This window comes from Amblyraja radiata, chromosome 33 (assembly GCF_010909765.2).
Source record: "Amblyraja radiata isolate CabotCenter1 chromosome 33, sAmbRad1.1.pri, whole genome shotgun sequence".
Lineage (NCBI taxonomy): Eukaryota > Metazoa > Chordata > Chondrichthyes > Rajiformes > Rajidae > Amblyraja > Amblyraja radiata.
Window position 1 is genome coordinate 15,603,512 of NC_045988.1, and position 72,089 is coordinate 15,675,600.

The 72,089-nt window shown below is 42.4% G+C and overlaps 1 protein-coding gene across 1 annotated transcript; it reads right to left on the reverse strand.

Annotated features, from left to right (window-relative positions):
* Window positions 1-12,744: 12,744 nt before the first annotated feature.
* On the reverse strand, window positions 12,745-23,938 carry LOC116991177 (sialic acid-binding Ig-like lectin 12). The gene is made up of 4 exons (XM_033049547.1): window positions 23,609-23,938; window positions 18,702-18,992; window positions 13,234-13,551; window positions 12,745-12,834 (listed from the first exon to the last, which is right to left on the reverse strand). The coding sequence occupies exons 1-4, from the start codon at window positions 23,790-23,792 to the stop codon at window positions 12,752-12,754; spliced, it is 876 nt and encodes a 291-aa protein (XP_032905438.1). The 5' UTR covers window positions 23,793-23,938; the 3' UTR covers window positions 12,745-12,751.
* Between the last annotated feature and the right edge of the window lie 48,151 nt (window positions 23,939-72,089).

Sequence of the window (72,089 nt, forward strand, 5' to 3'; positions counted from 1 at the left end):
TTAACTCTCACTTCCTGCACTGGCACCACTGGAAAATGTTTTTTCCGCCCTTGTTCAACCTATAGCACATAGGTTTAAAGTGAAGGGGGAGTTAATAGGAATCTGACGGGCAACTTTTTTTACACAATGACAAAAATGAGAGAAAAGGGAGCACAGAGATTACCTGAAATTGCAGCACATGTATTAATCTATTTTTCATTGTTCATACTAAATTGTAGATTACCCAGATGAGATCTGAAGTGCTGTTCTTCCAATCTGGATTAGACCTCACCATGGTCATGCAAAGGCCTAGGACAGACTGGTCAGTGTGAGTAGGAAGGGGAGATGAAAGGTCTGGCAACTGGGAAGACAGAATAGCCATTAGGGACAGAGCACTTCCACGAGGCAGCTGCTTGACCTACATCTGGTCTCACCGATGTAGAGGAGATCACATCAGGAATACAAATTGAGTAGACAAAGTTGTAGCAGATTGTGAATCTACATCTGACCTGGAAATACTGTTTAGGTCACTGGATGGTAGTGAGGACAGAGATGTAGGAACACGTGTAGCATCTCTTATGGTTGCAGTGGAAAGTGCCAGGGGGCAGGGAGAGGTGGGTGGGAATGTATAAGTTAATTAGTGAGTGGCAGAGGGAAAGCAGGAAGAGATGGGATGGGGAAGACGTGACTGCTAGTGGGATCCCATCGCAGCTGGTGGAAAGGTAAAAGGTAAAGACCAAGGGATTAGTATCTTTGTTAAATGGAGGAAATGTGAACAGGAGGTCCATCGAGCACAGCAGAGGAGAAATCACATTTCCTGGAGGACATTTGAGATGTTATAGAGTCATAGGGTCATACAGGGTGGAAACAGGCCCATTGGCCCAACTTGCTCACACTGGCCAACATGTCCCAGCTACACTAGTCCCTCCTGTCTGCGTTTGGTCCATAACCCACTAAGCCTGTCCTATCCATGTACCTGTCTAAATGTTTCTTAAACACTGCAAGCGATAGTACCTGCCTCAATTACCTCCTCTGGCAGCTCGTTCAATGCACCCTCCACCCTATCAGGTTCCTAGTAAGCCTTTCCCCTTAAACCTTATTACCTTAAACCTATGATGAAAATAAATTCACCAGAGCCTATGTTCTGGAAAGGAAAGTCTCTTCATGAGAATAGGTGCAACAGAATAGGTGACACTGAGAGGAAGGGAAAGAAAGGTGGACTTACAGCACTGTGGTGCTGGCTCGAAGGGCCAAATAGCCTCGTCCTGCACCTATTTTCTATGTTTACAAGAGACCATGTGGAAGGAAGTCTTGTCAAGATCATTGTGCGAGTCAGTTGGACTATATTAAATGTCAGTAGATTGTTAGTCTCCTGAGACAGAGACAGAGAGATACAGAAAAAGGGAGAGATGCAAGAAATGGCCCATCTGAATATTAGATTCATAGGGAGAAGATCATAGTGAAGGTGATAAACAGAGGCATTAAAATGTTTACTTGATTTTCACTCTACTCTTCTGTATTATATTCTTGGGTCAGATTGTGAACTAACCTCTTATATGGCATATGTGGAACTGCTCTGCATCTGTACACGGCCATATTATAACTATACGTATTGGCACAGTAGATGCCGTTCCTATCTTTTCTACCAGTGCGCCACCTTGTGCATAAATTTAACATAGCAGTTACATGCTTAAAATACATTTGGTTTGGTGCATTAAATGTAATATAACATAGTATAATGATAAAATATAATGTAAGTTGGCACAGATTTGGTGGGTCAAAGTGTCTGTTTTCATGCTGAATCTCTCCATGACGGTGACTACCTTTTACACCCTATTTGGTGAAAAATCTAGGCCTTTCCCGGTGGTGATCAGTTGTGAGAAATCAATGTACTCAAGTACGATGGCTCATGTGATAAATTGGCCCATTATTTGGATGTCTTCTCTCACTGCTTTCCAGATGAAGAAGAAAGGCATTTATGTGGAGAAGCTAGATAGTCAGCAAGGAAAAACAATTCTATTTTGGAAAAATAAGGGTATCAAGCAAGAACCAATTACTTTGTTGAGGTAGCTAAAGTAAATACTATTTAAGAATTTAAGAAATAATTTAAGAATAAGGGCTAAGCCATTTAGAACAGAGACGACGAAACACTTTTTCTCACAGAGAGTTGTGAGTCTGTGGAATTCTCTGTGGAGGCCGATTCTCTGGATACTTTCAAGAGAGAGCTAGATAGGGCTCTTAAAGATCAACCAACTTCCAACAATCAACCAACTTCCAAATTCCCAAGTGTGTCGGATAATCAGACTTTTACTTGGCTCCATATTTGTAATTTTCTTGCATTCAGAAAAAAACTGTTGCTACAGTTGCTGCAGTTAACTGCACTTTGATTTATGTACTGAATCCTAGTGTAGCTCTTGCACCATCTGCTGGTCAAATATAAAACTGGAAGGAGTTCAGAGAAGATTTACGAGGATGTCTGTGGAATTCTCGGCCTTTAGGCAGAGGCAGGTTCTCTGGATGTTTTCAAGAGAGAGCTAGATAGGGCTCTTAAAAATAGTGGAGTCAGGGGATATGGGGAGTAGGCAGGAATGTGGTACTGATTGGGGATATTCGGCCATGATCACATTGAATGGCGGTGCTGGCTCGAAGGGCTGAATGACCTACTCCTGCACCTATTGTCTATTGTCTATTGTCTATTGTCTTGATGTTGCTGGGACTTGAGCTAAAGGGAGAGGCTATTTATTTTTATTTTTTATATGACTGTAAGGGTAAGAGAATGTCGTTGTCTCTTAATTGAAGACAATGACAATAAATTAAATCAAAATCAAATCAAAACAAGGCTGGACAGGCTGGAACTTTATTCCTTGGAGCGTATGAGGATGATGGATGCTGTGATAGAGGTATATACGATCATGTGGGGAATAGATAGGGTAAGTGGACAGGATATTTTACCCACAGTTGGGGAATCAAGAACCAGAGAACATATGTATAAGGTGAGAGAGAAAAGATTTTAATAGGAACCCGAGAGGCTACTTATTCACACACAGGGTAGTGGGTTTCTGGAAGAAGCTGCCAGAGGAGGTAGTTGAAGCAGGTACGACAAAAGTATTTGAAAGACATTTGGACAGGTACATGGTTGAAAAGGTTCAAAGGGATATGGGCCAACATGGGCAGGTGGGACCAGTAAAGGTGGGTCATCTTGCTCGGCATGGGCCAGTTGAGGTGACGGGCCTGTTTCTGTGCTGTATGACTCCACGGCTCTAGAAATAATGCAGACTTAGCAAACTCACCGGTATTGAGTTTAAGTTGAGAAAGAAATAGCCATAAACCTCCTTATATGGGCCTGGACTGTTTGTAATGGCAAAATGTTTCTTTAATAATGTTGGATTTGAGAAGGTTGTCCAAAGCATTGATAAATAAATTCCTCATTTGTCTTTATTTTATTGCCTCAGAAAATTGGTAACGAAATCAACTGGACATACGCACATGTAAGAGCTCTCCATGTAAGAGCTATAATTGGAAATAATTCTACCTAAATCAGACCCTTACAAATGCATCAGTGATGAAGCCATTGCATGAGATGTGCGACTGTGGATTGTCTTACTATTCTATCCACGTCTGCTGTGAGAGGCCTACCTCCTGTGCAAATATGGAAATAGGTTTGATTTTGGGTCACCTTCTTGTCGCCTCGGACTGTTCCAGAGTTGGTGGGCGATGATCTCAGGCAGGGTGTGTGCCTGATGAGAAGCATTTCATTCTTACACCGTAACAATTGGGGCAATGGATTCTGCATGATAACTCTAATTTTTTGCTAGATAGAGGGGAACTACAATTCTTTACTCAAGTCCAGCATTTAATTAGAATTTACACATAATATCTGCAATGGGAACGTAAAATTCAATGATAGCAATACATAATTGCTGGCCAACTATATAATTCAGTCTTTATAAAACCGCGAGCCATTCTACATTTTCCTCATCATATCAAAAGTTATTGCTGTGCACGGTTGGCGATATTTTATGTAAACCACATGAAATGTTCGAAGAATCACTGGATTCAAGATTCAAGATTCATGATTCAAGAGAGTTTATTGTCATGTGTTCCTGATAGGACAATGACATTCTTGCTTTGCTTCAGCACAACAGAACATAGTAGGCATGGCTACAGAACAGATCAGTGTGTCCATATAGCATTATATAAATATATACACACATGAATAAATAAACTGATAATGGGCTATTAATGTTCAGAGTTTTGTCTGAGCCAAGTTTAACAGCCTGATGGCTGTGGGGAAGTAGCTATTCCTGAACCTGGTCGTTGCAGTCTTCAGGCTCCTGTACCTTGTACCCAAAGGTAGCGGGGAGATGAGTGTGTGGCCAGGATGGTGTGGGTCCTTGATGATACTGCCAGCCTTTTTGAGGCAGCGATTGTGATAGATCCCCTCGATGAAAGGGAGGTCAGAGCCGATGATGGACTGGGCAGTGCTTACCACTTTTTGTAGTCTTTTCTGCTCCAGGTCGCTCAAGTTGCTGAACCAAGCCATGATGCAACCGGTCAGCATGCTCTCAACTGTGCACCTGTAGAAGTTAGAGAGAGTCTTCCTTGACAAACCGAGGTGCTAATGTGCTTTCTTAATAGTTACATCAGTGTTCTCGGACCAGGAAAGATCTTCACAGATGTGCACGGCCAGGAATTTGAAGCTCTTGACCCTATCAACCATCGACCCGTTGATATAAACGGGACTGTGGGTCCCCATCCCACTTCTTCCAAAGTCCACAATCAGTTCCTTGGTTTTGCTGGTGTTGAGGGCCAGGTTATTGTGCTGGCACCATTTGGGCAGTCGCTCGATCTCTCTTCTATACTCTTATTCATCCCCATCAGTGATATGTCCCACAACAATGGTATCATCAGCGAACTTGATGATGGAGTTCGCACTATGACAGGCTACGCAGTCATGAGTATAGAGTGAGTACAGCAGGGGGATGAGCACACAGCCTTGAGGTGCTCCGTGCTGATTGTTATCGAGGCTGACACAATTCCACCAATATGAACAGGCTGTGGTCTGTGAATGAGGAAGTCGAGGATCCAATTGCAGAGGGATGCGCAGAGACCCAGTTCTGCGAGTTTGGTAACCAGCTTGGAGGGGATGATTGTATTAAATGCCGAGCTGTAATCAATGAATAACAGCCTGACATATGAGCTTTTGTTGTCCAAGTGGTCCAGAGCGGAGTGGAGGGACAGCGAGATCGCATCCACCGCTGATCTGTTGTGGCGGTCAGCGAATTGCAGTGGGTCCAGGTTGTTGTCGAGGTAGGAGTTGATTTGCTCCATGATCAACCTCTCAAAGCACTTCATCACCACAGGCATTAGTGCCGCTGGTCGATAGTCATTGAGGCACGTCACCTTACTCTTCTTGGGCACCGGTATAATTGATGCCCTTTTAAAGCAGGTGGGAACCTCAGACCTCAGAAGTGAGAGGTTGAAAATGGCCGTAAAAACTCTAGCCAGTTGGTCCGCAAAGGTTTTTAGAACACGACCGGGTATACCATCAGGTCCAGGTGCTTTTCGAGGGTTCACCCCTCTGAAGGATTTTCTGACGTCGGCCTCTGTGACTGAGACTGAAATAGCATCACAATGAATGGGGGCTTGGGAAAGCACATCAGTATTCTCCCCATCAAAGCGTGCGTAAAATGCATTGAGCTCGTCAGGGAGTGATGTTTCGCAGACATTCGAGCTGCCTCCTTATTTCGCCTTGTAGGAGGTGATTGCATTCAGGCCCCGCTTGGAAGGTTTTTGTAAGGATGCTGTCCTCCACACATTTCTTTATGAACAGAAACAGGATTCAGTTATCAGAGTTTGATTCACTAAGTCATTTATTATACTACTAAATAAGGCACATACACTCACGTATCCCCGAATATCCCCGAATGCACACGCAGACCCAGAATACACAGCAGAGCACACCGCAGGGTGTTCAAAATCACCAGACACCGTTCGCGACACGGTCCAAGGCTGAGGTTCTCTCTCCAAAAGGGCGCCCAACACCAATATTTATGGCATTTCCTATCAGAGCAGATCGCGCCACTGCCCCCTCCCTGAGCCAATTATAAGCCCCCCTTGTCTGCAACGTTTCTGCGCTACAAGCGACAGGGGGCGTGGGTGATCTACCAAACTATTGCAGTTGTGTTTTGTTCGGCAACACTACGCTTTCCCACTACGCTTTCCCCATCCCACACCCTCCCCCCAGTTAGTTGCTCCACACCCTCGCTGGGTAACCCCAAGGCCTGTGATCACTCACATTGCCATCGGAAGGGGGGCTACAATGGGTGCGGTCGCACCCCCCTTTTTTCCCCCCAAAAAAATCCAGAGTGAAAAAAACGAATTGAGGCGCAATGTTTTTTAATTCTACACCAGGCGAGAGGGAGCCTTGCCTTTGGGCTCCTTGGCCCTCTTGTGGCCGTACAGCAACTGGATAAATCCTGGCATTGCGCTTGAAGACAGAGAGGGCATATGCTTTTTCTTCCCCCAGAGCGGCTCGTCGCCACTATCGCTGCTGCTCTCTGAGCCTGGGCAGCTCATACTGCGAAGCCTGAGGACAAGGCTTTCGAAGGCGGAATAAGAGAGGGGGGAGAGAAATAGGGGGGAGAGAGAGGGGGGGGGGGGAGAGAGAGGGGGGGGGGAGAGAGAGAGGGGGGGGAGAGGGGGGGAGAAGAGAGAGGGGGGGAGAGAGAGGGGAGGGAGAGAGAGGGGAGGGAGGGAGGGGAGAGGGAGAGAGGGGAAGGGGAGAGACCCAAGCCGAGACGCGAGCGGGTGGGGGAGCGAATGAGCATGGACCAAAGGAGCGCAGGTTGTGCCGACGCAGTCTTCAGCTATGATCTTTGGTCTTCAGTCGACAGGGCGACTTTTGAACAACGGGGGGAGGAGGGAGTGGTAGTAGGTGATGTCAGTCGCAGTGCGAGCAGACGGCAGGCAGGCAGGCAGATCCATTGTCATGTCATCAGAGAAAAACAGGCATTTGATTTCAAAGTTTGATTGGATTTGTGAACATTTTTATTAATAGCTCAAGAAATAAAGCACAACGTTTTCAGGTAAGTCGATTTTTGACTCCAGGGGGTAAATCTCTACCAGAATATGTACAACATTTCCCGTTTGCGCGTCATCTTTTCGAGAAGATGTGAAAACACACAAACAAATAAATAAATACACACATACACACACACATCCAAGATCTGAGTTTTATAGTTATAAGGATATGATTGAATCAAAATCAAGAATTATAAATTCACATTTCAAAAATGGTTTCACAATTCAGTAGTACTGATTTTCAGTATTCCATACTGATATTTGTGAAAACATGAGGTTGCATGCAAAATACTCATTTTCAAAAATCCAGTTTTTGCGTAATACTTTCTATTGCATTTATGTGAGAAATACAGATTTCCCCAACAAAATACTGCATTTATTCACAATCACATTGTGTTTGGGAATTCAAAATGTGATTTGTGATCTTGTTTATCATGGAACTAGGATCTGTTATAATAGTATGAGAGTAAATAGGTTAGTTTGAAAGCGATCATAGTAATGTAAATGCACCATTTAGTTTGACTTCAATTTTCATGATGGAAATTGAAGCCGAACTAAATGTTGTATTCACATCACCATTCCATGTTAAAATTGATGTGATGTGAAGTTGTTAGGTCAGCAGGACCATTATTGGTACGCTGCACACACTAACACAGTCGAACAGTAACAGGCAATCAAATCAACAGAAAAAAAATCTAAAAAAAGTTTTTCTTTACTGCAAAAAATACCATATTTTATTTGCAGTTTTTGCATGTTCCTTTGCAACATTTTACATAACATTTTACAACAGTACAACTTGATTATTAAAACAAGGACAACTTCAATTCTTGATTATACAAAATGTATACAACAATGAACCCAATCATCCCATTCCACCCAATCATCTCATTCCACCCACTTTTGAAATATTGGTCATACATTTGGTGCAAAAATGCTCCAAAAGAAGGCTCAAAATGCACCAAAGAGCATCTAAAACCCCAGAGCTTCCAGAGCCCTTAAGTGGGCCCTGGATCCCAGCCATGAGGGACTTCGAGCTTCGCGCTCGTGATGTGAACTTTTTGAAATTTGATGTATTAAAATCATGTTTCAGTGCATTGTAGAAGTATGATTTCAATGTTTTCTGTTTGAAATATTTTTAAGATAATGTAGGACCTAATGAGAGATAGGAGCAGGTGATTATTATTTTTGCTATTGCTTGACTTCCGAAATCTGGGGGATAATAATACAGGCCACCCCCCACCTCAAAAAGTGGGTGGATATATCCCCAACCAAAGGGGTACTTTTTTCTACACAAAGGGTGGTGGGTGTATGGAACAAGCTGCCAGAGGAGGTAGTTGAGGCAGGGACTATCCAAAAATTTAAGAAACAGTTAGACTGATACATGGATAGGACAGGTTTGGAGGGATATGGACCAAAAGCCGGTAGTGTAGCTGGGATATGTTAGCGGGTGTGGGCAAGTTGGGCCGAAGGGTCTGTTTTCACACCGTATCACTCTATGACTACATTTTACCTCCACCATGCATGAATGCTTCAAGATCAAGTGGTCGAGTTTTATTACCATGTACTGAAGCATAGAAACATAGAAAATAGGTGCAGGAATAGGCCATTCGAATATGATGGACATAGCACGCTTTGAAGAAATGAGACTCCGACTAATAGATAAATATGACCAATTCTTAAGGAGTTGGTCTCCTTTCATCGACTTTTTGGAATCATGTGATGCAGCGGTACCATAAGGATTGCTGATTTCAGTTCATGACGTGGATAGATCTACATCTCCGAATATAGATTTGAAAAATTCTCTTTTAAGGGTCTTCTCTTCTATTTCTACTTTCCACCTTTTCTTTTTTATTTTATTTTTTTATTTTTATTTTTTTATATACACACTTCACATTTTTCTACTTTCTACCATCTATTTTTCCACTCTTTCCCCTTTCTATTGTTTTCTTTTTCTTGTCTTGCTTACTTCCTTCTCATAACATAAAACCAGAGGTTGTACATGGAATGGATTACGGTATGACATAGTTGGCACCTAAAATTAGGTGCCACTGTATTGTTTTGTATTGTATTAACTTCTAATAAAATAAACAAAAAAAAAAAGGAATAGGCCATTCGGCCCTTCGAGCCAGCATTGCCATTCAATATGATCATGGCGGTTCATCTAAAATCCTGTTTTTTCCCCCATATCCCTTGATTTCGCTAGTGTCAAGAGCTAAATGTAACTCTCTCTTGAAAACATCCAGTGGATTGGCTTCCACCGCCTTCTGTGGCAGAGAATTCCACAGATTCAGAACTCTCTGGGTGAAGAAAGTTCGTCCTCATCTCAGTCCTAAATGGCCTACCCCTTATTATTAAACTGTGACCCCTGGTTCTGGACTTCCCCAACATCGAGAACATTTTTCCTGCAGTTACAGAAAATCTAGCAGGCAAGCAGGATGCTTTCTCCAACCACCCCCATTTGAAGGCCACTATCTTCCACTGCTTCTACTCAGTGCTTGGTACCTACTTCCAACAGCCACAGGTTGTCCTCTAGGATGCACCGAGCTGCAGCCTGGTCCATGCCGGTCACCAGGGCGAATTCGGTGCAGAGACATTCACAGCAGCGGCACCATGCTTCCGACACCTCCGACGGCCCGGGACTCTTGCACTGAGGCTGCTCCATGGCCGAAGCTGCAGCGAGCGACTCGCCAGCCTGGCAAACACTCGCCAGCCCCGGCACCCGGTCCGCATTTGTCCCCACCGCTGCTTTTGCTTCCATCCCTCGTTTCGCCCCGGCTCTCCAATACCCATGACCAGGGTGCTCAGAGCACAGCAGCACCTCGTCCAAAGCCAGAGACATTGAAACATGTCTAGCCAAAAAAGTAGGAGGGCTGCAGACAAGGTAAATCATGTCTGATGAACCTTATAGAATTTTTCGAGGATGTAACTAGTAGAGTGGATAAGGGAGAACCAGTGGATGTGTTATATCTAACTCTCTCTTAAATCCATCCAGTGATTTGGCTTCCACTGCCCTCTGTGACAGGGAATTCCATAAATTCACAACTCTCTGGGTGAAAAGTTTTTTCTCACCTCAGTCTTAAATGACCTCCCCTTTATTCTAAGACTGTGGCCCCTGGTTCTGGGCTCGCCCAACATTGGGAACTTTTTTCCTGCATCTAGCTTGTCCAGTCCTTTTATATGTTTCTATAAGATTGCCCCTCATCCTTCTAATCTCCAGTGAATACAAGCCTAGTCTTTTCAATCAGTCCTGATATGACAGTCCCGCCATCCCAGGGATCAATCTCGTGAACCTACTCTGCACTGCCTCAATCACAAGGATGTCCTTCCTCAAATTAGGAGACCAAAACTGTACACAATACTCCAGATGTGGTCTCACCAGAGCCCTATACAACTGATGCATGAGATCTTCCCCAAACCAACCAAGATAATTCTAGCCAATATTTAGTATATGTGTAGCTGATACATTAGCTCCCATTTTTTTTGCCACTTCACTGCAATTTTCTATTTTTGCATTTAAATAGTGTCTGAATTGCTGATTTAAAACCTGTTGTGGCCATTCACTAGCTGTTAGTCAATCTGCCCTCCAAATAAGCAATACAACAAGCCATAAATGTGGAACGGAAAAGGCAATTGCCATATGAATACATGTTTTTACTAAATCTTAGTGTGGAGTTAGGAAACTAATCCATGAGGAATGCTGAGCAGAAAGATCAAGTCAAATCAAATCAAATTCACATTTATTGTCACATGCACCAATTAAGGTACAGTGATATTTGAGTTACCATGCAGCCATACAATTAAAAGAACACAACACAATTAAAAGAACGATAGAACTTAACATAAACATCCACCACAGTGATCACTGTGATGGAAGGCAATATAGTTCAGTCATTCTTCCTCCTTTTGTTCATCTGTGTATAGGGCCTTGACCCTCCATAGTCGCCGCTGCCGACGGCTCGATCCATCTCTCCTTCCTAACCCCATTCTCCTGCCTTCTTCCAATAACTCCTGACACCCGTACTAATCAAGAATATATCTATTTCTGCCTTAAATATATCCACTGACCTGGCCTCCATAGCCCTCTGTGAGAATAAATTCGACAAATTCATCATGTCCTTACGAATGAAATTCCTCTTCATCACCTTCCTAAAGGAACATCCTTTAATTCTGAGGCTATGACCTCTGGTCCTAGACTTTCCCACTAGTGGAAACATCCTCTCCACATCCACTCCATCCAGGCTCAAGTTAAACTTGGAGCTATGAACAAAATTCCCAAAATACATATGCTAAATATTCTCTCTTGCACAGAGCTAAGAATGGATTAGCATCGATAGATTCCTTCCTACATCAAGGAGGATGTATTTCAGACCCAATTTCCTCGAATCTTGGCCTTGTTTTGCAAAGCAGCATGTCATTTTTTCTGAAATCTGCGTGTATAAATTTTCAGGTGTTGATATAGCTCCATAGTTGTGGAGAAATAATACTGTACATTCATGTTGAAAAGGTCTGGGTGATGAGAAATACGGAGATGTAGTGGTCAGAACACATCACGCTTTGGTTAACAAAGGCCTGTACATTGCACTAGAAATGCGTTCTGCCGTCTTGAGGTTTTTTTGGGTGATTCCAATGCACTCTTGAACAGGAAATGCATGGGGGATGGTGTACTTTAGCCTTACGTGAAGCAAGTGAAAAGAAATAGCAAAGCATTGACAATAAAGAAATGCCAGTGATAAGATTCACAGCAGAAAAAAGATTCCAATGGCATTGATGGCATTCAAGCTTCAATTTTACATATTGGTTTATTAAGCTAAGATAAGCTGTCACGCAGCCTAATAGTGAGAATCATATACGACATGAAAAAGTCCAATCAAATCCAATCAATCCAATTAAATCAAATTGACTCCATATTATCCAGTCCCACTCTGCTGTCTCTTTATTTAAAAGTTACCATAAACTGTTAACAGCAAACAGAGAATTAGATTTTGTTTCAATCGGTGGTATAATGTAAAAGTTGTCGAGGTTTAAAAATCGTAAAAAAACGCGCGTGCGCAGATCGATCTCCTTTCCTGCCGGTCAGCGCCGCATGGATTGGTCTTTTCTCCTGTCACTCTCCGGGATGGTCCGCCGCTTCCTGCGCCATCACGTCTTTACTGGAGCTGAGGATGGCCATCAGAGGTCTCCAACTGGACAATTTTCGGACGGACCGCAAGCGGACCAGCCCAGCCTGGCCCGGCCCACCCCAGCCTGGCGCGGAGTCGGAGATGTCGCCAAATGGAGAGCGAGGACTCTGATCCTGGCGGAGGAGAACAACCATCAACTAGCACCCGCTGTGAGTCCCCATCGCACCGCCAGCTCCAGCCCCTTCCCCTCTGGTCCCCCTTGCTGGCTCCTGTCCCCCTCACCCGTGATACCCCCTCTTCACCATGGCTCTTCCCTCTTTTCTCTGAGCTCTCTCCCCCCACAACCCCTCCCGTCCAAACAACCCCCCACAACCCAGTTCCCCCACATCTCCCTCCCCCACATCTCCCCCAGCCCACACTACCCCCCCTCCTTCACAAGCCCCCCCGCCTACCCACATACCTCGCCAACAGCCCACAACCACCCCAACCCACACCCCCCCTTACCAAACCTCCCCCCTCCTCCACATTCCCCCCACCGCACACCCTCTTTGACCTTTCCGTTACCTATTTCAGAACAGGCAAAAATATATTATTGCCAAAATTATGGCAGTAGTTAGGGGGACCAGGACCAGAGCATAAAGAAAAGGATAATCTGTGAAAGAAAATTCAAGGTGTCAACTAAATGTAATGTTTCAGCTCTGAGAGACATAAAAAGTATAAAAAAATACACTGCAATTGTTTTACTATATTTGACAGCAGGGTACATATTTCTTTCAAAGAGACACACTGCCATTTATAAACAAAACTACAGCACTCTAATGTTTAAATGTTCCTTTTCTTCAATGGAAACACTATAAAATCAAAGCATTTGAAGATGACAGCACTAAATAGTCTTTACTATATATGATTTGTAAAATAAATAAAATATTACAATTGATCAATCACTAAGATCAAGAAAAAAGACATTGAACTAATTAAGCTGAGGTGTTATTTGCGAAGAATGATTCCACCTCAATTACCTAGGCACATGTATAATTACATTTCTATTTACCTTTCTGTTTTGTGTTTATCAAGATACTTCTGTTTCTCCAGCCGTAGCCGTTTTTTGCCATGCACCAATACATTCCTTCATCTTTACGTTGGAAACGTGTCCATTCTTTTGAACTGTTGAACCCGACTCCAGTTTGCAACGTTACATTATGATTCTCCGTGGCATTTGTCCAGAAAACAGTGGCGACTGGATTACTATCTACGCGACAATTCAGTTCCAGGAATGAATCAGCAGCAACAAAGATGATGTTATCATTGATCAGGCGAAAAGTATCCACTGCTTTCAACCTGTATGTTATTAATAGATCTTGTGGTCCATCTAATGGTAAAGATAATGTACACTTCATTGTAGATTAAAGCAATGTGAAAAGAATTAACATGCAAGTAGACACAGAACAGCTATTTACAATCAAATTTTGCACTTCTGAGAGCTAATCATTCTCAAGGGACCTCAGTACAACTCGGACTGCCACTGGAGCCAAGTTGGAAAGAATCGAATACGTAACAAAAAGCTAAGCTTGTTCTTGTCTATGGAGAGTGAGGGATTGATGCGGAGAGGAAAGGGGAGTGAATGCTAGAGCTTAATGAACCATTTGCACGATGAAAGTTGAGAATCTTCGACATTACGACTGGAGAAATGTAGAATTGTTCGATGGTTATACAGCTGGTAGTAAAGAGATGAAGTGTTTGGTAAACGTAGCAAATGGAGATCCAAATTCCTAACCGTTTGAAGAGTCAACCCACTAATATAATTCTTAGGTGATTTCCTTCGCCTGTCGGAACACAGGTTGGTGTGGGGTTGTAAGTGATTTATACGGCTACCACAAATGATCACAGATACCCCTGCATATGGTGAGAGTAGTAGGGCCACCTGTGAAGGGAAGGTAGACACTAAATGCTAGAGTAACTCAGCGGGCCAGGCAGCATCTCTGAAGAGGGAATGGGTGACGCTTTGGGTCGAGACCCTACTCCCGCTGAGTTATTCCAACATTTTGTGTCTATCTTCTTTTTAAACCAGCATCTGCAGTTTCTTCCTACACATGATAAAGGAATATTGTTGGTGTGGCCATGAATAGAGGAATTGATATTGAAAACAAAGTTATTGCAGGACAGAGGGCTATGAACTCAAAGACCTAAGGTTAAGACAAGTACATAAGACGGGCATTGAAAATAGCGAGAAGAAGATACCACTCATTGCAAAAGCTGGGAGAGAAGAATCAACTTTTGTTGGTAGAGAAAGAGAAATTTAATGGAGAGAAATGAAGTACAAAACAAGCAGAGATGCAAAATACAATACAATACAATTTATTGTCATTTGAGCCTCAGTGAGGCTCAAACAAAATTCTGTTTCCACAGCCATACAAACAAAGAAAATTCCCTAGACATACACACAATTTAATTCACACAAACATCCATCACAGTGGACCCACTGTGATGGAAGGCAAAGTCTTTTCTCTCCCCTGTTCACCATGTCTCTCCCGATGTCCAAGTTCCAGGCGGGCGATGATAAGTCCCACGGCCATTTTAGGCCGTTCCGGGCGATGTACGGCCCCGCTCCCGGTCTAAATGTCACAAAGTTGGAGCCCCCGGCGGGCGCTGAAATGTCCCACGGCCATGAAGCCGCGCCGGGCTATGTACGTCCCCGCTCCAGGTCGTTCCAACCCCGCGACACGGGCTGGAGAAGTCGCGTTGCGGGAGCTCCGGGAAGCGGTCTCTCCACCCGGACCCGCGAGCTCCCGATGTCCCAGTCCACCGGACCTGCGGCTGCGTTGCTGGAGCCTCCGAGCCCCAGGAGTCGAGTCGCAGCAGCGAGTCACTACCGCTCCCCACGCTCCGAGGCCGGCCAACCTCTCGATGGTGAGTAATCCGCAGCTCCGCAGTCTCCCGAGCCCCCGGGTCGTTCAGGTTGGAGGCCGCTCCACGGTGCTAGGCCCCAACGACAACGGAGACCCGACAGGGAAAAGGTCGGGTCTCCCGGACAGGGAAGAGATTTTAAACGGTTTCCCCCTCCCCCCCCCGCCCCCCACATATACACATTTAAAACTACAGGTGCACAACCTTTTATCCGAAAGCCTTGGAACCAGACACTTTTCGTAATTCAGAATTTGTCGGTCTTCGGAATGGAAATTTTTTAGCGTAGATTTTAATGGCTGGCTCAGTGGTAGAGTGCTCGGCTCATATCCGCAAGGTCACGAGTTTGCGCCTTGATCCCGGCAGTTACTCGGTCGCGAGTTTGAGTCTTCAATTTCGTTTTTTCTTGCAGAATAAATGTCTGTATGAAATGCAGTGTAGGAGAGGTGTACTGACTGTGTGGGCAGAACTTTGGAAGTGATTGCCCACCAGTCTAAAAAGCCGCTGTGTCTCCCTGTCCCTGGGATAGCAGGGGGCGATCAAACAGCACAATACCCCCCTCCCCCTCGAACTCCAGAGGAATCCGCTCCCCGATGGGCCGCTACGGCGACAAGTGGCAGTTTGCCCACAGCCCGAGCTGCGCCCCCTCATCCGCCACCCCAAGAACAAGACGTACCTTGCACACCATCAGCTTCTGCCCCTACGTGTTCCTCTGGAGTTGGAGCGGGGCTGGGCTGGAGTTGCTGCTGGCTGTGGGTCTCTGGGATCTCCGTGCTTGCAGTGGGCCTGGGGGTCGGTGGGCGGCGGAGCCTGTGGACCTACCTCCGTGGAGCTAGCCAGCTTCGGAGCGTGGAGAGCTGCGGTGGTGCGCTGCTGCGACCCGACTCAGGTGGATGGTGACACCGGGAGCTCGCGGGTCCCTGGTGGGAGACTGCTTTGCAGGGCACCGGCAACGGCGACTTTTCCCGCCCGAATTACGGGGTTGAGAGTGACCTGGAGGGGGGCCTTACAACGCCCGGCGCGGCTGTAAATTGCCGCGGACTTGCTAGCGCCCGCCGGGGCTCCAACATCAAGACCCGGGGCAGGGCCCTACATCGCCCAGCGTGGCTTTGAGTGGCCGCTCCCCGATGGGCCCCTACGACGCCCCGAGCTGCGCCCCGTCATCCGCAACCCAGGTTCCTCTGTAGTTGGAGCGGAGCGGGGCTGGGCTGCTGTTGGCTGTGGGTCTCTGGGATCTCCGTGCTTGCAGTAGGCCTGGTGGTCGGTGTCCAATTGGTCCTGACGTCTCCGGTGACTGGCACGGTCCTGCTGCAATCGCCGACGTGAAGACAGTGCAAAGCCCCCGTGCCGGTGCAATGGGCGGGGAGCTGGAGAGGGGAGGGAAGGGGTCACACACATGGCCGGGAAGCAGAGGGGTGTAGGTGGGTTGAAACTGAAGGGAGCGACAATCTGCACTGTGTAGGTATGTTGCAAAGCCTACCTGAAGCGTCGTTGAAAATCTGTCGCTGCGGGTGTGCACGATTTTGGCGCCGTTTAGAGGGGGGCGGGTTTAAAACGCGATTTTCTCTAGGCTGTTCAAATCGAAGATGTTCAGCCTAGTTAATTATTAACGAAAAATCGCTGGAAGACCCCGTCGCAAAAGCTATTATTCGTTTTAAAGGCCTCGTATAATAGTTATAGTAGTTTAAAAATCAATCTCTAAACCCGCGACCGCCAGCAACCGCAGGGTCTCATAGAGCAAATAACTGAAGGTAGGCTGTATATTTTTACATTAAAAATGGCTTCTAAAGATCCCTTTATACAAAGTTTAATATTGCGAGTAGCTCATTTTGGGCCCATTATATCCCGCAGTATTTTTCTGGGCATTTGGGGCACAAATCTAACGCAATGTGAACGTTCTAAACCAGCGCGTTCCACAGGGACCCACTGGAAAGCTGATTTAAATGGGCATTTATTTACAGCAATTGAACACTGAATTCCTTCCATTAGGCCTATAAATTAATGTAAATGAGATTTAAAAATCATGTTTTATTGTGAATTATTTGTGAATATTATTTGGACATTTAGGCTATTTAAAAATGTTAATCATTTATTAAGAAATGGATAGATGTTTAGATCTAGTAATTGAAGTCTGAAATTAGCTACAATTAGGTAACTAACTAATTATATGCTTTAATTTCAGGTCATCCAAGTAAGATTATTTTATATTTGTTTCAGAATGCTTCAATCTATGATAACTGAAAATTTCATTCAGTTCTCTTAATTCTTAAGAAAGTTATGGGCTTTTGACTGTTCACGATCACAGCTTTTTTGTTATGTCCATAGAAAATCAATAGGGAACAAGATGCTCATTTCCCAGTATGAAAATGGCCATAACTTTTTAAATACTTGAGATATGAAAGTGAATTAGGTGTCAAATTAAACTTATTTTTATGCTTTATCTGATGGGATAAATTACAGACTTGATTTTTAAAATCTCAAAATGTTGTAACATTGCTACACTGTGTATCGTGAGTCTACCGTGGGAACTTTTTAACTCAGCGGGCAGGCAGCAGCATATTGTCAATTATTAACCCTCCCGCGCAATATACCCTCATCTTCTCTTTTATGAATGGGGATTTAGTTCCCCTTTCTTCGAGGACCGACCGGAGGTTCCGCTGTCACCTCTGCGGGCCGCCCTCGGTGAACGTTTTCAAGGACCTTTCTTCAAGGATCGAAAAAATGTCCGCTATTCGGACGTTTTCGTTATTTGGATCTTCGGATAAAAGGTTGTGCACCTGTAGTATTAAAAAAAACACCAACACTGCATTTAACTAGACAAAAAATAAAAAAAAGACAGACAGGCTGTAGGGGCCGCTGCAACGGGTGAGTCGCGCCGCCAACCAAAGGGTGAAGTGTTGCAGGAGATGGATAAGGACAGAAGAAAGTGAGTTTTGGTGAAAGGGAACATAGAACCTCTGTGAGAACGTAGCCAAGAAGTTTGGAGAAGGAGCAATTAGTTATACTTGAAATACTTTTATCAATGCACACACGCACAATGAGGGCTTAGATGGCAAAAGTCCAATTCTAAAATAAAAAGGATAGAACATGAATATGGAAGGGAGAGGGATGGTGAATATTGATCCACCCTGTAAGTGTCATAAACTCTGATTGCGGAGGAAGGTTAGCAGGATTAGCTTTTAAGATTGCCTCAGTGGAGATGGGGAGACACACACATAGGATTACCAAGAGATATCTATAAATAAGCTTCAAACTTAACTGAGAATGATTCAAATCTCGGAAATAATCATCATAGTTAGAAGATAGAGTATTTGGGGCAGATTAATTAAAAGCAATTGAGAAAGGTGAATTGAAACTTTGGGTCTGCGTAACAGGACAACAGAGAAAGGCAAAATAGAAGAAACCAAGAACAATATAAATGAGAGAAAATGTAAGTGATAAAACTAATGGAACTGGGTCAATGAGCAGGTAAAGTAGATGCAGAAGATATTCAGTTACACTGGTATAGATGGTGATATACAATGCATATCAGTTATAACACAATAATGTGCATACAATAAGAATTCAAAAATTAGCAATACAGTGAATACCACTTCAAAAGTTATAGATGATACTAACACATAATATTTAGTTTGATCGTATTTACAGCTGGCCGTCCAAAAACGGAATGATTAATCTGGCAACTGCAATCAGTTCCATTGTCTTCCACTCTTGGGACAATCTTGTAATGACTGGTGGCAACTAGTGTGCCATTTCTGTCTGTTTCAAAAGTTGGTGCAGTGATATTTGTAGAAGTGCATGTCCATGTAAAGGAGATATCCTTGTCGTACAATCCCTTGCCAGAGCAGTTTAGAGTGGATTCATGACCAGCAACCAAAGTATCACTCCGTATATACATTTCTGGAAGATCTGAGAGAAGATAAAGGATAAAGTATTAAACTATATATCACACATTTCAATGTTAGTGAAACTTACTGACAGAGTAAGTTGTCCAAAATTCTGCTCTATTTTCATAGAGAATATGTTAAATTAATGATGTCGAATTATAAAAAATATAGCCCTTCTTTAGCTGAGAAGGATCAAATATATGCTGGACCATTATAATATTACTCCATGGTCCTGGCAAAATGAGATTATGTATATCCAACAGACTCACATGCGGTAGTCTTTTGGTTAGTATTGATGCACAGTAAAACATTTCAGTGAGAGACTTGTGGTAACTTGAGTTAATGATAATCACTGTAGAAATTTATGGTGTAGAACAAGAGATCCCAACCTGGGATAAATTTACCCCCAGAGGGTAAATGTCGCCTACCCAGGGGGTAAATTTGTTGCGTCTGGATTTTGTACATATTTTTTCTCATTGACTGACTGTGTTTGGTTCTGGCATACGGTATCTGTTCATCATTAGTTGTTCATATATAAGTGAAATAACATTGTTATGTGCTATTAAAGTTGCCAGTGGTAATCGGGACGAAAAAGGTTGAGAACCCCTGGTGTAGGAGATTTATTGAATACATGCTGCTCTAAAACATACTTTTAATTTACTCTCACTTCTCAAGTTCAAAGCCCTGCAAGTGATGCACTTCAAGTGCTCATTCAGGTACATGAAATTTGGTGAAGATTTCTACTTCTTTTACCCATTCTGATGATGAGTTCCAGTCACTGCCACTGATTAAGTGAATTTATTTGTTTAAGAAGGAATTGCAGATGCTGGAAAATCGAAGGTACACAGAAATGCTGAAGAAACTCAGGGGGTGCAGCAGCATCTATGGAGCGAAGGAAGCTTCATAGATGCTGCTGCACCCGCTGAGTTTCTCAGGCATTTTTGTTTACCTCAGAGTGAATTTATTTGTTCACAACATCAACCCAATTCTTCTACCAGCTAAATTACATCTATGCTTCTAAGTTACTCCGGGCAACGAGATCGAAGTCCTTTCTGGTTTGTGTGTTGAGACCTCACGTAATTTAATGCACTGCAATTTAATTGCTCCTCAGACTTAATTGTTGCAAACAAAGGAGACCAACCCTGCTCTGCTCTTTTCTCACCCATAGCTATGTGGCTAAGCATAGCTCCAACGCCATCTATCAACTCAACAATGACATCATTGTGGTTAGCTGAATTATGGGTGGTGATCAGTCAGTGTGCAAGAGAGAGATGGAACAACTGGTTGAGTGGTGCCGCAACAACAAACTCTCACTCAAGGTCAACAAAACAAAGTAGCGATCCATTGACTTTGGAACGGTGAAGTCGGGCGACAACATGCAGTTTTTAAGATTGGGTCAATGGTGGAATGAGTTAGCAACTTCAAATTCCTGGATGATAACATCTCAGATGACCTCTCTTAAGCAGGGCACATAGCTGTAATCATGAAAAAGATCTGCCACTGCCTCAACTTTGTTAGAAGTTTAAAAAGATTTGGCAGGTTATGCAACATGCAAAGAAACTTCTACTGATGTACTGTAGGAAGTATTCTGACTGGTTGCATCTTGGGCTGCTATGGAAATTTCAATGCATAGGAACTCAAGAGGCTAGACTTAGCTCAGGCAATCACAACCACAGGCCTCCCCACCTACATGCCTCAAGATGGTGGCATCTATTATCCCTCCATCCAGGCCTTGCCCTCTTCTCACTGTTACCATAGGGTGAGGTATAAAAGCCTAGAGTATCACACCACCAGGTTCAGAAACCACTACTGTCCTACAACTTTTATTGAACCAACCCACACGACCCCAATCCTCCCACGACAATGGAACACCATGGACTTGTTTGTTTTACTTATTGTGTTTTACAGTCTTCTTCCATTTTTTCGTCTTGTAGAATTTTATGATTAAATGTGATTATGTAATACATTTATTTATAATTTATGTTTCTGTGTGCAGATTTTTGTTGCACATGTACCTCACCGTTCTTGTGCCAATGACAATAAACAGCTTGATTTGGCTAAGTTCTGTTTCCATTAATTCTTAGTACAAGAAGTGAACTCCCCTTAAAATGTTCCCTTCCATGCACCATCCCCATCTACCCACCATTGCTCACTCTGGGAAAGAGTTGCCAATTGCTATCCATTTCAATTCACGTTTCCATTCCCATACTGACCTGTCATCCCTTCCTCCTTTGCCAGATTGAGATCTATCACAAACTGAATCCTCACTGAATGCAGTCAATCAAACTATCTCAAAGAGTTATTTTTTTAACTGTTGTAAAACCAGCTCATCCTTTGGTATGGACAGAATAGAAAGTGAAAAGAAAGAGAAATGGAGCAATATTGTCACTGTTGGTATTCATATACGATTTAAGATCCAATGAGACAACACAACAATATCACAAGCCGTGTTTTCCAAAAAAAAAGCTGGAAACACCAACCTTGAAGTACCTCTGTGAAACACGGAACTGCAGATTCTGGTTTACAAAAGAAGACAGAGTGCTGGAGTAACTCAGCGGGTCAGTCAGCCAGGGCTGGCATTAAGCCGATTTGACCGATTGCTCCCAATTGGGCCCCGCGCCTAAACGGGGCCCCGCACTAATGTTCAGTATTTCGTACGGAAATACGAATTCTCTTTGTTAAATAAAGATTTTTTTAAATTCGCCATCCGGATTTTTTTTAAACGAACATGTATAACAACCGCTGCACGGCCATCATACACAAACGATTTGTTAACTAGTGCTGTTAGCACTTCTTAACGGTAAGTACTTAACACCTTGTTATGCAATGTCATGAATCTGCATCTATCCGCATTCCTTAGTAAATGTTATAGTGTTTTGAACAAGCATTAATGACGCCGTGTTTGAATAAAATTCACGCGGCGTCATTAATACTTGTTTAAAACACAATTACATTTACTGAGGAATGTAGATCGATGACACGTTGAGAATTTCATTTAACTCACCATCATGAGTGAGGGCCCCGGACCGCGAGAAGGGGCTTCTTCCTGGTGTGCAGGTTAGTCATTCACCTACCGACCCACGTTGTGTCCAAAGATCTTATAGCGGATCTTTGGTTGTGTCTCTCTGTCTTTTGCTCACTCCCTCCCTCCTTCCCTCCCTCTTTCTCTCGCGCTCTCTCTCCCGCTCCCCATATTGTCTCTCTCTAGCTCTCCCACTCCTTCTCTATCACCCTGTCCCCTCAGCATTCCCGGAATCATTGACGTTTTGCAGTAGACAAAAATGCTGGAGAAACCCTGCGGGTGAGGCAGCCGCCTGGCCCGCTGAGTTCCTCCAGCACTCTGTGTTTTTTGTTTGGCTCTGAAGTTGAAGGTGGCTCAGCTGGACGGGCAGCGGCTCTGGGGAGAGGGTTGTGTTTCTGGTCGAGACCCTTCTTCAGACAATCACAAGTACTCTCATCGACGCGAGTTCAGTTCGGTCTGAAGAAGGGTCTTCTCTCCAGAGTCGCTGCGCTGCCTGTCCTGCTGAGTTACTCCAGCTTTATGTCTATCTTCAATTTCAGAGAATTACAATTTCTCACGGGGGGCTTATAACGTCTCTAAACCCCTCTGGGACCCTCTGAACACCTCTAAACCCCCTCTAGCCCCCCTATTTCCCTCTAAACAATTGTAAACACACCTGAACCCATCTGAAGCCCTCTAAACCGTTTAAACCCCTCTAAACTAGGAGGCTGCAAGGTGACTTGGATAGGCTGGGTGAGTGGGCAAATGCATGGGAGATGCAGTATAATGTGGATAAATGTGAGGTTATCCACTTTGGTGGCAAAAACAGGAAAGTAGACTATTATCTGAATTGTGGCCGATTAGGAAAAGGGGAGATGCAACGAGATGCAACGAAAAATGCTCACGGCAGACCAAACGTGTTAAACAGAAATTGGTCAGATATTGAGCTTTACACAGTGAGAAATCATGTGAAATAATCACTGAATTTAATTTTAAATGAATGTACCTGCATGTTATACTGTTTAGTTTGGAGATACCACCAGATAGTCTGGTTGATACAACCAGATTAGTTTGGAGATACAACCAGATTAGTTTGGAGATACAACCAGATAGTCCACTGAGTTCGCACCGACCAGCGATTTTTGTTACAGATTTGACAAATTTATTTGGCGGCCAATCAAACGCTGTCTCTAAGGGGGTTGCATCCAATCACCAACCAGCTTGCCTTAAAATTCCCGAAACTACACGAAATATAAACATACATAAATTTTTACTTTTCTAGAGTAGGGGCCCCGCCATCAGTTTTCTAATTGGGCCCCGCAATTCCTAGCACCGGCCCTGCAGTCAGCATATCAGGGGAACATGGTCTGAAGACGATATGTCACCTATCCATGTTCTCCAGGGATGCTGCTTGACCCATTGAATTGCTCCAGCCCTTTGTGTCGTGATATGCCTTATTAATTTAGGTTGAAACACATGTGTTCATTTCATCTTATTTCTAATTGGGTCTGCTTGGTATTATTTCTGTTAAAGTATCTGTAAATGGCTGGTTCAAATGTCACTGCGTTTAACATTATTGATTTCATAAACATAAAGTGCAGAGACTGGAGATCATCACAGTATTACAAATACTTTACCATAAACCTGTATTCGTGTTCCTTGGCCCTTTTCATGAATTGGAGGGAAGACATTTGGTACCTTCACCTCACAAATGTAGTTGTAAACAGAGTGACCAAACGATACATTTTCAAGCTTCAGTGATACCGTACAGTTTTTGAAACCATCCCTGAGGGGGTGAGGAATGCAGAGCGAGTTGTTCATTTTGTCAGTAGACCCTCCAGGTGATGTCCGATACCATGAAACGCGGAGCCAGGCATTCACACTTCCATTATAAGTAAATGTACAGTTTAACGTGACGGACTCGCCTCTCCACACCTTGACCAGACGTGGCTGGATCAAATTTGTGAGTGGCGGAATTCCTGGTGGAAAATAAATACATTTGTCAATTATACTCCCGTTAGTAGTTCAATAAACATTCACTTTACACATTGAACGAGGGATTGGTTTTCTAACGGAAACAATACTTAAAAGAAACGCATTCAAATCTGACGTTTTCAAACACCGATTCTTGCTTCCATGATGGTTGCAAATGCCTTCTCTCAGCAGATTCGGTGGCAGGTGGCACCGTGATATTTGGACGCTAGAAAAGACACAAGTGGCTGGAGTAACTCGGCGGGTCAGGAAGCATCTCAGGAGCTCATGGATGAGATGACTTTTCAAAGTCTGGAAAAGAGTCCCGACCCGAAACGTCTCCTATCCATGTTCTCCAGGAATGCTGCCAAAAGTTTATATAGGATCTTTGATACTGCCTGCCTGACCCGCTGAGTTGCTCCAGCACTCTGTGTCTTCACTTGCAAACCAGAATCTGTCGTTCCTCGTTTCTACACTTTCGTAAGTTTCTTGCTTTGTGCTCTCTGATGGAGTTGTAGTGACCGAATTATATCCCAAATGCCTTAACTAATTGAATCTTTGCAGGCAATCGCCGTCAATGAAGTTGCAAAACTTTTATTCCAACATTAAAAATATAGATTAAATGGAGACTAAATATTTTGAAGGGTTTCTCGGCCTTTGAGCAGAGATATTAATCGACTTGCTGTTTTAATAACAGACTATCTCCTGAACTACCTATCGATGCAATATGCCACATAATGATGATCCTCATCACGGCTCCTTGGTCCACAGATTGTCCGATCAACATAACTTGCCTTGTGTTCCTGCATGCAGGAGGAAAAGCAGCTTCAGGAGGAGTTGCATCTTTGCCTGGTTCTGCCCGTCCCTGGAAATGTTAAACTCTCCGCCCGCGGCCAGCTCCAATCGTGCAAATGTCAAGTGAGGATGATCCGTCCGCTGTGAACTCGCATCTCAGACGGAGAATATCAGAGACTGTGAAATGCCAGAGGGTGTACTGAGCAGAGGAAGTTACGTTCGAGCCGAAGGAAGTTTTCACTTTCCCTAGATTAATATCACTGCCTTTGTTCAAGCAAACACTGAGGATCTGTGTCAATGAAATCCACAGAGTGCGTGTTGGTAGAGAACTGAATCAAAAACAATGTCACAGCATCCAAAACAGCTGCCCCAGTCAATGCGCCGTCAGAGTGACTTCAGTGCCTTTTATAATTCGCTGCAGCAAGGTTGTCTTACTTCAAATTAGTTTTTTTCACCCATTGAAGCATTTTGATAAAGTTTAACTCTCACTTCCTGCACTGGCACCACTGAAAAATGTTTTTTCCGCCCTTGTTCAACCTATAGGGTGATTTCACGAAAGGTCACTGGAGCGTAGATCCGCACCCACGTGACCGAAATTTTAAACTGGGGGACAAGCGTCACTTCCGGTACATGTTAGTGAATGGGAAAACACGCACTTTCACACCCGTTAAAAACATCGAAAATGGCCAGTTTTTGAGCTGCAATTTACTGTACTAGTCGGGGTGACCGTGATGAACAGCTACCTAAATTTACAGTCCAAAAAAAAGATAGAAACTAAGGTAAATTCAAGAGGGAGCTGAAGGTGTAAATACAGCGGAAGTGCTAGCGGACATTTGTCGTGGAGATTTAAAGATCCAAAATATCGGGAATTAATTGACTTTTTATCTTTATTCATTTGTTATATGAAAAGTATTAAAAGTTAAAAATCCGTCAGTAAAATTGCAAAATCGCCCATGGTTCTCAGGTGGGTTTTAACATGCAAAATGAAAACGCTTCTGAAGCTCCATTTACCATTTAAATAATCGTAAACTATCAATGCGTTTTGAAATAAATTTTACTGAGATGCAAGCTAAGGAATGGGAACGTCATGCACGTGCAACAAGAAGAGAGTATTAAAGCAGATTTGGTTGCAGCTCAAGCATCTATAGCTCTGCAAGTTGATGGCGTTCTTGTGCACATTGTCTATCCTGCTCACAGTGGGTGCCCAATCAGGATTGTTGACATCATTCCATGCTGCAGGCTTGTCTGTTATTAGATGATAAATAAATAAATAAGTAGTTTGGGTGATTGTGCAGGCTTTAAACAAGAAACATTGAGAAATATATTTTGGCAAATAATAAAATGTCCTGCTTTTGTCCAACTAACAGCTGACAGCTTGCATCTCAGTAAAATTTATTTCAAAACGCATTGATAGTTTATGATTATTTAAATGGTAAATGGAGCTTCAGAAGCGTTTTCATTTTGCATGTTAAAACCCACCTGAGAATCATGGGCGATTTTGCAATTTTACTGACGGATTTTTAACTTTTAATACTTTTCATATAACAAATGAATAAAGATAAAAAGTCAATAATGCCTTACTTTTGATGAAATGCAGCGAGCAAACGCGATAATTCCCGATGTTTTGAATCTTTAAACCTCCACGACAAATGTCCGCTAGCACTTCCGCTGTATTTACACCTTCAGCTCCCTCTTGAATTTACCTTAGTTTCTATCTTTTTTTTGGACTGTAAATTTAGGTAGCTGTTCCTCACGGTCACCCCGACTAGTACAGTAAATAGCAGCTCAAAAACTGGCCGTTTTCGATGTTTTTAACGGGTGTGAAAGTGCGTGTTTTCCCATTCACTAACATGTACCGGAAGTGACGCTTTTCCCCCAGTTAAAATTTTCGGTCACGTGGGTGCGGATTTACGCTCCAGTGACCTTTCGTGAAATCACCCTATAGCACAACCTATAGGCAACTTTTTTTACACAATGACGAAAATGAGAGAAAAGGGAGCACAGGATTACCTGAAATTGGAGATAACACATGTATGAATCCATTTTTCATTGTTCATAATGAATTGTAGATTAACCAGATTAGATCTGAAGTGCTGTTCTTCGAATCTGGATTAGGCCTCACCATGGTCATGCAAAGGCCTAGGACAGACTGGTCAGTGTGAGTAGAAAGGGGAGATGAAAGGTCTGGCAACTGGGAAGACAGAATAACCATTAGGGACAGAGCACTTCCACGAGGCAGCTGCTTGACCTACATATGGTCTCGCCGATGTAGAGGAGATCACATCAGGAATACAAATTGAGTAGACAAAGTTGTAGCAGATTGTGAATCTACATCTGACCTGGAAGTACTGTTTAGGTCACTGGATGGTAGTGAGGGCAGAGAAGTAGGAACAAGTGTAGCATCTCTGACGGTTGCAGTGGAAAGTGCCAGGGGGCAGAGAGAGGTGGGTGGGAATGTATAAGTTAATTAGTGAGTGGCAGAGGGAAAGCAGGAAGAGATGGGATGGGGAAGACGTGACTGCTAGTGGGATCCCATCGCAGCTGGTGGAAAGGTAAAAGGTAAAGACCAAGGGAATAGTATCTTTGTTAAATGGAGGAAATGTTAACGGGAGGTCCATCGAGCACAGCAGAGGAGAAATCACATTTTGTGGAGGACATCTGTGATGTTATAGAGTCATAGGGTCATACAGGGTGGAAACAGGCCCATTGGCCCAACTTGCTCACACTGGCCAACATGTCCCAGCTACACTAGTCCCTCCTGTCTGCGTTTGGTCCATATCCCACTAAGCCTGTCCTATCCATGTACCTGTCTAAATGTTTCTTAAACACTGCAAGCGATAGTACCTGCCTCAATTACCTCCTCTGGCAGCTCGTTCAATGCACCCTCCACCCTATCAGGTTCCTAGAAAGCCTTTCCCCTTAAACCTTATTACCTTAAACCTATGATGAAAATAAATTCACCAGGGCCTATGTTCTGGAAAGGAAAGTCTTCATGAGAGTAGGTGCAACAGAATAGGTGACACTGAGAGGAAGGGAAAGAAAGGTGGACTTACAGCACTGTGGTGCTGGCTCGAAGGGCCAAATAGCCTCGTCCTGCACCTATTTTCTATGTTTACAAGAGACCGTGTGGAAGGAAGTCTTGTCAAGATCATTGTGCGAGTCAGTTGGACTATATTAAATGTCAGTAGATTGTTAGTCTCCTGAGACAGAGACAGAGAGATACAGAAAAAGGGAGAGATGCAAGAAATGGCCCAACTGAATTTTAGATTCATAGGGAGAAGATCATAGTGAAGGTGATAAACAGAGGCATTAAAGTGTTTACTTGATTTTCACTCTACTCTTCTGTATTATATTCTGTGGTCAGATTGTGAACTAACCTCTTATATGGCATATGTGGAACTGCTCTGCATCTGTACACGGCCATATCATAACTATACGTATTGGCACAGTAGATGCTGTTCCTATCTTTTCTACCAGTGCGCCACCTTGTGCATAAATTTAACATAGCAGTTACATGCTTAAAATACATTTGGTTTGGTGCATTATATGTAATATAACATAGTATAATGATAAAATATAATGTAAGTTGGCACAGATTTGGTGGGTCAAAGTGTCTGTTTTCACGCTGTATCTCTCCATGACGGTGACTACCTTTTACACCCTATTTGGTGAAATATCTAGGCCTTTCCCAGTGGTGATCAGTTGTGAGAAATCAATGTACTCAAGTACGATGGCTCATGTGATAAATTGGCCCATTATTTGGATGTCTTCTCTCACTGCTTTCCAGATGAAGAAGAAAGGCATTTATGTGGAGAAGCTAGATAGTCAGCAAGGAAAAACAATTCTACTTTGGAAAAATAAGGGTATCAAGCAAGAACCAATTACTTTGTTGAGGTAGCTAAAGTAAATACTATTTAAGAATTTAAGAAATAATTTAAGAATAAGGGCTAAGCCATTTAGAACAGAGACGCCAAAACACTTTTTCTCACAGAGAGTTGTGAGTCTGTGGAATTCTCTGCTTCGGTGGAGGGCGGTGGAGGCCGGTTCTCTGGATACTTTCAAGAGAGAGCTAGATAGGGTTCTTAAAGATAGCGGAGTCAGGAGATGTGGGGAGAAGGCAGGAACGGGGTACTGATTGGGGATGATCAGCCATGATCACATTGAATAGCAGTGCTGGCTCGAAGGGCCGAATGGCCTACCCCTGCGTCTATTGTCTATTTATGAAATAGCTCCAGTGTTGAATTTGTTTTTTTATATTATAGACCATAGAAAATATAGCACAGCAATACAATATAATATTTTTTCATATGAATTGAAAATGTGTAGGGTGTGAATAGGAATAACATTCAATAATCTGGAAAAGTTGACAATCAACCAACTTTCAAATTCCCAAGTGTGTCGGATAATCAGACTTTTACTTGGCTCCATATTTGTAGTTTTCTTGCTTTCAGAAAAACTGTTGCTGCAGTTATCTGCACTTTGATTTATGTACTGAATCCTAGTGTAGTTCTTGCACCATCTACTGGTCAAATATAAAACTGGAAAGAGTTCAGAGAAGATTTACGAGGATGTTGCTGAGACTTGAGGTCCTCAGCTCGAGGGAGAGGTTGGAACTTTATTCCTTGGCTACGAGCGTATATGGATGATAGATGATCTGATAGATAGATCGTATATACGATCATGAGAGGAATAGATATGGTGAATGGACAGGATCTTTTACCCACAGTTGGGGAATCAAGAACCAGAGAACATATGTATAAGGTGAGAGAGAAAAGATTTCTAATAGGAACCCGAGAGGCTACTTATTCACACACAGGGTAGTGCGTTTCTGGAAGAAGCTGCCAGAGGAGGTAGTTGAAGCAGGTACGACAACAGTATTTGAAAGACATTTGGACAGGTACATGGTTGAAATGGTTTAGAGGGATATGGGCCAAACATGGGTAGGTGGGACCAGTATAGATGGGGCATCTTCGTCGGCATGGGTCAGTTGAGGTGAAGGGCCTGTTTCCGTGCTGTATGACTCCACGGTTCCACGGAAATTATGCCAATTTAGTAAACTCACCGGTATTGAGTTTAAGTTGAGAAACAAATAGCCAAAAACCTCCTTATATAGGCCTGGAATTGTTTGTAATGGAAAAAAATTTCTTAAGAATGTTGGATTTGAGAAGGTTGTCCAAAGCATGAATAAATAAATTCCTCATTTGTCTTTATTTTAATGCCTCAGAAAATTGGTATCAAAATGAACTGGACATACGCACAAGCAGAAGAACACATTGCTCTCCATGCAAGAGCTATAATTGGAAATAATTCTACCTAAATAAGACCCTTACAAATGCATCAGTGATGATTCCTACATCCAGTACCAATATGGAAATAGGTTTGATTTTGGGTCACCTTGAGTCGCCTCGGACAGTTCCAGAGTTGGTGGGCGATGACCTCAGGCAGGGTGTGTGCTTGATGAGAAGCATCTCATTCTTACATGGTTACAATTGGGTTACAATTGGGGCCATGGATTCAGCGTGTAATGTTCACAGAGGCCACATAAGTGGAAGCTCGCAACCGGAAACGTCGCTTGTCCATTACCACAGAGCTGCTGCCTGACGCGTTGAGTTATTCCATCACTTTGCGTTTTACTTAATTGGGATTGGTTCTCTGTAGATGAAATGTATTAATTTATTGACACAGTGAATGTATTGGATCTGATGACACCATGAATTCAAGTAAAGAATGGATGAATCAAGGTATATGGGGAGAAGGCAAGCACGAGTTACTGATTGTGGATGATCAGCCATGATCATAATGAATGGCGGTGCAGGCATGAAGGACTAAATGGCCTCCTCCTACACCTATTTTTTTATGTTTCTATGTTTTCTCATGAGGCAATTCACGATGGATATTAAAAATGTGTATCGTCAAAGCAGTTTGCCTCAATTTCCGTACAATAGCTGGCTGTGCATTTTTCAACTCAATTTTTAAATCAACACATCAAGGATGAGTCAGTGAGCAAACCTTGAAACCACACACCTGACACCAGCTCAATGAACCATCTGTTACAGCTTTTTATCTTTAGAAAACAAACACCTCTTAAGTAAAGCACAAAATGCAGGAGTAACTCGACAGTTCAGACAGCAGCTCTGGAGGGAATGGACTAGCAATCTTTTGGGTTAGGAACATTCAATCATGTCTCAAAACTATATTTGATCTAAGGTAAGTAACAGATCAGATGTAATTTACAGCAGAGAAACGGACTCATGCATATTGGAGACAGAAGCAACAAAGGCTATACAAATGAATAGGTCCCAGTTGTATAATGTGGGAAAGTCTAACCTTGACCAGCCGACTCCTACTGACATGTGCAATTTACCCAGGATTTATTGAGATTGTTAACATGACATTTAATATTGCTGATCACTGATTTCCACAATTCGGCATGGTGCAAAAAACATCAATGCTCCTTTTAATCTGCTTAAGAGCAGCAATCAATAAATGCATTGTATATCACACACTCCTATGTACGTCAATCATTCCCTGCTTTATTATCCAGCTGTCGTGAGATTTCCAGTGCAAGCAAAATGCTGAGGACACTTACGCAACCTGAAAGGCCAATTTAGCTTTTCTCCGCAGATATTGCATGACTTGCCGAGTATTCCCAGCATTAGCTGGTTTTGTTTCAGGTTACGAAATAAGTGGCAGGGTAATTATTTTAGAGTCATTCACAGGCCAATATTTTGTACATTCATGCTATTCTGGTTGGTGCTGGTGGGGTTGTTGTCAAATGGAAGACTTCAGACGTAGAGGACAGGAGCAGAAGTAGAGCCATTTGGCCCTTCTTTCCTGTTTCACATCTCAATCAGTTCATGGCTGCTATGATATATCGACCTAAGGATATATCATGGATCCAAGCTTTATTTTCATGCCTGTTCCCTGTGAATATCTGCCTCCTTCAAAGCTCTCACCTGCAATGGTGTACAAACACCTCTCCTTTCGATCTCCAGTTTTGAAATAACAAACACAGGTTTTCAAATAAAGTTTTTCTTGGAAGCTGCTAAATGATCTAAAGGAAATTGACTTCCCATAAACTGGACACCGTTTTATGGGAAGTCATTATGACTTTCCTTCAGATCATTTAGCAGCATCCAAGGAGCAAATCTTTCATTGCTGGAGGCCCCAGCCCAGTCTTGGTAAGTTGCAATATCTCTCAATATTTAGTAGTTCCAGAAATGAGAATTATGGAGGCAGTTGAAACACACAGAATACTGTGCCTTTGAATGATTTAAGTGACAAAAAGTACATTTCACTGACTGTTCTGACTCTTGTGTGAATTGAAACTGCTCGCTTCTCAGAACAGACGTTTCAGGTTGACATTCAAATATAACAAAACAATCCCACGCTGAACAATTCCCCAAAGAACATTTCAACTGCATTCAACCTGGGAGGCTATCAGGTTACTGACTTCAAATATCACTTCTAAAACCCACACCAGAAGCGCCTTGGCAGCTCAGGTTCCCGCTCTGAAACACTGTAAAATAACGAGTGATTCAAGGAAACAAGACTACCTTATTAGAAAAAAGAAAAAAAGTTTACGTAGGGACAGGAATCTTCTTGTGGCATTCTACGTCCAGCCATTAGTCACATGATGCAATTTGTAAAGGGGTGCGTACCTGATATAGCACGGGGTTCATCATCATTGCAGTTCAAGCCTGTAACCTGCAGTGGTCTCAAGTTCAGGCAAACATGCATGGGTTCAAGTATAACTCCTGGAATAAGGATTGTTGGAGTTAATGACAGAGTCCCTGAAATCCAATCATTTCCCTCATCATTGCAGATGCCAACTCTGACACTAAGGTTTTTTTCAGGTGTGTACTGTTTATTGTGGGTGAAGAAGAGACACTACTGTACAGTGTTGCCGATATTAGCAGGACATTTCCTCAGAGGTCTTTTCAAGTAATTTCCCACTTCTCAATTTTTTTCATAACCAGTGAGGTAATCTAAAAGAAGATTTTTTTTTCCAGTCATATATATTTCCTCAACTTCCAATACAGCAAAGTGTACAATGTCCATTTTTAATGTATGTTGACTCCAGGGCAACATTGGTGGCCTGGTGAGTCTCCAAGTATTCTCCTTCTTAAGGAGATTCTTCAAATCTCCCTCTTAGGTTAAGAACAATTAAAGACTTTCAAAAGCAATAGGAATGACACCAAGAAGTCCCAAAATAACAATACTATGAAAACTGTGTTCTCTACTGACATCATTATTTTGTGAAGATACACACAAAATGCTGGAGAAACTCAGCGGGACAGGCAGCATCTCTGGAGAGAAGGAATGGGTGACGTTTCTTCCATTCCTTCTTTCCAGAGATGCTGTTTGTCCTGCTGAGTTACTCCAGCATTTTGTGTCCATCTTTGGTTTAAACCAGCATCTGCAGTTCCTCCCAACATCATTTCTTTTGTATCAGAATCTTTTTGTAAACACAACAACGAGATCAAAGGCAAAAAATATTAAGTTCGGCAGTACTCATCAAAGGATGCGATGCAGAAACTTGCCATGAGGAAGTGGGCAAACATAGAAACATAGAAAATAGGCGCAGGTGCCATTCGGCCCTTCGAGCCTGCACCGCCATTCAATATGATCATGGCTGATCATCCAACTCAGTATCCCGTACATGCCTTCTCTCCATACCCCCTGATCCCTTTAGCCACAAAGGCCACATCAAACTCCCTCTTAAATATAGCCAATGAACTGGCCTCAACTACCTTCTGCGGCAGAGAGTTCCAGAGATTCACCACTCTCTGTGTGAAAAATGTTTTTCTCATCTCGGTCCTAAAGGATTTCCTCTTTGTCCTTAAACTGTGACCCCTTGTTCTGGACTTCCCCAACATCGGGAACAATCTTCCTGCATCTAGCCTGTCCAACTCCTTAAGAATTTTGTAAGTTTCTATAAGATCCCCCCTCAATCTTTTAAATTCTAGCGAGTACAAGCCGAGTCTGTCCAGTCTTTCTTCATATGAAAATCCTGACATCCCAGGAATCAGTCTGGTGAACCTTCTCTGTACTCCCTCTATGGCACAAATGTCTTTCCTCAGGTTTGGAGATCAAAACTGTACGCAATACTCCAGATGTGGTCTCACCAAGACCCTGTACAACTGCAGTAGAACCTCCCTGCTCCTATACTCAAATCCTTTTGCTATGAATGCTAACATACCATTCGCTTTCTTCACTGCCTGCTGCACCTGCATGCCTACTTTCAATGACTGGTGTACCATGACACCCACGTCTCGTTGCATCTCCCTTTTTCCTAATCGGCCACCATTTAGATAATAGATAACATTGCGCTTTGAATAAAAACAAGTGCAATTAATCTCAGAGCAATCTTTGTTTTTCCATCTCTGTTCTGCAAGGGACCCACAAAACAAATAGAATCTGACCAATAATTTCCAGCCAATTTTGAGAAATACTTTTCATGGCGTACTGTTCTGCTGGCATGGTTGTTGTTGGTGTGGACAGGAAACCACTGATTTGAGCTGATATCTAAACATCTCGAGTTGAATATGTTTCACATCATTATTATTTTTGATCACACTGCAATCCAGCGCTTCAAGGGCTTTCTCCAGTTGTTCCACCACATTAAACAAAATAATGAATGATAATTAAAATAGTTCATACTTGTGTTAACATGCTACAGTAGGAACAAAGCAACTTACGCTCCAATTGCATTCCAAGAAAGTCATCTGAAAGCACTTCACAAATCAGCAACAAATTGCTTTTGTGGAGTCTTCAATGATCATCAGCAGTGGTTGCTTCTTCTCTGTAGATGACAAGGCTCTCATCCACACTGGCTACATTTACAACACTGTTGTTCCCATGCTGTGTCCTCCCTCAAACATGGATACAGTTCTCCTTGTCTTCACCAAAGAAATGTTATTGTTTTGTTTACTGGTGAGATGATGGAGAACTGTGCAGAGAAGGGTGGCCAGAAGCAGAATCATGCCATCCCATGTGGTTCAGCTTTTTAGTCAGACAGGAAGAAGAGTGAGAGACTGATAGTAATCAGGGGTTCAACTGTCCATGGCAGCCATTTGGAGGAAGTTGAGCAATCAGAAGTTGTGGTCTTCTGAAGCAAGGAGGATGAATTTCATTGTCCTCTCTGAGACACATGACAATAAACTCTCTTCACTTGAAGTTGCAATGCATCAGAATAACGATCAATACCCTTGATGGGGAGATTTCTGTTGGGGTGGATTTGAATATGCTTGGCAGGGGAATGGGAACCTTGGAGAGAATTCTGAAAGGAGAGAAACAAAACAGGATATGCAAGTTAGACAAGTATAAGTGAAAAAAACAGGTACTGAAGCAAAGGCAATCAGCAAATTGGTTAAAAGCGAAATGATATTCAAAAGATAAAATTAAAGGAGATATATCTCAATGCACTCGGCATTTAGGTTTAGATTTAGGTTTATTATTGTCACGTGTGCTGAGGTACAGTGAAAAAGATTTGTTTTGCATGCTATCCAATAAGATCAGATAATAGTATTCATAAATATAATCAAGCCAAATTTAGAAACAATAGGTCGAACAAATGGGAAGATAGAGAGAGCGAATATAGTTCCCAGCATTGTAGTGCATCAGTTCTAAAGACAACGTCCAATGTCTGAAATAGGGTCGAGGGGAATGGGCAGTATTCCTGGATGATACAGAAGCCTGATAACAGAGAAGTAGATGAACCGAATATTGGCTTGGTAATTGCCGATATGGAATTGTGATTTCTGGTTGATAAAAGTTGCCAGCTTAAGTGTGCAAGGATATGCAGTAGGTAGAAGAGACAGCAAAAGATTTCTGCTTGTATTTCTGATTGCCTGAACCCAATTATTTTGCTTTTGATGGAAAATATGCGGTATTTCTGGAAATAGGCTAATGTTTATAGGGATGGTCGTGATGAAGAGTCTGCAACCTGAAACGCTAACTTGTCCAAATATACAAGAGACTGTAGATACAGAAATATTGGGCAAAGTACTGGAGGAACTTAACAGGTCTGGTATGGGCATGGACTGGTGACTTTCATTTCAGGACCATTCCACCAAAGAAAGTGTCCTGACCTGAAAAGTTGCCTGCCCATTCCCTCTCAAGGTCTGCCTGAGACGCTGAGTTTCTCCAGCACATTTTGTTTTGTGTGGAGATAAGAGGAACTGCAGATGCTGGTTTATTGAAAAAGAAAGACAAAAAGTGCTGGAGTGACTCAGTGGGCCAGGCAGCATCACTGGAGAACATGAATAGGTGACAATTTGCGTTGGGACTCTTCTTCCCGAAACAGCATCTCCAGTGTTCTCCAGTGATGCCGTCTGACCTGCTGAGTTACTCAAGCACTTTTTGCCTTTTTTTGGTGTTTTACTTCAACTGGTTGCTCTTTCCACAGACGTTGTCCATGGAGCCACGTGCTTCCTGCATTTCTGTTAATGTTTATACAAAATCATGCTACACAGCTGTGTTTATTTTATAGGTGCCAGTTTGGAAAAAGCTTACTCATTACTTCCATTCACACCCTTCAGCAGCCACAGACATCTCTCCAGTACAAGCCTCTCCCACAATAGATTAAACTGAAAGTATGTCACTAGCATATTACAAATGTGTTAATAGCCTGTAAGCATGAAAATAATAGGGTTAAACATTGATATAAACCAGTATCTGCAGTTCCTTATTGTTACAGAATGACAGGGCGTGGAAGTGAGTGAACAGCTGTCAACTTAATTTGGAACACCCTCCAATTGCATTGACAAATTTAAATAAATAATATCTTTATTGTTGATCTTCCGTGCAGCTTTGTTTTATTAGGACTATACTAATAGCCAATATTTATTTCATTAGAAAAAGCTAGAAAAATACTAAAATAGAGAATCGGACTTGGTGCAGTATTAAAAACTTTCATTGAAGGGAAGATTAAAAAAATAAGTAGATGGAAATAAAGTGATCAATAAAAGGGTGGTTTGTGAATGAAAGGTGTTGGCAATCAGTTGTTGCTTTAGAAAATGAAAAGCAGATTGCGATGACATATTTCAGTTAAAACCAGATCCTCTGTTGATAAATGAGGCATCATAGAAACAGTGAAAATAGGTGCAGGAGTAGGCCATTCGGCCCTTCGAGCCAACACCACCATTCACTATGAACATGGCTGATCATCCAAAATCAGTACCCCCGTTCCTGCTTTCTCCCCACATCCCTTGATTCCATTAGCTTTGAGCTATATCTAACTCTCTATTGAAAACATCCAGTGAATTGGCCTCCACTGCCTTCTGTGGCAGAGAAGTATACAGATTCACAACTCTGGAATCTGCCCTCAAGTAAATTACATCGCGACAATGTTTCGAAAGGGAGCAGTAGAAGTCTCTCGATAAAGGGGCTGTCCCACTTGGGCGACCTAATCCGTAAGTTCTTGCGAGTTTGCCCTCGACTCATACTCTCAGCATGGGCGACACGAGGTCGTAGGAGATCTTTGTAACTCTCCTTCATGCTCGAGAGTAGTCCCCGTGTACTCGAGGCCGCAGCTGGGTCAGGGCATATTTTTCAACGTTGAAAAATGCCCGCGAGTATAAAAAGGTCGCCATAGAAAAAATCAATACTTTTTTTACTGGTAGGTTTAGTCGTAGTAGGTCGTAGTAGGTCGGCATGTTATTCGTAGGTAATCTAGGGTAGTCGAAGGTAATCAAAGGTAGTCGAAGGTAGTCGTAGATAGACTTCATCATAGTCGAAGGGAGGTCGAAGGAGGTCGTCTTCACTCTCCACTATTCGGTGTCCAATTTTCCCGAAGTTAGTTGTAGCTAGTTGAAGCTAGTCTTCAACATAGTCGAAGGGAGGTCGAAGGAGGTCGTCTTCACTCTCCACTATTCGGTGTCCAATTTTCCCGAAGTTAGTTGTAGCTAGTTGAAGCTAGTCTTCTACATAGTCAAAGGGAGGTCGAAGGAGGTCGTCTTCACTCTCCACTATTCGGTGTCCAATTTTCCCGAAGTTAGTTGTAGCTAGTTGAAGCTAGTCTTCTACATAGTCAAAGGAGGTCTTCAGCATGACATTTTTTCAAACTCTCCTAAACACTTCTAAACTCACCAATTAGGTCGCAGCAGTGGGACAGCCCCTTAACGCTGCCGCACACTAATCTTTTAACAACAGATTCAGTCTTTACTCACTGGGACCCCACTCCATGCAACTTGGATTTCCACAATTTCTGCATCACAATACGACTCCACTTCAAAGGTGTGCAGCACATCGGAGAGTCCTGAAATCGAATTATACTTTTTACAGTCTTATTGCGGAGGATATATAAACACAGGTATTGGACAAGCAGGTAGCAGATTCAATTTACATTTGAATGTGCAGTTTGCACTTAAATCGGAAAGTAGGTTTTGCATAACTTCCTCATTGACCTTTAGCAAACGGTACTTCAACTCTCTTCTTACTTCCTGTCTGTATCCAGGTCACCCATTTGATAAATGTTTTGGTCACTCGATGCCATAATGTTGACCTACTTTCCTTCTGTAATTAAAATAATTGTAATTATAATTGCAATGAATTTATTAGCCAAGTAAGTAAGCATACAAGGATTTTGATTTGCCAACAGTCATACAAAAAAGCACCAAGATACATATAACTACATAAAAATTAAACATAAACAGCCACCACAATAGCATATGAGAATCTCCAGGGCACACAGTAGAAGTGGAGACCCACAGCCATCAGTTCAATGTTCGAGTCACACACACCCGCTCCTTCACCGTGATGTGACCAGAGTTATTCTGACTGCTGTCACTCTCCAGTCCCTGTCCGCCTGAACATAGAAACATAGAAACATAGAAATTAGGTGCAGGAGTAGGCCATTCGGCCCTTCGAGCCTGCACCGCCATTCAATATGATCATGGCTGATCATCCAACTCAGTATCCCGTACCTGCCTTCTCTCCATACCCTCTGATCCCCTTAGCCACAAGGGCCACATCTAACTCCCTCTTAAATATAGCCAATGAACTGGCCTCGACTACCCTCTGTGGCAGGGAGTTCCAGAGATTCACCACTCTCTGTGTGAAAAAAGTTCTTCTCATCTCGGTTTTAAAGGATTTCCCCCTTATCCTTAAGCTGTGACCCCTTGTCCTGGACTTCCCCAACATCGGGAGCAATCTTCCTGCATCTAGCCTGTCCAACCCCTTAAGAATTTTGTAAGTTTCTATAAGATCCCCTCTCAATCTCCTAAATTCTAGAGAGTATAAACCAAGTCTATCCAGTCTTTCTTCATAAGACAGTCCTGACATCCCAGGAATCAGTCTGGTGAACCTTCTCTGCATTCCCTCTATGGCAATAATGTCCTTCCTCAGATTTGGAGACCAAAACTGTACACAATACTCCAGGTGTGGTCTCACCAAGACCCTGTACAACTGCAGTAGAACCTCCCTGCTCCTATACTCAAATCCTTTTGCTATGAAAGCTAACATACCATTCGCTTTCTTCACTGCCTGCTGCACCTGCATGCCCACTTTCAATGACTGGTGTACCATGACACCCAGGTCTCGCTGCATCTCCCCTTTTCCTAGTCGGCCACCATTTAGATAATAGTCTGCTTTCCTGTTTTTGCCACCAAAATGGATAACCTCACATTTATCCACATTATACTGCATCTGCCAAACATTTGCCCACTCACCCAACCTATCCAAGTCACCTTGCAGTCTCCTAGCATCCTACTCACAGCTAACACTGCCCCCCAGCTTAGTGTCATTCGCAAACTTGGAGATATTGCCTTCAATTCCCTCATCCAGATCATTAATATATATTGTAAATAGCTGGGGTCCCAGCACTGAGCCTTGCGGTACCCCACTAGTCACTGCCTGCCATTGTGAAAAGGACCCGTTTACTCCTACTCTTTGCTTCCTGTTTGCCAGCCAGTTATCTATCCACATCAATACTGAACCCCCAATGCCGTGTGCTTTAAGTTTGTAAACTAATCTCTTATGTGGGACCTTGTCGAAAGCCTTCTGGAAGTCCAGATACACCACATCCACTGGTTCTCCCCTATCCACGCTACTAGTTACAACCTCGAAAAATTCTATAAGATTCGTCAGACATGATTTACCTTTTGTAAATCCATGCTGACTTTGTCCAATGATTTCACCACTTTCCAAATGTGCTGCTATCCCATCTTTAATAACTGACTCTAGCAGTTTCCCCACTACCGATGTTAGACTAACTGGTCTGTAATTCCCCGTTTTCTCTCTCCCTCCCTTCTTAAAAAGTGGGGTTACGTTTGCTACCCGCCAATCCTCAGGAACTACTCCAGAATCTAAAGAGTTTTGAAAGATTATTACTAATGCATCCACTATTTCTGGAGCTACTTCCTTAAGTACTCTGGGATGCAGCCTATCTGGCCCTGGGGATTTATCGGCCTTTAATCCATTTAATTTACCCAACACCACTTCCCGGCTAACCTGGATTTCACTCAATTCCTCCAACTCCTTTGACCCGCGGTCCCCTGCTATTTCCGGCAGATTATTTATGTCTTCCTTAGTGAAGACGGAACCAAAGTAGTTATTCAATTGGTCCGCCATATCCTTGTTCCCCATGATCAACTCACCCGTTTCTGACTGCAAGGGACCTACATTTGTTTTAACTAATCTCTTTCTTTTCACATATCTATAAAAACTTTTGCAGTCAGTTTTTATGTTCCCTGCGAGTTTTCTTTCATAATCTATTTTTCCTTTCCTAATTAAGCTCTTTGTCCTCCTCTGCTGGTCTCTGAATTTCTCCCAGTCCTCCGGTATGCTGCTTTTTCTGGCTAATTTGTACGCATCATCCTTCGCTTTGATACTATCCCTGATTTCCCTTGTTATCCACGGATGCACTACCTTCCCTGATTTATTCTTTTGCCAAACTGGGATGAACAATTTTTGTAGTTCATCCATGCAGTCTTTAAATGTCTTCCATTGCATATCCACCGTCAACCCTTTTGGAATTAATTGCCAGTCAATCTTGGCCAATTCACGCCTCATACCCTCAAAGTTACGTTTCTTTAAGTTCAGAACCATTGTTTCTGAATTAACAATGTCACTCTCCATCCTAATGAAGAACTCAACCATATTATGGTCACTCTTGCCCAAGGGGGCACGTACAACAAGACTGCTAACTAACCCTTCCTCATTACTCAATACCCAGTCTAAAATAGCCTGCTCTCTCGTTGGTTCCTCTACATGTTGATTTAGATAACTATCCCGCATACATTCCAAAAAATCCTCTTCCTCAGCACCCCTGCCAATTTGATTCACCCAATCTATATGTAGATTGAAGTCACCCATTATAACGGTTTTGCCTTTGTCGCACGCATTTCTAATTTCCTGTTTGATACCATCTCCAACTTCACTACTACTGTTAGGTGGCCTGTACACAACACCCACCAGCGTTTTCTGCCCCTTAGTGTTTCACAAGGGCTAGCAAACAGCAAGGGCTAGCGAACAGTCAGAAAGCCGACCGCACTCACACTAGGCTCCGGGATGTCCTCATGGAGCCATGTCCCCGCAAATCACAGAGATCACGACACTCCCTCCGAGTTCCCACCAGTGCAGGCAGCAGGTCCATCTTGTATTTTTGGCAACCTCACAGTCCCCACTGTGATGGAAGGCAAATAGCTTATACCTTCTTTCTTCCTTTTCTCCAATGGTCGGGGCGATCGTAGCTCCCGCAATCGGGGCAGTCAAAGCTCCTACAGTTGGAGCTCTGTCCTGGGTCTCCTCCATTGCCAGAGTGAGCAACAGCGGAAATTGGAGGAACAGCACCTCATATTCCGTCTGGGGACCTTGCGTCCGTATGGCATTAACATTGAATTCTCCCAATTTTGCTAGCCCTTGCTGTCTCCTCCCCTTCCTTAACCCTATAGCTGCCTCCTCCCACCCTCCCATCCGCCCGCCCTCGGGCTCCTCCTCCTCCTCCCCTTTTCCTTCTTTCTCCCCCCCCCACCCCCCATCAGTCTGAAGAAGGGTTTCGGCCCGAAACGTCGCCTATTTCCTTCGCTCCATAGATGCTGCTGCACCCGCTGAGTTTCCCCAGCAATTTTGTGTACCTTCGATATTCCAGCATCTGCAGTTCCCTTTTGAATACAGTTGGAGCTCTCCCAGTCGATCCCTAACAAAGGGACCGCCAGCTCCATGATGTTAATGCCGCAGTGTATGTAGATTCTAATTCAGAGGGTCTTCATTTTGAAGTCAGTTCAGGGGAAGTATGCATCTATAATGTTAGAACAATAAACGTCAATAACTTCTTAGTGTGTGCTCTCTGTTATCGAACTAAGTTAACTACATGCCGAGTATAAACAAAATACTGCTTCAAGTCCATATTTCTAAAAGCTTTTTAGAATTTAGTTTAATTACTATTTCCATATGTATAAGATATAGTCAAAAATTTTGTTTTTGGTCAATTTCTTTTACAGTTGACCATCTTTATTAATGAAAGCACAGTCTGCCCAAACACATTGCTGCAATGTGAATGGTAAATAAAATTAATCTTAGGTTCCTGATATGACAATGAGCAGAAGCAATCACAAACTCACTCTGTGGCAGTCTGGAAAATAAATCAGATGCTGCGTGTGTTACCTACCTGCCTGCCATGTTGTGATAATTCCATAACTTTATCCCATTGGCATAATCTCAACTGATCTAGACCAAGAAAGGATTCAATGAGTTAAAGAATCCTTACAGCCTCACTGGACCTTCGAAAGCCGATTCCATCACCACACCTTATTCTTAAGGGGCAGTATCTCATAATGGGTGATGGAAATTGATCCACAGTTAAAGTCAAGAGCGTTTATTTATCATCTCAACCACTTATGAACTGGAACAATGAAAATCTTACTTGTGGCTGCATTACAGGCTCATTACATACAATAAAAAATTATTGGCCCGCAGATTTCTGTGTCACCATTTGCCCACCCACCACTGATGCTCACATCCATCCTCATGTAGTGTATAATTTGAAACACAAGAGACTGGGGATGCTGGCATCTGGAGCAATAAACAAACTGCTGGAGGAATTCAATGGGTCAGGCAGCATCTGTGGAAGCAAAAGGATGGTCGACATTGCCGGTTGAGACTTCGCTGGTGTATCGTAACGTCTTTCCTTTGCAGTCAGTCGCAAAAAGCATTATTTAGTTATTGAAGGAATACATTCCTCCATTGCATGCAATCATAATTATCTTCCTTCTGACGTTGTGGATGGCAGCGCAACGTTCCATGGAGAATTGAAGAATCAGAAATCAACATGTAGCCATTTGTATTGGGGAGAAGGCAAATTTAAATGGACCTTGGGCTTTTCTTACTAGACAATTAATGTACTTTTTTTTAACGGAAAATGTTGAAAATATGTTTATTTTGTTTAAAATTTCATATCATAGAAATACATGATAAAAGTTCACTAATTTAATGAACAAAACAACTGGCATTCACATCAAATGTTTCTGTCTTAAAATCTGTTCTAAGCGTTGCCACCACACCAAGGAACATGCTTAAATACCAGCATTTACAGTGCATTCAGAAAGTAGTCAGACTTTTATTTTCAGTATTCAGTATTTTATTATGGGGTATTGTGTGTAGATTGATGATAAAAAAAAAAGAATTTAATCAATTTTTGAATAAGGATGTAACGTAACAAGATGTGGAAAAAGTGAAGGGTTCTGAATACTTATTCAGTGCACTGTGCATCCTTTCTAATTGTACGCGGTCAGATGTGTCCCTTCAACCACTGTGACCACGCTGAAACTGAACTGATCACGCGAGGATATAATGCACAAGAGAATTCTGTGACAGTTGGATATTGTGAAGTTTGAAAGAAATGTACCAAATTAAGGGAATGTTGGCAGGAAACACTTTATTGCAACTGATGGTGTTCCTACTGGAGCAGAGATGCTCAACAGGTCAGTGTCTTGGTTAATATCCTTCTTTCAGCTTGTGTATTGTGGAATCAGCTCATAGATTGAAATGATCACAAAAATTTAACAAAAGCCAAAGAGTTAGGTGTGTGATTTAATCAGTCTGTGGAGAGATTTACAGAAGCTGATGATGGCTAGAAGCAGCTTAGATCTCCGGAGCAGGGATCTGAGCAGCTTGCCTCTATCTTGGCTGAGGCATCATGTCAAAACAGTTGGAGAAGGTAGGTTGCCATTTTGTAAGTTCATTGGCTGTGGCTGCGTGACTAAGATAATTTGCAATGCAAAATATCTGAATTTTAATGAAAAATTTGGTGGGATTTTATTTACTTGGTTGAACCTCAGAATTAATTAAAGGTTTGAATTTAATAAAAAACATTAAGATTATTCTGCTTTGAGCAGAGAAAGCTAAAACATGAGCTGTTCAATAATTGTGGGGGGAGTTTACAGATTAAATGGCAAATAATTAATTAGGGTATTAATAATTAAATTAGTGAACTATTATGATGTATTTTTATGGAATGAATTTTTAAACAAAACATTATTAATTTTAAACAATTTCACTGCGATATTGAGAACATGCAAAAACCATTTGCCAATAACTGACTGCTTCAAAAACCAGCACAGGAAATGTCTAATAAGAACAGCCTAAGGTTTCTGAAGAAGGGTCTCGACCCGAAACGGTCACGCATTCCTTCTCTCCAGATGTGCTGCCTGTCTTGCTGAGTAACTCCAGCATTTTGTGTCCACCTTCGATTTAAACCAGCATCTGCAGTTCTTTCCGACACACCTATTTAGCTTGCCTTCTACCCAATACAAATGGCTACAGGTTCATTTCTGATTCTTCAGTTCTCCACAAAGCTGTGTGCCGTCTTCAACAAGGAAGAAGAAATTGGCTTTCCCTGTAGATGGAGAATTCAGAACATTGATCAGAGGTGATGATGCAATGTGAGTTTTACTTGTTATAATGTTGAGTGAAACAACATGGAAACAAACCCTTCATTTCATCGCGTCCACCCCAATAATAAAGATCCTATTCCTAAAATGATCCTCCTGTAAACCACTTTATTTGCCACATCAGCTACCCAGTCCCCATTCTATATTCTATCATTCATCTACACCCAGGGGACAAGGTGTGGATTAGTGGTGGAATCATCTACCACTGATCTATATCCTGTGACCATTTAACCAAGTAATCCACACTAATATAAAAACAAGAAGCCCATTGAGTCAGGCTGTATCCGTGGAAAGTGAAACGGTCAATGCTTTGGGCCTGCAACTCTTTTATTAAAACTGCAAAAAGTTTCCAATGAAACATTGCCTTTATTTTCGCTGATGCTGCCTGACCTGCTGAGTTTTTCAAGCACTTTTTATTTCAGATTTTCAAGAACTTACATGTTTTTAATTTCCTTCTACCAACCTTCACATTTTTTTTAAGGCAAAGGAGGAGACTAAAGTGCCCAGATGGAACCCATAAGGTCATAGGGAGAGCATGCAAATTCCAGACTCAAGAGGCTTTTATTTGTTGTGTGAACAATTTATGAATGGAACAATGACATTTTTACTTCAACAGGCACATTAAATGCAATTTAAAAAAAAATGTACCATTAATTATTAGTGATTGAACTGATAATTAAAGTGGATCATAGTCATCTAAACAAATCATCCATAATCATGCAAAGTCCATTGTAGGAAGGAACTGTAGATGCTAGTTTAAACCAAAGATAGACACAAAATGCTGGAGTAACTCAACAGGACAGGCAGCATCTATGGAGAGAAGGAATAGGTGATGTGTTTTGGCTGAGAGTTTAATTAGCACCAGGGACATTCAGAACCAGAGAAGGATTCAACTCCTGCTGCAAGAGAGTACAATGATTAGATATTTTAAGTTATAATGTACATTTAAAAAATATATATTATGGCATTTATTAAAAGCTACAATAACAGTTAGAAGTGGATATTTTTAAGGAGGTGATTGACAGATTCTTGATTAAAATGTGTGTCAGGCGTTATTTGCAGAAGGCAGGAGAAAGAGGTTGAGGGAGAGAGATAGAGCAGCCATGATTGAATGGCAGTGGTGGGCTGAATGGCCTTAATCTACTATTACTTACGAATTTATGATGTTAGCAGTCACTTCAGAACTTGAAGTAATTATCAGCCAAGGATCATAATAGCAACATTCGGATACCTCTGATGGTGTCACAAATGAAACAAATTCAGGCAGAATATTGCATCACAAACCAACGTATTGTGTGAAATCTGAAAAGATAAATATATTATTTAAGAAAAATAATTGATACCATGGAAAGCCAATCTTCAATTCAGACCCTCCTACCCTATCTGGTTTGATCTCCCCATCATCCACACCTTTGCCCATTGTACCATCTATCACGTGGTCTGAAGAAGGGTTTCGGCCGGAAACGTTGCCTATTTCCTTTGCTCCATAGGTGCTGCTGCACCTGCTGAGTTTCTCCTGCATTTTTGTGTACGTGCCATCTGTCACTGGCAGGACCTGCAGTTCCTTGTTTCAAACAAATACATCTGGGCTGAGTATTGAGCTCTGTATTTTACAAAAAACTACAAAACATAATAGAACAGAATCAGTAATTACATGTTGGTGAGAAAAAAATAGTGGGTGGGCAGGGCGGGGATGGTAGTGGGTGTGCAGGGTGGGGACGGGACGTGCCGAGCGGCAGCAGCGGATGGTTGGACAGGACGGGAATGGGTCGAGCGGCGGCTGAGCCGGAGTGGGCAGAGGGAGGGTTGGAGAGTCGGGTTGCAGGTGGCCAAGCAGTTTGCGCGGAGTTAGAGAAACACACACACACACACACACACACACACACACACACACACACACACACACACACACACACACACACACGCACACGCACACGCACACGCACACGCACACGCACACACACGCTGCAAACTGGTCCAATGGTCCAATCGTCAAGTCAACGGGATCTAAACCACAGCTGACAATGAATGACATGTAGAGGAATGTGCAGATGCTGCTTTTTATGGTTGGAGGGAGGGAGTGACTGAGGGTAGGGGAAAGGAGAGGGAGGAAAAGGTGAGGGAGGGATTGGGGAGGGGAGGAGGAGAGGGGAAAGAAGAGGGAGGGAGAAGAGGAGGGGGAAGGAGTGCCTAGAGATGAGGGGAAATGAGCCGTGCCTGCGCAGTTGGGGGCTATGCGTGAGTGGTGCAATATTGTGTTGGGGGACGGGTTGCATTGGGGGAACGGGTGAGTGGTGGAATATTGCATTGGGGAACACGTTGTGTTGGGGGACCAGGCCTCCCATGTAACAGGTACCCAACAGGTCCCACTTAGTCTAGGTATTAAAATACAACTCTCAAATATTCAGATTGCCTTATAGTTCAATACTTGTTTAGGTTACTTTTATATTCAGTTATGTAATGAATACTCTATCCCTCAATTCATGCATCCCTATTCAATATTCCAAATAATTAAAAATGGCTTCATTTCAATAAATGTTCATCAAAAATTAATAATCCAATAAAATAAAAATACACCATAAATTTAAAAAATGCACAATCATACATATTTTAAAAATAATTGATGCAATGGGAAGCCAATGTTAAACTTAAGGCCTCTACTCCCATCTGCTTTCATCTGCTCATCATCCGCCCCTCCCCTGGATCCATTTGCACATTCTCTGCTCCCCATCTGGTTCTACCGGTTGCCAACTAATCCCCATCCCATTCTCCCACATCCAACTACATACTGGTTATCTTTTCCAATCCCCCCAACGTCCTGTTGCATGGACTCACCCAAAACATATAATACCTTCAGCCTCCCGAGATGCTGCTTGACCCACTGAGTTCTTCCAGCATTCTGTTTTTGTCTCCAGTTTAGCATTGCTTTTAGTCTAGTTTTGTTTAGTTTAGAGATACAGTTTGGAAACAGGCCCTTTGGCCCACCAAGTTCGCGCTGATCAATGATCCCCTGGTGTTGTTTAAAGTGAGCTTCCGTGGGACTATTAATGGATGTAAAAATAACAAATTTATTTATGTTCCATCAGGAGTTCCGTTGATCACAGAGGTGACCCAGCCACGTCTGGTCAGTGTGTGGAGGAGCCAATCCATCACGTTAAACTGTACGTTTACTTATAATGCAAGTGTGAATGCCTGGCTCCGTGTTTCCTGGTATCGGACATCGCCTGAAGGGGCTGATGCTACTTACAAAATGGACAACTTGCTCTGCAATCCTCACCCCCTCTGGGATGGTTTCAAACACTGTACGGTATCACGGAAGATTGAAAATATATCGTTTGGTCACTCTGTTTACAACTACATTTGTGAGGTGAAGGTACCAAATGTCTTCCCTCCAATTCATGAAAAGGGCCAAGGAACACGAATACAGGTTTATGGTAAAGTATTTGCAATACTATGATGATCTCCAGTCTCTGCACTCTATGCAGGTTTATGATAAAGTATTTATATAATTCTGCAGAAATGCAGTTCCTATAGTATATATATTGATTATACTTACATATCATACCACATTTAGATACATTGATATAGATTAATAACACACACCATGGGAAGTCAGGCTAATTAATTGTAATTCATTCCAACCAAGAAGAAGAATAAGTAATTTACCAATGTTGATTGTGGAATTTTCAGTCAAATGTAGTCTGTGCAGTTATGTAGCCAAGGCAAAGGGATCATAAAATAAAGTTGGGGAAAGGTAGAAACACTGAGCAGCATAGGTTACAACTGTGTTAAGAGAAACAATTAAAGTTTATTTTTCCACAAATTCTGCCTGATCAGCTGAGAGTTTGCAATAGTTTTTATTTTCAACTCAGATCTCCAGCATCTGCAGTTTTAATGCATAGGTTAGGTATGAAGACTATCACTGAAATTAATTTTGTGCTTCTTTCATTGTTATTATCTGCTCCAAGTGTTGGCAGGATGGATAGGATGGGTTTAGAGGGTTAATGGCCAGGCGCAGGCAGGTGGTACGAGTGTAGATGGGGAATATAGGTTAGCGTGGGCAAGTTGGGCCGAATGACCTGTTTCCATGCTGTATGACTCTATTAGCTGGTTTTACAATTGTTAAAATACAACTCTTCCAAATATTTGGATTGCCTATACTTCAATACATGTTTAGGTTAAATTTATATTCAGTAATCTACTTAATAATTTAGTAGTTTGTATGTTAGATACCTATGTGCACTTACACTTAGGTTGTAAGCTGCAGGCAAATGGGACTAGATCCAAATCCTAACATTGTGGGGAATGGGTATGGTGGGCCAAATGGCTTATTTCCATTCTGTACAGCACTATAACTCTATAACCACCTCCAAAATTCTCAGTCATCACTGCTTAATCTACAAAGTTTGAAAGATTATTACCATGGTCTTTACATTTTTCTCTTCTCTTTGGCGGATTATTCTCTCTCTCCTGCAATGCACTGACCCCCTTCATCAATACTGCCACGGCACTTCTTGTCTTCCCTTCCCCATCCTTCTGCAGTATCTTCATCCAAGAATGTTACACTTTCTTTTTGGACGTATCTCTGGTTTTCTTGTCACATTCTAATCCTGGGTGTTCAGTTGGTCTTTCAGGTCACCAACAATTGTTAAATCCATATCTGATGTTAAATGCAGCTCTGTTTAACCTGTTCACTGCCAATTATTTTTTCACTTTTGGCCAATGACCCAAGTATACTCGGGGGTGGCACTAAACAGGTTAAATGTGTAACGTACTCTGTCTATTCCTGCGTAACAACTCTCTATTATTTGTTCTGGAAAAATGGATCACTGTCAATTTGTTCTGCTTCCTATAGAGATCCCGACAATTATTCCTTCCTGGACCCTAACTCTACTCCCCCTCTCCTGAACAGTTGACCGACCCAGGACGTAAAGGATCTTGGCTCTGTTTGCTTCTCCCCTCAGTACACACAGCTGAATGGTGAATAGGGTAAGATGTCCTGAGAGGTCAAGGCCCGAAATGTCACCTGTACGTTCTCCAGAGATGCTGTCTGACCCACTGAGTTACTCCAGCTTTTTGTGTCTATCTTCAGTTTAAACCAGCATTTGCAGTTCTACATTTGCTACATATGCCCTGAGAGGTCTTAGGCTTAATATCGATAATATCAAAAACAATAGTGGGCAAAGAGCAATCCAACCAAGACCTCAACAGTGGAACAGGCGGAGAATGATGGATGTCCTTTGTGGAGCGTCACAACGGCTGGGAAGGTGGATGAAGGCTGCAGTAGGAAAGGGTCTCCGGTCATCTTGGACTCCATGCCACTGGATCCTGACCCAGATCTGTCAAGGACTGTGGGGTGGCTGTCTGTGCACCAGTCTCCCCACGTTAAACAAAGTCACGCACAGGTGTCCTCCATATAGGGAATAACATTCTGGAGACACCCATCGACCGCCATGATAGAAGGGGGCCTAAGCAGAGTAGGTCATGCAAAATTTGTCAACATTTATCCAAGTTAACAATCAACAATACAATTTATAACACTCATGGGAAGGCATTTGTGTGGGTCTGCAAGACATTGGTTATCACCAGGAAAAAATAATATTTCTGATTCACACTTACTGAAGTGGAATTGTTTTTAACATTAAAGATAGACACACAATGCTGAAGTAACACAAGGGGACAGGCAGCATCTCTGGAGAGAAGGAATGGGTGATGTTTCAGGTCAAGACCCTTCTTCAGACCTATATAGATTAAGTGGATAAATGCTAACTAACATGCTTTGTTCTTTCTATTTAGCATGTAAGTATATAGCACAACATATAACTTTGTTTCATGTTATTTGTTACAGTCCCAGAATCTACACCAAAAATTCTAATGACTCAGGGAGATTTAATAGCAGAGAAAGCATCTGTTTTGTACTGCCATGCATGGGGATTTTATCCTGAGAACATCACAATGCAATGGCAACATCCTCACAACACTCAAGCTACAAAATCAGATGTTAATATTACCACAAAACTCTCCCCTTCTAGGAACTCTGATGGCACATTTAACGCAACAAGTCAAATTAGTTTTACTCCCACCTTGCAAGACCACAGGACAGTCTGTACTTGTCAGGTCCTTCATACAACAAGCAAAGAGTGGATAATGCAACACATAACACTCAACGTTAATTGTAAGTATGTTCATTTTATGCTCTTTCATTACAATTTCCAATTACGTACCATGGATCTACCCGACGTGGGCTAAGTTCTAAGTATTTAACTTTTAGCCTTTTAAATAACTAGGTAATGTCAGAAATGGATACATCATTAAACTGTCCTCTCACTTTGATGTTTCAGTCTAAAATTGACTGTGGTGAAGGTCTTCTTGATCTTGTAGTCTTAGACAATTTGGCCAGGATGTGGTGTGAAGTGAAGTGGTTCTCTCAAAATCCAAACTAAGCACTAGGGTGTAGGCTACAAGTGAGCAAGTTCCACTGGATAACAATGCCAACATTGCTTTTCATGGACATTGCTGATGATTGAGAGTTAACAGTCTATAATTAATTGACTTTTTGAATGGGATCTGCCTGGTGAGTAATCCATGCTAATAGCTATGCAATGTTGTAAATGTACCGAAACAGCATGGCTGGAGACAATGGGATAGAACATCACCCAATGAGGCATGTTGTCTCTCCTATTGATTCCTGTGAAGATTTATAGCCCATGGATCACATTGCAAATACTTCTAACTGGTAACAAATTTCAACAATGCTTTTCTCAATCTCAATTGTTGAGTTAGCTGGAACATAGTGGACATTTCTAGCTATCCATTTTGGCAAGGGTCTAGAGGAGAGATAACACATTTGTCAGTGATAATTACAGTGATTTAGGAATGCAGAAAGATTGAAGAAGATGGAATTTTACTAAGTTGAATGGAGAAAGTCAAGGAAGTTAATGCATAAAACTACAGATGTTGAAACCTGAAACATGAACCAAAATGTTGGAAGAACTCACCCAGTCCAGATGAAAGAGAAACAATAATTTGATTCATTGACCCTTCCTTGGAAATGAAGAGGCTGGAGAGAGTTTAGTTTAGTTTAGTTTAGAAATACAGCATGGAAACAGGCCCTTCGACCCACCGAGTCCGTACCTACCAGCTTCCCCACACATTAACACTAAGCTATACACATTAGGGACAGTTTACATATATATAAAATATACATTTATACCAAGCCAACCTACAAATCTGTACATCTTTGGAGCGTGGGAGGAAACTGAAGATCTCGGAGAAAACCCACGCAGGTCACGGGGAGGACGTACAAATTCAGTATAGAGCACCCTACGTCAGGATCGAACCTGGATCTCTGCCATTGTAAGGCAGCAACACTACTGCTGCAGTAACTCTACTGGGGTGCAGGGTTTACAGTGTTCAAAGTCGAGCTGGAGGGAGGAATGAGGGGCAAGACAATGGAGATAATTTAAGACAGTTCAGATATTAAGGAGCATGACTGTTCAAATAAGCTGTTTGAGACAGGAACATAAGGACACAATAGGAGAGCAGTATCTGAAGTTGGAAAACATAGAAACATAGAAAATAGGTGCAGGAGTAGGCTATTCGGCCCTTCGAGCCTGCACTGCCATTCAATATGATCATGGCTGATCATCCAACTCAGTATCCTGTACCTGCCTTCTCTCCATACCCCCTGATCCCTTTAGCCACAAGGGCCACATCTAACTCCCTCTTAAATATAGTCAATGAACTGGCCTCAACTACCTCTGTGGCAGAGAATTCCAGAGATTCACCACTCTCTGTGTGAAAAATGTTTTTCTCATCTCGGTACTAAAAGATTTCCCCCTTATCCTTAAACTGTGACCCCTTGTTCTGGACTTCCCCCAACATCGGGAACAATCTTCCTGCATCTAGCCTGTCCAACCCCTTAAGAATTTTGTAAGTTTCTATAAGATCCCCCCTCAATCTTCTAAATTCTAGCGAGTACAAGCCGAGTCTATCCAGTCTTTCTTCATATGAAAGTCCTGCCATCCCAGGAATCAGTCTGGTGAACCTTCTCTGTACCCCCTCTATGGCAAGAATGCGTAATATTAATTCCGGATGATTGCAAAAGTACCTCAACAGATGATAAGATGTTGTTCTAGTTTATGTCGGGCATCACTACTGGGAGTGGAGCAGGCCACTGATGCACAGGTCAGAATAGAAGTAGAATTGGGAATATAAGTGGGAAATACTAGGAAGCTGGGGATCACTACTAGACCACTGAGTGCAGGTGCTCATCAAAACTACCATAACATCTGCATTTGCTTCCTCCAATGTAGTGGAGACCAAATTGAGATAATCATATCCAGTACATTACATTGGACAAAGCCTAATCTACCTCTTAATGAGTAATTCTCTTGATTGATGAAGGGTTTTGAAAGGGAAAATTGAGAAAAGCTATTGGCCAAAAATTAACCTGCACATTGCTAAAATCTAACAGGGATGTTCAATTGTCACAAACTCACACAGTACTGTATACAATTGCACTTCTTATCAGTCAACTATTAAGCTTGAAGCCTTCCTCACCACCACTGATCCAAACAAACCATCAAATCTTGAACTTTGATGGCAACTCTTCGATTAATTGCCAGTCTGATTTGCATTCACTTCTCATGGCCCTTGTTGGTTCTGAAGCCACCCATTAGGCCAAAGGGCGTAGGAAAAGTATAACTGCGAATTGAAGAATTCAATGTCATGCCATTGGGGTGTAAGCTACCCAAGCAGAACATTAGGTGCTGTACTTTCACTTAGTACGTGGCCTCACTCTTGTATGGGCAAAATCTGGACTCCTGTTTTATGCCAACACTGGAGTAATTGGTCAAATAACCTCCACAAATTTATAAAACATTCAGTATTTTTAATCAAAATGTTATTTCAAATATACAAAATCTATTTTAAATAACAGGTTAAAAATGAGGCGCGGATACAAAGGGGTGACAGGTGGTACTTTCAAAGCTTTGTTGAAGCTGCCCTTGTGACTAATGCCTTTTCTTTTTCACTGTTCTGATTGAGATGGTCCACAGCCAGCAATATATTACAGGAATTCAATTGTGCATAAATTGCAGCCTCTGCTCCAAGACATCATCTATGTTGAACCTCAGTCGTATCTTCAACTAAATTGTACCACGGACAGTAATCCAATATCCACGGTCATCTGGATGAAATCGGGAGTGCAAACTGAAAGGATACAATTGACTATTGGATTAAGTCATTCAAATCTGCAGAAAGAGAAGATCGATGATTCCTTCAATGGAAAGTATATCTGCAGAGCTTACAATTCATATGGCGCCAAAGAATCTTCTGTGAGAGTATACGTGACATCAGATTGGAAAAGTAAGTACCGTTATATCGGCCAAATACACAATATTTTTCTAATTTGTTAATTTATAGAGGGGTGATGTGCAAAATCAGGCTCCTGTAACAACTGAGGCTCCTGCCAAATCATTGATATTCTACACTACGGTCTTTCCAGTAAGCAGAATGACAATACATGATTACAATCGAGCCATCCACACTGTACAGATAGATGCATGATAAAGGGAATAGTGTGAATATGTTTAGTGCAAGATTAAGTCCAGTAAAGTCTGATAAAAAATAGTCCAAGGGCACAGCACATTTGGAAGAAATGAGACTCCTCCTAATAGACAAACAAGACCAATTCTTAATGAGTTGGTCCCCATTTCTTGATTTCTTGGATTCATGTGCTGCAACAGTATCGTGAAAATTAAAAGTTTCAGGTATGGGTGAAAGACGATCAAGAACATAAAAAATCATCTCCATGTGGCGATTGAATAAACTCCCTCCTGCTTTCTCTCCTCACTTATTTCTTTTCTTCACTATTTTCTTTATCTGCCTTTTACTCACGCTCACTAGCCTATCCTTCACTTTTTGCTACCTCTTATTCCTTTTTTCTCTTCTTACTTTTCTCTTTAAAAACAAAAAAGGAAGTTGTACAGAGAATGTAATATGTTAACATAATTTTAGGTACCTGTAGAAAGGTACCACTGTATTGTACTTACTTCTAATAAATAAAATTATATTAAAAATGTTTTTTTAATAAATAAATAAATAAAATAGTCCAAGGGTCTCCAATGAAGTAGATGGTAGCTTAGGACAGCTACCTAGTTGTTGATAGGAAGGCTCAGTTGCCTGATTTTGCCTTTGTGAATCATACATGAAGCAGCCTGAATTGCATTCATCTATATGACCATCCACATTTCAGAGGGTAAGCACATTGTGGATGGAATTAATTAAATTCAATGAGAACAATCGAACATTGAAATTACAAATTAACATTTCTAGCCTAACATGTTAGTGAGAACACAATTAATGGTATTTTTTAAAATATTCTAACGTGGTCAGATACGTCAGCTATTAAAAAAGAGTATATCACAATGTCTGTGCGAAACATATGCCAAGTTAAACTGATCTCATCTGCCTGTACAAGATCCATATCCCTCCATCCCCTGCATATCCATGTGCCTATCCAAAAGCCTCTATCGTAGCTGCCTCCACCACAAGCCCTGGCAGTGTGTTCCAGGCCCCCACCACCATCATCACATTGTGCAAAAAAAAACTTGCCCCTCATTTCTCCAATAAACTTTCCCCCAGAGTGGAGTGTAGATGGGATCAATGGTGAGAGGTCTGGTCTATATGATGGTCTATATGATACACTTTATGCCAACATTATACAACAAGTATACGGGTCTTAACTGCAATTTGAATGGATTGCAGTAAATCAATAAGATTTGGATTCTATCAATGAGTCTTGATTTTCTGATGCCCAGACCACAATCTGACAGCACCTCCTTCACAATGATTGTCAATATCAGTGCCCTGCAAGGATGCTTTCTCAGACCCTTACTGTACTCCCGATACACTAACGACTGTACGGCCAAATTTGGTTCAAAGTCCATCCACAAATTTGCAGATGACACCAGCGTGGTGGGCTGGATCATGAACAATGACAAGAAAGGAAAGATATAGAGCACTTAGTAAAATGGTGTTAGGAAAATATGGACAGAAGTCTACACATATTGACAATAACCTCTTCCTCAATGTTCACAAGATGAGCGAGCTAGTTATCAATGTCTGAAAGTGTGGTGCAAAACATGTCCTAATCACCATCAATGAAGCGGAAATGGTTGAGATCTTCAATTTTCTTGCCTTTAATATTATTAATTCAATGACTCTGATAATATAATATTATTTAATAACTCTTACAAACTTCCACAAAAGCACCATAGAAAGCCTACTGTTGGGTTGCAACACAGCTTGGTTTGGGTGCAGTTCTGCCCAAGACCACAAGAAATTGCAGAGAATAGTAGATGTAGCCCAGACCATCATATAGACCAGACCTCTCACCATTGATCCCATCTACACTCCACTCTGCCTCAGAAAAGCAGCCAAAATAATGTAAACATTGGCATCCTTCTTCACAGTCCGTGACCCCAGCAATCTTGATATCATCTGCAAACTAACTATCATGGGCTTTGTTTATGAAACTGATGTGCTACAATGCTGAGAACTATATTCTGCACTTTGCATCTTCTCCTTTGCTTTATTTACTGTGCTTGAATTTGATGTGATTGTATTTATGTGCAGCATATCTGATCTGTTTTGATATCATCCAAAACACAGCTTTTCACTGCACCTCGATAAACATGGCAATAAGAGGAGGAGGCGCTGTCCTGAACGGCTGCCTGTCCTGCAGCTGTCTGTTTTTTTCCCCTTCTTTTTTATTATTTTTAGTACGTTGAGTGTGCAGTCAGGGGGCCTAATCTTTTTATGTGTGGGGGGTGGTGGGGGGGAAGGGGGAAACTGCTTTTCGAGTCCCTACCTGGTCGGAGGGGTTGCCTTCCTCCGAGCAGCGACTTCGACCTGTCCTTGCGGCCTACCAGCGGGTCCTGGAGCGACGTTTCCCTGAGGGGACCTGGCCAGAACATCGGCTTTGGCGGCGGCGCAGAACATCGGCTTTGGTGGCGGCGCAGCGCTGGAGCGCTATTGCGGAGCGGGCGATGCCTTTCCTGGGTCGCCGCGCTGGAACTCCAGTATGCTGGGACCGCCGATAAGAACATTGTGGAGCCGCGGTTCTGTGGAGCGGCCAGCTGCGACGCTGAACGTTACATCTCGGAGCCTGGGATCTCTCATTGAGATCGCCAGTGTGTGGAGCTCCGTCCGGCGCGGTCTGTTGGCTTGGAAGCCGCGGTCTCCGGTGGGAAGGCGGCCGTTCCTGGCACCCCAAGCCACTGGGGTTCTCCCGACGCCGGAGTACCATCACCCGGCGAGAACATCGGGCGCCGTGGCGGCGACTGTGGAGGCCTCAATAGGCCCGACTTTGGGTGGACAAGAGGATGGGGACTGGACTTTGTGCCTTCCCCCACAGTGGGAACCACTGTGGGGGGATGTTTTTGTGTTGAACTTCTTTTTGAATACTATGTTGTATTTTTATTAGTGTGCTGCAAGGACATCTGAATTTCCCCTGAATAAGGGGATTAATAAAGTTTAATCTAATCTAATCTAATCTAAGAAATCTAAACCTAGATGGGCTGATACAATCCTATCTCACAAATTATGGCATGGAGAATCTACAGCAGCATTAATGAGAAATGAATTTGCAATTCATGATATTAATACTGCACTGAATCGATGTGCAAGGAAGGCAATTTAACTGATATTTGCCAGTGTTCTTTTATACTGATGCAAACCATACGAAACCCAATTTTTTGTTGTCTTACAGGTCATTTCCCTGTCCGATTTGTAACGGTGCCCATCTTCGTGACAACTGTGATTTTGTTACTGCTCTGCAGCAGGAAAGGTAAATCAACTGGTAAACAAACTAATGTGAAGCAGAAGTTTTAATAGCTGTTAACATTCACCACTTAGGTAGACACAAAATGCTGGAGTAACTCGGCGGGACAGGCAGCATCTCTGGAGAGAATGAATGGGTAACATTTCAGATCGAGACCCTTCTTCAGACTGTTCATCGGCATTTTATGTCTCCAGAGATGCTGTCTGTCCCGCTGAGTTACTCCAGCATTTTGTGTGTACCTTCGATTTAAACCAGCATCTGCAGTTATTTCATAACATTCCCCGCTTGATGTGATTATTTATTTAAGTAAAATAATTTCAATTACAAAATAATTCAAGGTACGATACCTATGGAATAAAATATTTCTACGATGGTGAGCACCATTATTATAGTTGAATAGAGTGTGGCAACATGCAATAATCAGAGAGATGGTCCTACAAAAATGATGGATGAGCATTCTACACAGTGTAGAACAGTTGAGTCAAATTAAGTGATAATTTGAAAGGTTGATGGTAAATTTAAATATTAATCATTCAGAAAGTTGCAGATAATGGGCTGATTTTTGAAATGCAGAGATTTAAACTAGAAAATTATAATTGAAAAAAGGAAATTGAAATATTATCAACAAGCTGATTTTGCATGACATTGAAAAATCACTAAGAGGAAGGATTCTTAAATGGAATTTCCCTGGGGAAAATTTGGAACAATCAGCAAGGTTATACAAATAGCAGCAGTCAGCAGGATTGTGGAGGTGAAGGATTCTGGGGTGTTATTGCATCAATGTAAACAAAAAGCACCACACATGTACTTGTCCAAATGCATTTTATAGCAACATTTCAAAAACATTTGAACAGGTGAAGAGGTTGGAAATGTTTAGAGGAATCTGGGCCAGGCAATTGGGACTACCTTGATGGGACATCTTGGTCAGCATTGATAGGCCGGGCTGAAGAGCCTGTTTCCATGTTTTACGACTATCAATAAATGTGTCAAAGCATTGAATAAAACAAAATTTCTATATTATGAAAATCAGATTCCAGATGAAAAAAATGATGTATGCAAGAATTTCCCTAATAATATGTCCTTTTTATTGTATAGATCGGGACTGCTTGTGCAAATGGAGGTAAGCCTTAAAATAGCGTTTTATCCTTTTTATATAAATGATGAATGAACAATTTTTCGCCAATAATATGCATTAAGTAAATATCATTTTAGTAAAAAAGTAAATGGATTGGGTGGAGTGACGGAGTGGGTTGTGTGTTTGAGGAAGAAGCTGAGAATAATCACTCTGGATTTATATTCCTGGGTGGTTCTTAATTGAGAATCACAAAATAATTTTGGAACTTATTCCTCACAACTCTGCTATTTTTTTCTCTCATTAGGAACTCAAAGCAACACAGGAACCAAAGCCGATTGGCCAAAAGTGACTCTCCGGAATATGTTAACAGCCAAAAAGACAACATAATTATTTCTGAATTCTGAGCACATGATAGTTTTACAGAGGCCAGTTAGATCTTTCTGCTAAGCTCTCTTGTAGAAATCCAATTTCCTGGTGTTTCCCTGAAAAAAGTTTGTATATCTTGAGGAACAAGAGGATTTCTCGTTACACTTCCATCCCCCACCAGGTCTCATGGCGCTCCACTTTTACCTTGAACAGAGCCTATTCCATTTTCCCTCCACTAACATTCCTCTCCACCTGGTAGAATCTTTCCATTCTCAATGACTTCTTTTTTGAATCCTTGCACTTTCTTCAAGTTAAATTTGTCGCCATGTGCTCCACCAATGCCTGCCATTTTGTTGGTTACATCGAACAGTCTTTGTTCTCTGGCACCCCAACTCTTTCTCGGCAATCTGAGAACTGTCCTCACCCAAAATGTTGCCTATCCATCTTCTCCAGTGATGATGCCTGACCTGTTGGGGTGCTCCAGCACTTTGTTTATTTTTTTTTAACAAGTGGATTTCATTTTCTTTGCTAAATGTAACTTATCCATTCACCCCAATCTTTTGGTCCCCCACAAATAAATACTTTTTCTCATGAGCTTGTGCTCTCAGCTGAAAGGTAATAAAGGGATGGCTTATTCTTCATGGATAGCTTTCATTAATTTTTAAAAACTTTATATCAAGAGCCAATAAACCTCCAAGAGGTGATGGATCTAAATGAGCTGACATTTTGTGTTTGAAGTTATTACCACAGATTGGCTAAAAAGTACTTGCAACAGACCTTCAGACGTTGATACCTGAAATTGACATTTGGTATACTTGTTTGACCATTTTCCTGATCTCTCCCACCCCTGCTCCTTCTCACTAAGATGGTTCCATAAGGTCTATCTTGCATTGGCTGGAAGTGTTTACAAAGGCTAACAAGCTTCCATTGCATTCAACAGCCTGTGTCTGCTTCCTGCGATTAAGAGAAACCATAACATTTACCAGGTTTTCTTTGTTTCCAGCTTAATATTTGACCCAGACAAATTAATCCGTTACTTCCTTATCGTTACTTGTTCCAGGACATTAATTATCCTGAAACTGTTAGATACAAATGGGAAGATACTGGGCTGTGTTGCTGAGTAAAAAAGCCCATATCAGTTTACAAAGCAAAGTGACAAACAAAATCAACTAAATTATTATATGGCTAGTTTTGGTGAGTCGAGACTTTTGGGTGCATGAAAAGTTCTTTATTTTAGAACACAAACAATGAGTCACGCGAGTCGAATAAGACAGCCAAAAATAATGTTGCTTCCACGAGTGTAGGCGCTAGATTGACAGTTACTGACAGTTAAATCAAAACAAACTGCCAATAGAACACCCACGCTCCTGAGACTCCGAGGGTTTGATTACCACAAGGCACCACCAGGTGCCGCTACAGAATCCCCCCTCAGAACCCGAGGTACGGAACCGAGTGGGGACCCGGACACAGCGACCAGAACGCGTGGTCAGCGGAGGCGGGCTGGGCGTAACAAGAGGGACAGGCCGAACAGGGCCAGGAGACCGTAAGGGAGTGGGCGTAACAAGAGGGACAAGTCGAACTGGACCAGGAGACCATAACGGGGCGGAAGGAACGGGTACAACCGGGTCGGGGGAAACAGGTACAACCGGTGCGGCTGGATCGGCCGGCGGACAACCTCTACGCCGGGGCTACGCGACCACCACCGGATTGTCCAAGTCTACATGAGCCAGCTTGAGCCGGGCGACAGAGACAATATCCTCACGGCCCCCCATGTCCAACGTAAACGTAGCGAGGCCAGCATGCAACACCCAGAACAGCCCCTCGTAAACTCACTGGAGCAGAGATCGGTGGGCATCCCTGCGAACAAAAACGAACAAGCAGTTTTTAAGGTCCGGCGGCAGATGGGCCAGGGTTGTTTCATGCCACGAGGTAGGCACAGGAGCCAGGCTGCCCACTCGCTGACGGAGATCCGCCAACACCGCCGGGGTGTCTTCCGGCTGCCCTCGAACCGCATGGAGTAAATCCCCGGGCACCCGCAAAGCCGAGCCGTAGACCAATTCGGCGGACGATGCATCCAAATCTGCCTTGGGGGCCGTGCAAATGCCTAAGAGGACCCAAGGCAACAGGTCTACCCAGTCTGGACTCGTGAACCATGCCTTCAGGGCCGCTTTCAAGTGGCGGTGGAACCACTCCATGAGCCCGTTTGCCTGGGGGTGATAGGCGGTGTAGTGGTGCAACTGTGCCCTGTACAACTTCACCAGCGAAGCCCATAACGAGGACATGAATTGAAGCCCCCGGTCAGTTGTAATGTCTGCCGGAACCCCAAACTGAGCAATCCAATTGGCCGCGAGGGCCCGGGAACAAGACGCGGCGGAGGTGTCTGACAGCGGGATAGCCTCGGACCACCTCGTGAATTGAGCCACCATGAGTAGATGCGTGGCACCGCGAGATGGCGGCAACGGGCCCATTAAATCCATGTGAATGTGATGGAAGCGGCCCAAGGGAATGACAAAGTCTTGCACCGGGGGACGCACATGGCGCTGCACCTTGGATGTCTGGCAGGGAACACAGGCCCTAGCCCATACCGCATCCTGTTTGCAGAGGCCGTGCCAAACAAATTTGTCCGCCATCAGTGCAGAAGTCGCCCGGATTGAAGTGTGGGCCAGGCCATGGATGGCGTCGAAAATCCGGCGGCGCCAGGTGATGGAAACCACGGGACGAGGTCGCCCGGTGGAGACTTCGCACAGCACCAACGCTCCCGTGGGACCTAATGGAACGTCGGCCAACCGCAGCCCAGAAACAGCTATTCTGTAATCCGCCATTTCTTCGGCCGCACGCTGTGCTGCTGCCAACTCCACGTAATCCACACTGTGGTCAACACCCACCACCACTGGGATGGCCGGGCGGAACATGGTGTCAGCCAGTACTTCCTGGCCACGTGGGTGCACCAGCATGGTGGCTCCAGCGAGCGCCGCTTTTGCACCCTCGAGGCACTTGAAAAGGGGGCACATGATTCTTGCCACCGCCGGCATGAAACGGTGGTAGAAGTTTACCATACCGACAAACTCCTGTAGGCCTTTCACAGTTAGCAGCCTGGGGAACTGCCGGATGGCCTCCACCTTAGAGGGCAATGGGGTGGCGCCCTGCGAGGTGACGTTGTAGCCCAGGAATTAAATCATGCAGAGTCCAAACTGGCAAGTTGTGGGATGACGGAGCCGCTGGGAAAGCGTCCGCAGGTGTGTGAGGTGCTCCTGTTGGGAGCGGTTCACGACCAGGATGTCATCGAGGTAAATGTAGACAGAGTTCAATCCCTGACCGACTATGTCCATTAGGCGCTGGAACGCCTGAGCGGCGTTCTTCAAACCGAAGGGCAAGCGGAGCCACTCAAACAGCCTGAACGGGGTGATGGTGGCAGTTTTGGGCACGTCTACCGGGCGCACGGGGATCTGGTGATAACACCGGACCAGGTCCACCTTGGAGAAAAAGATGGTGCCCTCCAGATGGGCCGAAAAGTCCTGTAGATGTGGGACCGGGTAGCAGTCCGCGGTTGTAATGGCGTTCAGGCGCCTGTAATCCCTGCGCCTGCAATTAAATGCGCACGCACAGCCGTCTGGAGCGTGTGACATCATTTGAAGATGGACACAAAGCTGGAGTAACTCAGCGGGACCGGCAGCATCTTTGGAGAGAAGCAATGGGTGATGTTTTGGGTCAAGACTCTTCTTCAGTCTGAAAAGAAGGGTCTTGACCCGAAACGTCACCCGTTGCTTCTCTCCAGAGATGCTGCCAGTCCTGCTGAGTTACTCCTGCATTTTCTGTCCATCTTCATTTTTCTTGGCCCCGCTCTGGGAGTAGAAGTGGGTGCGGGTCCGGACCGCAATGGCCATGAGCCCCAGGCCGAGTTCGGCGATCGTTTGCCTGCTTCTGCTGCTGTTGAAGGTGAGATGTTGCATCACACCAGGGTCTTGGGCCTGTCCCACTTTGGCCTTCAGTTCCACGACAGGCCGTTGGCGCGCGAAGATTTAGTTCACTGCAAGAATTTCGGAGCCTCGCGCGATGTCGGGACCGGCTCCGCACAACTCCATACCCCTCCGCGCTTCTAAGTGGGACCGGCCCCGCGCGGCCATACAGTGCAACCACGAGGTCGTGTAATTTGCGAGCCAAAGACGCGTAAGTGGTACAGGCCCTTAATTGTGTAATCTAATTGACTATGATACTGCCTTGAATGCTGATTTGGAATAAGGTGTAGAAACAAGGAACTGCAGTTGCTGGTTAATACACTAAAGGACACAAAGTGCTGGAGTAATGCAACAGGTCAGGCAGCATCTCTGGGGAACATGGATAGGTGACATTTCAGGTCGACACCCTTCTTCAGACACATCACCCTTTCATGACTTTAGGGTAATGGAGTGAACCCAAGACTATTTGCATGTCACATTAACTTTTGCAGGTAATTAAAGTCCCAAGTCTGTGGCACATTGGGAAGGTTAGATTTTTACCTGCCAAAGAACAACAAATGTTTTTGCCTTGATCTTGAGCCAGATTTGGCAGTAAACATCATCACATGAGAAAAGAGTTCTTGATTATCTATGTCAGTGTCACGGGCTCAGTAATCGCTCCGTGCTGTGGAATGGAAATTTTTCCCTTGCAGCTGTGCAAACCTTCTATTACTCAGATTATCTGGATGACCTTCGTTTTAAATTGGAAGCCTTTTTGCCATTTTTCTTTTTGCTTTCCAATACCCTTAAGCAAATCATCCGACTTTAGATATCCAATGTGAAAATAGGCCCTTCAGCCCACTGAGTCCACGCCGACCAACAATCACCCCGTACACCAACACTATTTTACATACTAGGGACAATTTACAATTTTACTGAAGCCAATTAACCTACAAACCTAGACGTCTTTGGAGCATAGGAGGAAACCGGAGCACCTAGAGAAAACCCACACGGTCACAGGGAGAACCTACAAACTCCGCACAGACAACACCCGCAGTCAAGATCAAACGTGGGACTCTGGCGCAGTAACGTAGCAACTCTACCGTCACGCCACTATGCCGCCCTTCTGCTACATAAGAAAATAAAACGACTGGTTCATTAATGTCTTTTAGAGGAGGAATTCCCGTCTGGTCAATGGAGCTCCAAACCCATAGCAATATGATACAATATTAATTGCCTTCTGAAAACATCCAGCAAGCCAATCAGTTCAACGGCTCAGATATGGCTGCTTTAGTGACACGCATCACCACTGACCATTGGCAGTGAATACCACTTCCTGTAGATGCATAAATAAAGGTTATGAAAATAAACATCGTGGAGTTGCAATACCAAAGTGAATGAATTAATAAGTAATTATTCATACATAGAATTAGAGATGCAATTCTTCTTGAAAGCAAAATACTGCAGCTGCAGGAAATCAGAAGTAAACATGGAAAACATTGGAGATGCTCATTAGGTCAGGTTTTTCTTCTTATCGAGTCCACACACAAGATTAGAAGTTGTTCAGCCAGAGCTCGGCATCTGCATATAATGGTGTCTGTCTTGCCATTTCTTGTGCGTGATGGCGGAAAGATTGGTGGAAACAGGGCCGAGATGTGAATGCCTTTTCCTTGACCCCGTAGGTCAGGTAGAAGCCACGGATCAAGAAACTGAACTTAAGTTTCAACGTAATGAACTCAGCATTCAACAGCAGCTGTGGAGGGACGAACAGAGGTCTTGGATTCTGAGCACTTCCAGCATTTCTTGTGTATCAATTTGAAATTCCACTTACCAGATCTACAAGTGAATTGCCATCGTATTTTAGCTGTTTAATTTTAGTTGAGCTAGATTTAGAAAATGATGACTAATGTTAAAGACTGCTATTTACAGTCAGACTGAAAGCAATTTACGAAAACCGTACAAAAGCAATACAAAAAGCATATGGTGTTTTATCTTTAATTTGGTAAATGACTAACATTGCCTGCCTAGATCGAGTAAAGGAGCAGGTATGCATTTCACTCTAGAAATTAATTTTCTTTAATTAATCTGATGTTTTCATTAGATTTGGGGCTAGACATTGTGAGCTCAAACTGCAAAGGCTCGGACACCAGTCATTCAGTTCAATCACAAAATTGAAACTGCACAGATGAACAGGGATACAGAACTCGTGAGATTTCGTCCAATTGTCAGTGTGCCAAAATCAAAACCACATTCTTTCAAGAAAATTATTTATAATTTAATCACAATTTGAGCAGAAGAAACCTTTCAAACCTTTCCTACCGTGGGATATGAGAAGGGAAAAACATACTCATTGTGGGAGAGCATCTGTAATTATTTTCAGAGAAAGTTGAGAACTTTATCTGCCTTCAAGGAAACCATCAGTGTGTGTATAATGGAAAAGCTGCTGTGGTTATTTTTGCCTTTCTTTTCAATAAACAAGATGCAACTTGAAACATGTTGTGCCTCTTTTAGATTGCTCTCATTTCCTCTTTATGATAATTCCATTAGCACTTTCTGTCAAGATTTACTTCAATGCATCCATCATGTCTCACTTGTGAAATCATTTCTGGTCATAACTTACAATATTTGTAAAGAATACACAACAAAATGAGGAATATATCATGATGCAATAGTCAACTGTCCATGGAATAATGTGACCCACAGGTCATCTATAAGAGATTGAGAGATCTATGAACTGGTAACCATGATAGAGCTACAATATCTGGACTTAGTGCTGCCATTGAGCTCAGGTACTCGGGGCCACTGTGAACATAGGCACCAATTTCCCCACTCCATAGTTGGGAAATCAATGAACCCTCCATATCCTAGATTCTGCCAACCTCATTTTCCATAACCTCAAACATTTCTCTATCACCTCCATGGCAGTCACAGTCCTCGTGGAGAGATCTCTTTAGTAACGACTGTCACTACAACAGAGATGATAGGGAATTGGAGGGATTGTGGAGAATGGATGGGGTGCCGGTTCTCAAATACAAAGGATTCACATTAAGTTTATCAACATGAATGAGTGCAAACCATAAATAACAAGTTCTTAAAAAGCATTACCAATTTCATTTCTTTGGGGCACCATATTTGGCCTAAATACTATGCATAATACCAAAAGCAGCACACTAATAATTACATCTCATTTCCTGGTATTGAAGTACCAATTGTAAACTGTTGTTTTACAAAGAGTACATAGGACTGCATTTAATAGGGGTTGATGCATCAACATTACACATAATTGAACTAATAGCCTAAATATCTTTTGCATGTGACATTAATCACCATCGAATTCAAAAGTAAATTATTATTCATTCCTTTATCATTCACGATTCTTAATTGAAATTATCAAGGATTAGAAGATAAACCATGTCGAAGGAACTGTAGATGTTGGTTTGTTCGGAAGGTAGACAAAAAATGCTGGAGTAACAAAATGCTGGGTCAGGCAGCATCATTGGAGAAAAGGAATAGGTGACGTTTAGGATTAGAACCCTTCTTCAGAGCAATTAACGAGCTACTCAATTCAGACAAAAGAAGGTAAGATGTTATAACATGACGTGTTCCAATTTTTAATTGAAAGTAGTAATTTAGCAGATGTGAAACTGGAGGAATAGCAAGAAATGTACTAAACTTGTGGGCTGCATTCAGTAAATGTGGGCTGCGTTCAGTATCTATATAATTTCTCTGGTTAGCCATGGATTCCAATATGGTGGCTAGACCCAGTTATCATGTTGTCCGACTGATCTTTTAATGTAAAGTTTACTCCTGGCCTACTTTACAAGACATTTTAAATACCAAATTGTCCCCAAGTGTACAAATTCTCCATTAATTAAAAGCAAAATACTGTGCATAGTATGTAAATCACACAGTCCATTCTTAGGTCAAAAACATTTACAGGTAAAAGAAAAAAGATGAAATGCCGTCTCAGATCCTCTCTCCATAGACATTGTTCAAACTCCATCAATTTTTTTTACTACCAAGTTATCTTTTCAGCATCAGTTATATTTTACTTTTGCGATCTTATGTGCAAATTTAAAAGGCTTCATAGGAAAACTGCACTAAGTCTATTTCAGCAGAAATTCTACAATTTCATATTAACTTCAGCAGGTTTTTCAAAGTTAAAGATGACAACAGTCTTTGTATGGTCAAAAAGAAAAACAAACTTAAGGGCTTGTCCACTTACGCGACTTTTTCGGCGACTGCCGGCACCCGTCATAGGTCGTTACAGGTCGCGGAAATTTTCAACTTGTTGAAAATCCAGTGACCACCAGAACAAGGCACGACTCTTTGGGTGACTACTCATGACCATACAGGCTTTACCCCGTGACACGTCGCCAGGGTGTCGCCTGTATGGTCGTGACTAGTCTCCTAGTCACCCAAAGAGTCGTAGCATCTTTCTGGTCGCCACTGCATTTTCAACATGTTGACAATTTTCGGCGACCTATGACGGGTGCCGGCAGTCGCCAAAAAAGTTGCGTAAGTGGGACAGGCCCTTTAGTGTTCCTCGCTGGGAAAGGCTGTGAGCTAAAATACTTTAAGAACCATAGCACACATTTATATTCAATCATACCACTGCATCGTCTGAAACAATTCATATTAGCTCTCAAATGTTTTTAAGTTTCTAAGCATGAAAGTTAATATCAACAATGTTCAAAGCATGCAAATTGTATACATATTTTAACAGTAATAAGTAAAGTACAAGTATTTAATTAAATACATATTATGCTTTTTTGGAAAACTGGAGAATAAAAGATTAATTTTGTAATTTATAATTTTAAATTTGAAGAACAGACATTAGGAAAGAATAAAAATTGCATTGGGTACAAAACCAAAGCTTGTTTTGGTACCAGTCTGTCTCTTTGTGCTAATAGATAATAGGTGCAGGAGAGGCCCTTGGCCCTGCACTGCAGGCTCAAATGAAAGAGAGAAAAAAAATCCACATCTGGTCAGATATAATCTAAACAATTTTTATTCACCAGATGTGGATTTTGATTCAGATTGGCAATCTGATTGCCAGGCTAAAGAAATGTGCACATCTGTTTGTAAACCATCACAATATTTTAAGCAAAAAAACAACGTTCATAATTCGGTCAGGGCAAAGTAAATAGCAACTTCTGCCGAAATAAAAAAGGCAGTCATACTATTGATATTTACATTGATGTTCGTTTATTAATGCCATGTTTACCAAGGTACAGTAAACATCTTTGATTTGGTGCTATCTAGGCAAATCGCACCATACATAAGTGCATCAGGTAATGCAAAAGAGAACATAAACAGCTGCCAATCTGCTGGGTGTGGTACATGAACACCCAAGGTGACATAATTCTACTGATCTGGTGTTCGTCTGAAAGGGGAATGTCATTACTAGTGATTCTGGCTGGTAGTCCATTATAGCATGCAAGGTTTGGCTATAACCTTTGTGGTTTGTCTGGAATCGTCTCTTGGCATTCCTGATGTCTTTGTGATGGTGTTACCTAGATTTCTTGTACACAGTTCATCCATTGTTTCCAGTTGGGGAACACCCAGATTGACATCTTTGACATGCAGTCCTTTAAACACTTATTGATGAACCCTGTGACAAAACCAGTGTACCCACTTAGGGGCGAGTGCTTGAACATGGAGCAGTCCACGGACTCAAACAGTAACGTAGGAGCTCATGTTTATTCAGACAAATACTGTTCGACTTTCAATACCCAATCCTATTGATTCAGTTTCTTCTTGTATGCAGGAAGGAGGAGCAGAGTCTGTAAGTCAGATGTGTCGCAGTGTTCGAGGGCATTTGAGCCTCTGGTGGGACAGGACACGTGCTGATAGTATCTTGGTAGCTGACTGGTCGGCCAGGTCTAGCCCAAACATTGAAGAACAAGTCCTCAGGGTATTTCGTTTCAAGGCTATTGGTTGTGGATCACACTACGGTGATTGATTTGCAGAGAACCAGACAAAATATATTCATTTTTTGAATTTGCATTGACCTGCAACTTTATCACAAAAAAATGTAATTCCACAGATTTTAAATATTAATGCAAGAGTCTGTTCAGCTTCTGAAGATACATTGATTACATGTTGAGAATGCAACAGGAGTGATTAGATCCCAAAAATCTAAATGTACATATGCCCAAGCATCTGTCCCAGGGAACATTACATGCAACACGCCATTAGAACTATTCTTAAATTCACCCGTGACAAATGCACAATTCACAAGACACAGATACAGACATATACGAAACATGATATCACAAATGTTGTTGTTACTGTTACAATTGGAATCTGAGAATAAAATGTCAGAACCATTATGAATTATCCATCACTTATCTCCAGCAAGATGAGATAAGATTATTTCTTCATAGTTATTTTCTGATGATGTAGTGTATAAATAGGCCATCCCCAGCTTAGAACCACCATTTGCTGCAACTGGGAATGCGATCATTAGACTAGGTACTCCGATTCAATGGTGGGCTTGGAAAATGTTGATTATTTATATGATTCATTTGTATGAGCTTTTAATTTTAAATAACAGTCAGATCGGCACTTCAATGTTATCACATGATTTGATAAGTACAACTGCTACATGTGAGCAAACTAGCAACCTTTACAGAAGATTAGTTTCATCACCATAACTTGCTTGTCCAGCCCCATTCCCAGAGTACCATAGTTATTTGCTCTCACAGTTAGCACAGATACACTCAATCCAAGAGCAAAAATCACCGAATTTAGTTCACAAAAATATTTTCATTCGTATATTTAGAATGATGGACAGGAAATAATGTCAATTCCAAATTAGAATTGCCCTGAATTATTTTGGTTCTGTACTGTTTGAATAAATGTTAAACAGGTCTGTATACAGGACTTCAAATTTCCTTGTTGCGATTGGATAAATGTGAAGGCCGTAATCGCAGCACAATATTGAAGCAGAGAGAAGGGGTGTGTCCCTACTTACCCTTCTCCAAACATGCAATATACCTCTGACTTGTGAGTTCAAAGAGTCAACATTTTTAATTTTAAGTTTTATCTGCTTTGTAAAAAATAATGAAATTAATTTTACTAATTACAGTTTCATCTTTTAAAACAGAATGTCAAAAGACAAAGTTTGCCTCAAGGGGAAGTAGTTTACCACAAACTAAATCTTGCTGTATTGGCATTGACTGAACCAAAAAACACATTCAGTCTGGAGAGGCTTGGAAGGACTTTTTAATGACAAATACCACTAACTATTGTCACTAACCATTGTTTTTGTAATTTGTATTTTTATATCCAGTACAGGTACTGCATTTATATATGGCCCTCTGAAGCCTCACAAAATCAGAACTATTTTAAAAGATATTTTAAATCATTTGATAATGTAAAAATAAATCTATCTCGTTAGTATACAATAAATGTCAAAACACTGTTCGCAGAATATGGCTTGTAACTTTAGGTAGTCATGGATGCTTAACTTAGGAAAATGCACAGAAACATTACAAATCATAATTCATATCCAGCTGAAATGCCCTCTTATCACAATAGACAAAGGAATGTTCAATATATGGCCCAAAATGTCATGCATACAAGCTGAAAGTGTTACGTATTATTGAAACTTTTCAGGATTGTCCCTCAGATGACCATAATTGAAATGTTGCTGGAGCATGTTTTGCAAATATCCTCTTTATATTGCACATTACTTGAATGGTAAATGAACTTTCAAGAACTGCAGGTTTTCAGAACTCGGTATCTCGCAACATTTGCGTTTCTACAAGAGGAATGGAAAATTCCAAATGACCACAGCAAGTGGGAGTAGCAGCAAGAATGGACCTGAAAAGAATAGAAGTTTTGCATGAATTACACAAATGATTTTTCAAAGCATCTAAAGCACGTCAACGATACAAATTAATCTGATGGTCAAATTCTTTACAATTTAATCATCACCTTAATAAGGACAAATTCAATCAAGTGCATTTTCAGAGGATGAGTTGGGCAATTGATCATTCCTGTTGTATGAGGTGCTTAGAGATTCGGCCTTGTGTTGCAATATTAATCATTTATTTATGTGAAGTGGACATCACTGTTATTCAATGTCCACCCCATTTGTCTCTCAGGATCCAGAAATGCTGGCTGCCCTATTGAGTTACTCCAGCATTTTGTATCTATCTTTGATTTAAATCAGCATCTGCAGTTCTTCCCTACACACTAGAATTATTTCAATCCTTCTCGTGAATGGAATTTCATAGTTACATAGACAATAGGTGCAGGAGTAGGCCCTTCGGCCCTTCGAGCCAGAACCACCATTCAATGTGGTTATGGCTAATCATCCACAATTAGTACCCCGTTCCTGCCTTCTCCCCATATCCCATGATTCAACTAGCCCAAAGAGCTCTATCTCAGTCTCTTTTGAATGCATTCAGTGAATCAGCCCCCACTGCCTTCTGAGGCAGAGAATTCCACAAATTCACAACTCTCTGAGTGAAAATGTTTTTCCTCATCTCAGCTCTAAATGGCCTACCCCTTATCCTTAAACTGTGGCCCCTGGTTCTGGACTCCCACTACATCGGGAACACATTTCCCGCATCTGGCATATGACCTTCCTCAAATTAAGAGGCCAAATCGGCACACAATACTTCAGGTGTGGTCTCACCAGGGTCATGTACAACTGCAGAAGGAACTCTTTGCTCCTTTACTCAACTCCTCTTGTTATAAAGGCCAGCATGCCATTATCTTTCTTCACTGCCTGCTGTGTCTGCATGCTTACTTCCAAGAAATGATCAGGAATTTCCAGAATTCAATCTTTGATGATAAAGGCTTTGTGAAATATTTACACGTCAAGTTGGTACTTGACGTAGAATGAAAATATCAAACACTAGAGGGCATAGCTCTAACGTGAGGTGCAAAGTTTAAAGGAGATGTGCTGGGCAAGTTGTTTTTGTACACAGAGGGTAGTGAGAACACACTGCCAATGATGATGATAGATGCAGGTTGCTAGTGGCATTAAAGAGACTTTAGAATAAACTCATGGATATGGAGGGATACAGATTATGTGCAGGCAGATAAGGGTTGGACTTGGCATTATGTTCAGCACAGATATTGCAGGCTGAAGGGCCTGTTCCTGTGTTCAACTCTTCTATGGAACCACAGGTGGCAGTGTCCACCATGGCCTGTTGCCCTCATTTTTTTTTTTTGATGAGGTCAAGTGTTGACACAACCTTGGTGAGGATTGCAGTGCAT

Bases quoted from the DNA above. Each gene is read 5' to 3' on its own strand.
- LOC116991177 (XM_033049547.1), bottom strand. From the start codon at position 23,792: ATGAACAACTCGCTCTGCATTCCTCACCCCCTCAGGGATGGTTTCAAA. The intron at 18,993-23,608 runs GTAAAGTATTTG...ATCTTCTCTCAG, and splicing joins AACACGAATACAGGTTTATG to ATCTTCCAGAAATGTATATA. The intron at 12,835-13,233 runs GTAAATAGAAAT...TTTCTTTCACAG, and splicing joins GATAAACACAAAACAGAAAG to ATTATCCTTTTCTTTATGCT.